This window comes from Orbicella franksi, chromosome 6, assembly GCF_964199315.1.
Source record: "Orbicella franksi chromosome 6, jaOrbFran1.1, whole genome shotgun sequence".
Classification (NCBI taxonomy): domain Eukaryota; kingdom Metazoa; phylum Cnidaria; class Anthozoa; order Scleractinia; family Merulinidae; genus Orbicella; species Orbicella franksi.
The window spans coordinates 21,433,665-21,504,793 of NC_138150.1; the positions used below are offsets into that span (position 1 = coordinate 21,433,665).

General features: G+C 39.6%; 5 protein-coding genes across 5 annotated transcripts in view; 3 read left to right on the top strand and 2 right to left on the bottom strand.

The window, feature by feature from the left end:
* The first annotated feature begins 6,428 nt into the window (after positions 1–6,428).
* On the top strand, positions 6,429–16,060 carry LOC145489874 (uncharacterized). The gene is made up of 7 exons (XM_081468944.1): positions 6,429–7,110; positions 8,150–8,233; positions 8,617–8,888; positions 10,631–10,768; positions 13,789–13,844; positions 14,399–14,535; positions 14,905–16,060. The coding sequence occupies exons 1-7, from the start codon at positions 6,813–6,815 to the stop codon at positions 15,186–15,188; spliced, it is 1,269 nt and encodes a 422-aa protein (XP_081325070.1). The 5' UTR covers positions 6,429–6,812; the 3' UTR covers positions 15,189–16,060.
* An 8,893-nt stretch (positions 16,061–24,953) lies between these two features.
* On the top strand, positions 24,954–34,064 carry LOC145489877 (uncharacterized). Its single transcript, XM_081468946.1, has 7 exons — positions 24,954–25,129; positions 26,169–26,252; positions 26,636–26,907; positions 28,635–28,772; positions 31,793–31,848; positions 32,403–32,539; positions 32,909–34,064. The coding sequence occupies exons 1-7, from the start codon at positions 24,955–24,957 to the stop codon at positions 33,190–33,192; spliced, it is 1,146 nt and encodes a 381-aa protein (XP_081325072.1). The 5' UTR covers position 24,954; the 3' UTR covers positions 33,193–34,064.
* An 8,386-nt stretch (positions 34,065–42,450) lies between these two features.
* LOC145489873 (uncharacterized) lies at positions 42,451–53,024 on the top strand. The gene is made up of 7 exons (XM_081468943.1): positions 42,451–43,132; positions 44,172–44,255; positions 44,639–44,910; positions 46,659–46,796; positions 49,817–49,872; positions 50,427–50,563; positions 50,933–53,024. The coding sequence occupies exons 1-7, from the start codon at positions 42,835–42,837 to the stop codon at positions 51,214–51,216; spliced, it is 1,269 nt and encodes a 422-aa protein (XP_081325069.1). The 5' UTR covers positions 42,451–42,834; the 3' UTR covers positions 51,217–53,024.
* A 3,722-nt stretch (positions 53,025–56,746) lies between these two features.
* On the bottom strand, positions 56,747–62,388 carry LOC145489878 (uncharacterized). Its single transcript, XM_081468947.1, has 5 exons — positions 62,062–62,388; positions 61,481–61,636; positions 59,119–59,427; positions 58,037–58,186; positions 56,747–57,467 (listed from the first exon to the last, which is right to left on the bottom strand). The coding sequence occupies exons 1-5, from the start codon at positions 62,338–62,340 to the stop codon at positions 57,237–57,239; spliced, it is 1,125 nt and encodes a 374-aa protein (XP_081325073.1). The 5' UTR covers positions 62,341–62,388; the 3' UTR covers positions 56,747–57,236.
* A 6,395-nt stretch (positions 62,389–68,783) lies between these two features.
* LOC145489923 (small ribosomal subunit protein uS4-like) overlaps positions 68,784–71,129 on the bottom strand; it is a 3,069-nt gene continuing 723 nt past the window's right edge. The window contains exons 2-3 of the mRNA XM_081469010.1: positions 69,454–69,631; positions 68,784–68,855 (exon numbers count right to left, since the gene is read on the bottom strand). Coding sequence (XP_081325136.1) covers positions 69,454–69,631 — 178 coding nt within the window. The 3' untranslated portion in view covers positions 68,784–68,855. The remainder of the gene's footprint in view (positions 68,856–69,453; positions 69,632–71,129) is intronic.

Consider the following 71,129-nt stretch of genomic DNA (forward strand, 5'->3'; position numbering starts at 1 on the left):
GGCTAATGAATTAGTGGAAAATAGGGGTTTTTTAAACCAATCACAATCGAGGAAATTGTAAGTTTTATGATTAGAGAGTTAATGCCCCGTTAGTGCGTTATTCCCAAAGTAATTCCTCAAGTTACACTGCATGAAATGGCATGTATAAGGAGGTATAATGAACCCGTATACATAATGTGTACGGAGAGGTATAATGATGTATACTGAAGCATATGTATAAGGTCTGTATAATGATCAGTATACGTCTGTATCCTTATAAGAATGTATACTGTCTTGTGGAGATTTCCTTATACCTAGTGTAAGGAAACATTATACGAGTTGGCAAAGTAAATTCAACTTGATTGTTCTTTTGCATCATAAATGAAGGAAATGAAGGCTCCGGTTGCTGAAAACAGAGCTGACTTGAAAAATATACCCTGTTGTAATGAGTGCTTCTTACGGAAGAACTTACTTGTAAAGGAAGCCTCAAGTCAGATAAACAGCTATAAAAGCAGGTATTATTAGCGCGTCTTTTCGCTACTTTGCGGATTTCGTACAGGTATCATTAACGCATCTTAAGCATTCTGTGAATATATCAACAACGCAGCTTAACGCTTCTGTATGCATTGCGTAAAGATATCCATAACGTATCTGTACGCTCCTTGACGCATTGCGCAAAGATATCAATAAGCTGCGTGAAATGAGTAATTACGTGGAATTTACGTGGCCCTGAAATTCTTCGACACTTGGCGTGTCCGAGATCAGAACGTGACGTGTCAAGAAACGTGACGTGTCGGAGAGTGCCATGTTCCGATCCTGATATGTCCGTTGCGGCGTGTCAGGAAAAATCATGGCCTGGGTACGTCATGTGCGGCGTATCAAGGGAAGCCAGGACTCTGATACTTAACGGCACGCAGTTTTAGTTTAATCGGCCAAATTAATTCACGGAGCTTATTTCTCTTTACGCGAAAACTAAAATTTTCGGACGTGCGTTTCGTCGTTCGTTTCAGGATGTTCAAGTCAACAAAGCGCGAAGATCTATAGTTAACTTACATCATTCTGTTAATGCCATCGAGTGTATTGTGTTCAGAATCTTGCGTGGAGGCATAAGACTTAAAATTCGTACCAATCTTCAGTATAGCTCTTTTGACTCACGTTATGCATAGTTCTATTTCCTACAGGTGTTTACACTTCCGACTACTATTTTATATTCTAGTATTTACAATCTACCTATAGCAGAGCTCTTTTCGAATACCAGCCCGGCCACTGAATGTGAAACCCTTGTTTAACTAAAGTGCTAAAACAAAAACAAAAAAAACGGCAACGGAATATTCCTTACATCTCACCGAACTACGTGGTGGCGCAACTCACCAATTTCGCAAAGCTTGAGAGCGGAATGCCCTAAGATCAGTTGCATGTGAGGACTTGCACCGGGACGCCAAACCCATTTAACGCTGCCGCTTATTTGATGCAAACCATGGAACCCTCCTAGGAGGCCTCTGGCCGATCTTATGCTTGTGAAAGTTGAATGTCGCAAAATCTATTTATTTAGACCGACTAGTGGTATTCCATCATTGTGGTTACCGCTGTAAGTCCGAAAGCATCAGCGCATGCGTAATCATGAAGAGTGCCTTCAACGAAATTTACCCACCAATATTTCTTCCAGTCGGGTTGTTAGTAAAATTTCTAAACACGAATCATATAAATTCGTTTTATGGAAAATTTCGTATACGTACAAGAGAATTCGTCTCACTTAGTTTTGTCACGATCCGTGATGAAGACCTTGCTCAGAGGCGCTAAGCTCGCTGTCAGAAAATTGCAAGACCATTTGCTTTTCTCGGCTGTTGTTTCTTCAAGCGTTCATCGCAAGCGGCAGAAAAATTAAATTCTCTCCCTCCGCTTTGACGATAATAAGCGTGTTCGAGTCTTAAATACGTTATTGTGGCGCCATAGAATCCTGGAGTATTCACGACGCACACAACACGTCACCACTGCGTGAAAGCCAAAATATTCTAGAGTACTCTAGACTCGAATATGTGATTGTGACGCAATAGAATCCTAGGGTATTCAAGCCGCACACAAAACGTGACGTACACCTGGAATATTCGTGTCGAAAATGGTGGAATACGCTTCGTTCATAATCGATCGTGGGTTTTCGTTATAGTATACCACACACATCTGTCGTACTCCTAGAGTATGATGGCGAACTTAACCCTTTGTAAAAAGAATTTTATAAAAGAAGGTAACAGTGCGGGTGCATAGCATTCTCCTGGAAGCAAAATTTAGACTATGAATTCAAAGTATGTGCGACCTGTGCGTGTATACGTTTATCCTCGAATACGTGATCTTGACGCCAAAGCTATAGAATTCTGGAGTATTCATGGCGTGTACAACCGTGACGTGGACCTGGAAAATTCTTATCGAATATGGGCATACGGCAGGAGCACGACCGTGTATTCGTTCGTTGACCAGAACAATTGTACTTTTTTGGTTCATGTTGTCGGCGCAGCGCAGGTGTTTTGCTTGAGTAAAGAAATTTACACACTTTGTTGTAACTTCGAATTCTCCTCATTCCGTTTTGACCGACGTTTTCGGGATAATCACTAAAAAGCGATTTACCTTTGTATGACCCGTCTCGTCTGAAGTGGTTAAGTACTGCACAGCACGAAACCACAAATTAAATTGGACACTACGGGATACGTAAAGTTCCGCAAAGTTAAACTGACTAGAGACACGTAAAGCTGCGCAAAGTTTGGTTAGTAAGAAGAATCAAGCTCGTTTCGGAGAAGTTTTGGTGTATTCAGCGGAGAAAGTCCTGAGACCTTCAGACGAACATTTTTTCTCTGTGGGATGAGTTTAACTCCAGAGCCCGCAGGGCAAAGACAATCCTAAATAACGGCCCAATAGCTTCCTCAGCCGACTTCCTGCCATCATATCAACATTGCATTACGTTTGAACAAGAAATCACAAAACGTATTACGACGACGAAAGCACTTTAATCAGATTTTTTCCTCGAGGTTACTTTTGAAACGAAATTGACTTTAAATGTGTTTCGAAACGACTTGTAACGAAATGGGAGAAACGACCTACATCATTCTGAGTGTCCGACCTTCAACAAGCACCGATCAGCGGTTTTCCACATTAGACACCAGGTTCTCTCGGTTCTCGCGCCATTTTTTGGCGTCCTTTTTGAAAGGTGTGAAATGTTCCCGGGGGGGGGGGGACTCCCATATGGAGTGGACGGGGATGCTCGTCGGAAATTTTGAATTTAACCCCTAAAAGAGACCAATCTGGGCGTGGCCGAAGCTTATGCAGACCCCTAAAAGAGACCAGTTTATAAAACAGACAAATAAAAAGCGGGGAAACAAATGTAACTAAGTCTCATCAAGAACTTACAGATTGTACACAAGCCTTTAAGGAACAGAGACAAAAACAGTTCATTTACCCCATGTTAGACCCTCTTTCGCTTAGTCCGTCGTGCGTGACGCGAAAGAAAACCGCGAGAAAAAAATGGCCGCGCGGCCATTTTTGTCTCGCGTGTTTTTTTCTCGCGTCGCGCACGACGGTCTAAGCGAAAGAGGGACTCGTAGTCTAACCCCATGTAGTTGTAAGCAATTCATCAGGTTTACAGCTCTAAAGAGAGCTTGCGATAGTAATTATTAATTTTTGATAGTTATTCATTATTTTTTTATTTATTACAAGCCTGATCTGAGACTTAATAAAATGGTGACTTTACAGATCTTATCATATGGCTAGCTCCGTGAGCGCGCAAGATGAATCAAATCCTGCGCTGTGATTGGCTACCTGAGCGAGCAAGATGGCCCTATCTTGCCCTCTCGAGACTAAGAGCCTTTAGGCGAACATGCATATTAAGAAAATATAAGTGACAAGTGTGATATTCCATCATATACCACGAGAGGGCGTTACATAACTATTTTATACTATGTCGCGGAAATACAGTGGGCCAACACAATTAATGCGATAAACGCGTGGCGCATGATGGGATGGTTGAGTGTTCCTTACCGTCGAATATACGACTTTTTTTAATTTTAACTCACACATTTAATATTTCAATTGTTTAAAAAAACTCAATTCAGTTCAATACTTAACGATTGCGTTTTTCGCTGGCATCAGTTATTCCTACCACGATAACAAAATGAAAAAACAAAACAAAACAAAAAACAAAATATATCTAAATCCACCAATCTCAACACACTGACTTTGCCTTTTTGAGCCCCTTGGCGTTTGAGATTCACAAAAGTATTTCACGAGACTCTCGATCACACCGTGTACACCAGCCCCTAGCCTCTTCCAGGTGTTCAGTTAGTTGGGGCGCAGCGTGAAAAACAGCGCGCGAAGAAATGAAAAAAGCGCGGCGAGACGAAGCAAAAGTTCTTTTGCTTCCTCTCGCCGCGCTTTTTTATTTTTTTCGCTCGCCGTTTTTCGCGCTGCGACCCAACTAACTGAACACCTGGAAGAGGCTAACCAGTCCCCAGTTTTATCTGGAATTTATGCGATTCACGTGGCCTGTGTCAGCCTGTGCTGCTGACCGTAGTTTAAGTGGCTTGAAGAGATTGAAAACCCGTCTTTGCAGCACAGAGAAACCAGTCAGGAGATTTTGTCCTCTCTGGCAATTCTTCACATACGTACGCATAAGCATGTGGACATTGACAATGTGGTTTCAGAATTTTCCTTTCTAAAGAAGCGACGTCTCGTCATTTGCTTGTGAATACTTTTTAAACTAGTCTCTCCTATTAAGCCTCCGGCCTACCGTCAATTATCCCAAAGGCTGACATATAAAAAGCATAAGATACTAAAATATGCAACGTTTTTCCATGTTTAGATTTATAAAACTGTCCTCTGAAAAACGTTAGAAGCCATTTCCGAAGTCCTGCATGAGAATAAAATTTTCCGTGAAGTGGAGGGATGCTAAAAGCGAGGCCGGAGTTTGGTAAAATTGGATTCATTTTGAAATGAAAATCACAAGTATTAATCTTTGGTCACGGAAGATAATTAATGTTACTTAAAAAAAGAGTAAAATAATCCACCACCCACACCCATCCCCCCGCCTCTACCCCCAAAAATCACGAAGTACATGTAGTCACTCCTAAATGTATTTCAAAGCTGAGGCACTGAACATTTTATGGCACATACCGCAGATGTAGCGAATGCATATAAAACTGAAAACGAGCGTCACCGCTACGACAAAGCACTGCCACATTGGTGAGGGGAAATTTTGATGAGAGTTTGTTTTCTGAATCAGATAATTAAAATATCAGAATGTAGAGTGTATGGTGGCCACTGCCGTAACAATATCAAGCCTGTCGGTCACTTGTCCCTTTACCACTACAAGCTAAAGGTACCCCTCACCAGTTCTGTGAGCAGTAACTGCATCAGTTAACCATCCTAAATACTTTGTTGCCTATTGTCCACCTTCTCCATATTTTCCACTTCGGCCGTCCATTTACAAACCCTCTTCCTTTTATCCAGTCTTTTAATTGCCAGCTGGTGGACTATTCAAATTATTTTGTTATATCATTTCATTCTTTCACAAGTCTGGTCCACGTTCCTATCTTATTTGTCTTGTTGCAGTTATTTGAATAAGAGATGTTCACATCCTGGAACTTTGTAGTCATTTTCACTATTTTCATTTACACCTAGAGAAACAAGCAAAGTCTCCTCTAACAATATACAGGCATCTGTAAACAACTCCTTCTGATCAGTCCACGAATCCATGTAGAAAGTAAACTGTAATATGTTGAAAATGGCTGAAGAGTTCTCTGGCGTTGATCGGAATGAAATTAGAATTTTGAGGGTTGTTCTTGTAGAGGGAGGATAACTGAGAGAGCTGGGGCGGATCTAGGGGGTCGGGGTTCGGGAGGTTCGGCCGATCCTCTAAATTAAGAAAAAAAAAGAGACATTATAGCACGTTAACTTAGCCTCAGAATGCCGAAACTCCCACTTCCAAGGACTTCAATTTTAAAAATTTCCGGGCAGGGGATGTCCCCGAGCCCTACTACAGGGGACAACCTTCGTTGGTCCGTATCTCGAATCCCCTTCTCTCAGACACTCTATCCGCCCCAGTGGACGGTCTTGAAAACTGATTTTAGACCATTGTATTCTACTGAAAACACGAAGGGTAAAGTCGAATCAAGAAACCAATTCACCTCTTGTGAACAAAATGTTTCTCGGTGATTTGAATTGTGCGCCACTTGCTCCGAGCTGGTTAAAATAGACTCCATGACGTCAGGTCTATTTTGAGTTTATCCCGACTTTCTGACCAGTAAGAAACCTCGTATTAAAATTCTTAAATCTGTTTGGCTGATCAGTAAAGGTTTATTTCCTCTCTTCTAATTTTTTGTTGTTGTTGTTGTTGTTGTTGTTTTTTTGTCATAGCTGTCAACAAAGTAAGGGATATTTACCTCTACAAACTGGTCAGTATTTATGAACTTTTGTTCTCTTTATTCGTGATCGATGATGCGACATCCTCAGGTTGTTTTACTTCTTTGAAAAATTGTGTTATCACGAAAGCTGAATAAGTACCCTGCGAAACAGAGATTCCCTTTTTTTGAGTAGAAAGAGATGAGAATCTCAGTCCTGCAGGGTACAGAAGAAAGGACTCTCCCCTCGGAAATCGAAAGTGCTAGCTTAGTACATATTTCGGGATTTACGCATTTTTCCTAGTATAGTTTATGTTTCGCGCCTTTTTACTATTTTTCCGTTTTTTTGTGTGTGTGCTCTTGGGTCCTGGGAATGAATGTAAAAATGTGTTGCCCCCCAGGGCTTCGCGTTTATTATGTTAACGCCTGGCATTTTTTGCCATTTTGAATACGATGTCACGGAATCCTTCATATTTACTCGCTTCGATAACAAATTTCTTACGAAGCTATCGCTCTGAACTTCTTCAGAGTGGAAAGCTGGAAAAAATTGCAATCACACCAAGGCAATTCAGCAGCATGTCCAGCATGTATACCAGTGGAATAGATCGCGACTTTGATGAAGAGCGATCTGGAATCCGTGTAGTTGACCTGAGAAGCGACACTGTAACCAGACCCAGCAAGGCAATGAGAGAAGCGATGGCTGCTGCAGAAGTGGGTGATGATGTTTATGGAGATGACCCAACAGTGAATGGTTAGAATTTGAACCTATAACACACAATATGCTGTTTTATTTTCTGACGCTGTGTATTTTTGAATGTGTGTTTCTAATTTTGTCTAAGCTGCATGGGCGAAATTGTAGGACAAGATGGAGTGGCGATTCCATTCAAATGTGAAGCGGTGATAATTTAGATTTTAATAGGTGGAGGGGTATATTCCTACACCAAATTAACTGAAGGCAGCAGGCCTTTCAAAGGCATTTGAGTGTAGCAGCCCATTAGGCTAGGAATTAGGAGAGTTGCCATGGGTCTGCAAGAAGTGCTAACCAGCGGGTCATGCCAGGCAATATGCAAGCCATTTTGGTTTGCCTAAATAACAGTCTGGTAAGCCTAAATAGCTCACCCCCCTCCAAAAATAATGTTAACTTACAGTTAGCCTTAGAACCAGGAGGGATTACTTGCTCAGTTGCATAGCTCACATTGGCAGCAAACTGGTTAGCCTATATAACGCTCCTACTGGCCTAACTAATCTAGAACTCCGTTTAGTCCAAATAGCACTTTGGTTAGCCTACATTAGCTCAATTAGGGTTATCCTTTTTATGGTGGGGAGGTAGGGGGGGGGGGGGGTAGGGATCCTAACTCACCTGGCTTGCATGCCTTGCTGGCCGGCTTGCATATTAGCAACAGTCCTTCTTACCCGGTTTCTCTGGGAAATATTAAAGGTTAAAAGGACTGAAAGGAGTAAAGCAACTTCCATATTTTATATTTTTTTAACTTTGTCTCCTCTCCTCGCTCTCTTTAGTTTAGTTGGGATCAAAGCCATACAAGGTATCCCTAATGGTGTATCTTGTGAGATACAATATTTGAAATCAGTGTTTCAGATAAGAAAGGGGTCTGAATCAACATATTGATAACTGAACTTCTGATGATTTGGTGAAGCTCAAATCTATTAACCACTTGGAATTCCTTATCAATTGACTTCTTGCCCTAAAAATATTATCTCCCTAAAGCCTTATCCAGAGAATAATTTTTTGAGGTCCTTGAATTCAAATCCCGTTTTATTTTTCTCACCAGTCTTACAGGAAAAGGCAGCAGAATTAACTGGTAAAGATGCTGCCCTCTTTGTACCAAGTGGAACAATGGGAAATTTAGCATCAGGTATCATGAATGTTCACCCCTAAGTTTTCCCGTGTTCGGGTAATATATCAAACACGAAAGACCATGTTTGACCACATTTCCAAATACCAAGAAGAGAGTTGAAAATACAATGTACAGCGGAGTATTTTTGTTGAGCTTCAAGGTGTTTGAAAATGTGGTCAAACACTGTCTAGAGTGTTTGATATATCTTCTCAATCAAAACCAAAACTAAGAACAAAACAGAGAAATAAAATTGTAAAAATCTATCCAAACAACATCACAGTCATGATTTCCTTTGTTTAAACTTGTTGAATTATTACTCAGTTTGAGAAATTGATTTGAAATAGTTGTTATTGTTTGTTAACAAGCCACTCATATAAGCAAAGTTTTCCTTGATCTTTCAGTAATGGCACACTGTCCTGGTCGAGGTGATGAGATACTTGTTGGTGACTTGGCACATATCATAATGTGGGAGCAGGGTGGAGTTGCACAAGTGGCTGGTGTACACTCACGACAAGTGCACACCAATCTTGATGGGACTCTGGATTTGTTAGACATTGAAAACAAAATCCGTTCAAGTGGTGATGCCCATGTACCCACCAGTCGCTTGATATGTGTTGAACAAACTCATAATGGAACAGGAGGCAGAGTATTACCACTAGAATACTTAAGAAAGGTAATGTTGGTTAAAATTCATTCTGTTTTATTTCATGTCTCTTCTATCCTTCTCCATATATCTACTGTGCATCTGTTTTAGTGTTAGAGGTTTGCATTGGAATTTTGATGTACTGGTAAATTTTTATAATCTAATATAATCTTCCAACCTATTTTGTCTCACATTATTGCTGCAGAAGGGCTTTATATGTTGTGTTCTAAGAAATAATAATAATAATAATAATAATAATAATAATAATAATAATAAAATAAGTAAATAATTAAAATAATAAATAGATAAAAAGTAAAATCAAATTATTAAGTTAAGAAAAAAAAACATACATTTACATGTAAAAAGAAAAGTCTTTAGCTTAGATTTAAATGTCACCAGTGACCTACAATCTCTTACATTATATTATCTGGTAGTGAGTTCCATAAAACTGGAGCAATATATGAAAATGCTCCGTGTCTGTACATCCTAAGATTACATTTAGGAGTAACAAGTGTGGATTTATTGGAGGAGCATAGTGATCTAGCAGGAACATATGATTGTAATAGTTCATTTAAATAAGGAGAGGCAATACCATTTAATAGATTTATAGGTCAAAAGCAAAATTTTGAAATCTAGTCTCTTATGCAGCCACTGTTAGCCAGTGTAACTCTTGAAACACAGGCATGATGTGTTCATGCTTCTGAGTTCCAGTGAGGAGCCACGTGGCTGCGTTCTGGACATACTGCAGTCTCTGAATCTGGTCTTTAAGAAGGCCTGACAAAAGGGAATTACAATAAGTTACAAATGCATGGATAAGGAGAGCAGAGCCATTTGACTGTGGTGTAACTAAAAACGTCACATGTAGGCCTGCATGGTTTCTGCCGTTAAGCTGATACCCTGTAGTTTGCCATACATATATGTTTTTTGCTAGTTTGGTTTGCTTTTGCTCGATACATTTAAAAATTTAATTTTGTCTGGCTCACCAGAGGGTGGTGTCGCTTTCCTTCAAACATCAATAATGAGATTCAAGCCTAATTATCTCAAAAAAATGCATGGCCACCCCCATTTTTCATTGTGGATTCCAATAGTCCTTGCAAAGATCTACTTGTTTCCGCGTAGTCCTAATCTGGTGCAAAAACCTTTGTATTTAGTAGGCACTGTCCGTAAGTTCTGTCACATGCTACTTTCATCAATTGCAGATCATTCATCATTGATCTGATGAGATAATTTATGCCTGACAAAAGTCTGTGGGCAGTTATCTGATTAGCTAAGACTAACAAAAGAATCCTCACATGTCCAGCCATGCCTTCAGGAGAGGAGGGCGGGCTCCTTTCCTACTAATTGAGCCAACCATGTTTGTAACACAAGGCCAATTTAAGATAATAATATGGACATGATTCATCTCTCTCTCATATACACTGTAATCACACAAGCTCAAATTACCGAATGAATTAAGAAATAAATGAATTTTCGGTTTCAAAATGTGCAGTTGGAATTTGGAATTCTTTGAACACCTCTTTTAGTGAAAAAAATCTGTGAAAAAAATTACTGTAAGAAGTTAGGTGTCCCAAATTGATGGGTACATGGTAAAGGTGTCCAATTTTAGTGATCACTTTGAAAAGTTTGAATTGAACAGTTCTATGAAAGTCAATCAATTACATAACAAAATAGCTCTGTAGCTCCAGAACCAATTAGAATTGAGGATTTTGTTGAATGTTTAATATTGTCCGATAGTAGAACAAACCTATTTTATAAAATTAATTTGTTTTAAGGTGAAAGAGCTTGCCACAAAACATGGACTTAAGGTGCACATGGATGGAGCAAGACTTTTCAATGCTGCTACAGCTCTTGGTGTTCCTGTTGCACAGATAACCCAACATGTTGATTCAGTCACTTTCTGTCTTTCCAAGGTAATAATTGGCACTGGAGTAAATATAAGCATCTTGAATGTTTTTACCACACCCAATATTTTTCCCCAGTTACTACAAGGGCTAAGGTATAAGGCTGATTTAGAATAGTACTAATTAATACTTTTTTTACAGTATTTCAGAAGTCTAAGTAATTATTTTGTATTTATACTATACCTGTTTGCATGCAATATATGCCCTTTATCCCAAATAAAGATGGGCTGCAGGTGGCTGGGGGAGGGAGGCAGGAAGTGGTGCCATTGTCTTCATGGTTAGTGTGTTCATCATCATCATCAGTTCTCAAAGCGCCAGTAGGCACATAAGGTCGTGGGTTTCTGTAACATAACGCTTTTTTAAGGGACAGGGTCGTTAGCCCTGTGCCTAACCCCCAACCTGGAGGACCAGGGAATCACTCTTTGTCTGGTCTCTACCATATATGCCCTTTATCCCAAATAAAGATGGGCTGAAGGTGGCTGGGGGAGGGAAGTAGAAAGTGGTGCCATTGTCAGAATCAGATCAGAACACAAGTTGAACATACGATAGTGTGTGTCACAGTGATTTTAAAATGGAGCATAATTGAAGGGGTGAGTGCAAAACCATGCTAAGTGACGATTTGGGTGAAAAAAAAAATTTCGTGAAAGGGCTTGAATTTTTGCATGTGGTCTTCAATGTAATAGAAAAACGCGGCCCTGTATTTTTGTCGCTGGTTTTTGCTTCGTTTTCGAGTTATAACGTATGCAAAAATACTTGGCTTTTCCTAGCCATGTCTTTAGGAGTTTATTTGTTGAACAGCAAACAGGCAGACTGTTTATAGTGTATGAAGTCAAAATCAAATCTCACAGCATATATGGAGCGGAAATCTGGGAACAGATTGTTTACGTCGGTTATTGTGACGTGAGCACAACACGTGAATCGATCGAGAGTCAAACGAAATTCATCGAACAAAAAAGAGATGTGCCGCATTAGAGCTCTGTCAACTAATATCTTAAGCATTGTTTTAAAGTACCTTGTATGCCTGCCTGGTGGTTGAGAGGCATCATAAAGTCTCGATAAACCCGTAAGTCATCAGCACGTTTTAAAGAATCAAAATGTGTTCTGAAACTTCGAAGGCAGCTGATATACCGTAATCGTGTTATCGGCGTTCGAAGTCAGATCGAGCCAGGCAGCAAAGTCCAAGAGCAGTTCTTGCCCAAGAAAAATACCCTCTGGTGAGTCGTGGCCCATTTGCCAAGCGTTGCTAGCGTCAAAGTTTGGAAAGCGAGAACTGGTTTTAGAGTGATAAAATTTGTCTTGTATCGACCGCATGTTTTCCCGCGCACGAGGTGTAAAGACCCTTCCCGGCATGCATTGCGATCACGTTCTGCGGACGTTTCTCGAACTGGTAACTAGCTTGTTTAAACATAAGAATGGCCAACAAGTAGCGATCGATTGTAACATAGATCTGTGATGCAGGTTGCGTTGATTTTATTTCAAATCGGCATGATTTGTAGTGTTTTGAGCTTCTGGGATCAGCGGACAAGCAGATGTATGGAGACCCGTACGTTGCGGAGATGGGTTAATCTGTTAATCTGTCAGCCCTATTTATAGCGCGTTTTCACGTGAAATCAACATCATTGAGCTTATAAGTTGCGTGAAATTACCATTTTGCTATTTCCTAAGTGAAACTAGCATCCTTGCCGTCAAGCGTTAACGTGAAATCAACATTTTAACCTATTTAGACCTGAAATTAACATCATTGAGCTTATGCGCTTCGTGAAATTGACATTTTGCTGGTTTCTAAGTGAAACCAACATGCTTGCCGTCACGCGTTAACGTGAAATCAACTTTTTAACCTATTTAGACCTGAAATCAACATCATTGAGCTTATGCGCTGCGTGAAATTGACATTTTGTTGGTTTGTAAGTGAAATCAACCTCCTTGCCGTCACGCGTTAACGTCAAATCAACATTTTAACCTATTTAGACCTGAAATCAACATCATTGAGCTTCTGCGTTGCGTGAAATTGACATTTTGCTCGTTTCTAAGAGAAATCAACCTCCTTGCTAGCGCTGTCACGCGTTAACGTGAAATCAACATTTAAACCTTTTTTGATCTAAAATCAACATTTTTGAGGTTATACGTTGCGTGAAATTGACATTTTGCTGCTTTCTAAGTGAAATCAAAGTCCTTGCGGACGCGGCGGGCCGATCCTTTGTTATGATAAACCGAGGCGAGACTTCGACTTATAACAAAGGCTTGGCTTGGCTATTATAACAAAGGATCGGCTCTGTTTATCATAACAAAGGCCCGGCTTCGTTTATTTGAAGACCTCGGCGGGAAAAGGGCGGTAGGTATTTTAATCAAAAGTGAACTTTGTCGAAAACGCTCCAAATTTCGCATGCAGTTTTGTTTAGGTATGTTTAACAATGTCCTGTAGTTTTTCCGCTAAGCTTCGCTTCGTTTTTGAGATATTGCGTATGCAGAAAAACCACTCGGTTTTCCTAGCGGCGTCTTTATAAACGAAGCAAAAACCAGCGACAAAAATACAGGACCACGTTTTTCTATTACATTGAAGACCACATGCAAAAATTCAAGCCCTTTCGCGAAATTTTTTTTTTTCACCCAAATCGTCACTTAGCATGGTTTTGCACTCACTCCTTCAATTGTAAACTAACACCTAGAGAACTCCCTCTGAGCAATCACAAATAACACTGAGATTCCAGTGAACCAATGCAAACATGGAGTGAATAAATGAAGCCAGGTGCAAAGTATAGGAAAATGGGAGCAGGCACATAGTGATTGTAGTGGACTTTTTTTGATTAGTTGAGAAAGGGGGGTGAACTTTTTTTTTTAAAAATTATCAATATGCGTATCATTGCAGCACCAATTTAGGCAAATTCAAAATACTGTTGACCTAAATGCAAAATTGGTGTGTAGCCTTTCATTGTGCCAAAACAAATTCATGCACTACAGCTTAGTAGTTCTTTCCTGACTGTCAAAAATTAATTATTAAATATTAACTATTAATTGTCATTTCCTTGTAGGGTCTTGGTGCCCCAGTAGGTTCAATAATTGCTGGACAGAGTGATTTCATATCAAGGTAAATGGTTTCTAGACAGAGAAAATCAAGGATTAAGAAGCTTCAGTGTGAAGAGACTGTTATGAAAACAATTAAAACGTTCTCTGGCTTAAAGATTTGGGTTAAAATAAGCTTTTGACTGCCAACTGACAGCCTTTGGCAAATGATCAAAAAGACCTGAATGAATGAATATGTACAGTAAAAAGTGGGAAAAATACAGAATAAAAATGGTGACAGTAACTGTTAACAGACCGTCCTTGTTAATAGGTTTGTTTGTCAAAAAACGTGATACTGCACATTTTAAAACTAGACCCCTTCCCTTGTTCAGAAATGTAATGTGTAGAGTAGGTGGACAACACAAAGAGGGCTGTTGTGTTAGTTTGTTGTAACAGTAATAGTATAATTGATAATTTGTCATATAATAAATGAAATAATTAACATTTAGTTTGCAATGATCTTTAACTAATCTAGACTGTTGTGAGCAGCTTTTTATTGTTCCAGTTGCGATTCTTGCATACATTTACATGATGATTTTTTCCTTAAAGATTACTGTTATGCTCATCCATTTCAAACAGGTGTTGGCGTCACAGGAAGGTTCTTGGAGGTGGTATGCGACAGGTTGGTGTGTTAGCTGCAGCAGGGATTTATGCATTAGACCATATAGCACCAAAACTTCAAGTGGACCATGCTAATGCACAGAGTTTGGCAAAAGGTCAGCAGTATTTTCGTCAACATTTTATTCAGCTTTACCAATTGTCTGAACCCCTTGTTGTGTTTTTGGGCAAATCAATGGCTTAAATAATCAGTCACTCCATAAGCCATATTGAAAGTGCCCAGAACAAAACGTTTTTCTTTTGACCAATTTATTTAACCATTGTGGGGAGCTTAATAAAGACAAACCGAAGCAAAAGCACAATAACATAGGTCTCCAGAGCGTGCATAGGAATGTAACTACTCTCCGTGCGAATTGCGGACCTGTAATGCTGACCTGAAATGGTCAAACGACTAACATTTCAGGCTGTTGTCGCCTTTGACATTAAAAACGAAAGTCACTATACATGTGGTACTGTCCTTCTAACAGGAATTCACGATATGAAAGATCTTGGCTTGGACGTCGATCTGAAAAGCGTTGAAACCAACATGGTGTACTTCAATGTCAATCATCGTACAGTTTCAGCCAATGAGCTCGTCAAACGAATGCTTGACGTCACAGACAGCGCGCCACTGGAAACACGAGTAGCAGTGAGAATTCTTACAGCTGGAAAAGATCGAATAAGACTGGTCCTTCATCATCAAGTGTGTCAGGACGATGTTCATAAGACGTTGGGAAAGATCAAATACATCTTAACCTCAAGTCAAGTTTAACACAGGTCCCCCAAGCTCCCAAGGAGCCGTGAACATTTTAAATGTTTACTACACTCAGTCGCGAAAAGTAAAGGAAAAGTGAAATTTATGTAAACAGGGTAGCCCATTCAGCTCAAAGGCTGGTATCCATAGGGAAACTGTATAAATAACATCAGGTCAAATCAGCATAAGTATAAGAGTTTGTATGGAAATGTAACGATCTTTTATAACAATTCGAAATATGGAAAAGACATTCGATGATAACGATTTACTTCGGCCTTTAGTGTGCTACTTGTGTTTTCCACGACGTTTTGAGGCTGTTTCAAAGCGATTTCAAGCAGAAGAGCAAGTCTGACAAAAACAACTACAGGCCGATCTCAGCCGTTCCTTCCTGTACTTTCAAAAATATTCGAGAGACATTTGCACAACTCTCTATCTACTTTTCTCAAGGACAATAATCTCCTATATTCATTGCAATCTGCCTTTAGGAAACACCACTCGACTGAGACAGCCTTAATAGACATTGTCGACCGAATGCTGTTAAATCTTGATGACAACCGGATAAATGGCTTAGTTTTCGCCGACTTCCAGCAGGCCTTCGATCTTGTTAACCATGAGATTGATTGAAAAACTGCGCATTTATGGTCTAGAGGACAACAACCTGGTCCTTGTGCGTTCATTCCTTCAAAACCGAACGCAGCGCACGGTTATCCGGAGTGCACAATCCTCGCCCCAGGCTTTGACGCACGGAGTACCACAGGGATCCGTACTCTCTCCTCTTCTTTTCCTAGTGCATATAAACGACCTCCCGGAGGCAGTATCGCAGCCCACTACTGTGGACATCTTCGCAGATGACACGACTCTGAGCTCACACTCACCTTACACAAATACCCCTGGACTTTATTCCAGACTATGTCAAAGTACTGTAGAACTGGAAAAATGGACAGGCAATAACCGGTTTAAGCTGAACATGGCCAAAACAAAATCCATGTTCGTAACCGGTACTAGACTGCGTGCAAAGATGGACCACTGCGACCAGATGGAAATCCGTTCCAGCACGGAAGATGTATTGGAAACTACTACAAGCTATAAACTACTTGGAGTATATATTGACCCGGACCTTTCTTTTAACGAGCATGTTGAACATTTATGTAAGAAACTTACTAAGCGCATCGGTATCTTGAGATCAATTAGGCATTATTTACCTTTAAATGAGCGTATACTCTTCTACAATGCAACCATAAAGCCCCTTTTTCTGTATGGCGGAGCAGTCTGGAGTATAACATCTAAAGCAAATATCAGACGAGTCTTTCGACTGCAAAAGAGAGCGGCCAGGGTAATATTGGATGTTAAAACAGCAAGGGATGAACGAACTGTTGACTTATTTAACAAGTTGGACTGGTTACCCTTCTATGAAGAAATCAATGTTAATAAGCTATGCCTTATCTTTAAATGTCTACATGGTCAATGCCCAGAATACATATCTAGTAAGTTGATACGTGTGAGTGACATATCGGTAAGATCCTCGCGTTATAGTCACATCACGCTACGATGCCCTAAGAGCAACAGAGCGACAGAAGGAGGAAAAACTTTTGCTTCTACATCAACTTCACTATGGAATTCCCTACCTCCTAACATAAGATCCTGTGATAGCATTAATGTTTTTAAAGAGAAATGCGTCAAGCTTATAAAGAAGGGGTATGCAAATATTGAACATTTCACAATTTCTTAGTGTCCTCTAACTCTTTGTATCGCATGCACCAACAGGATTTTAGTCCATTTTATTGATGTTAGTAATTTTACCCGTTTTATACTTATTATTATTCATAGTTAGATATTTTTAAAATCGTTGTGATTTATATTTTAATTGTTTAAGGGAGGGCCACGAGTTTATCAGTCAATGACTGTAAAGTGTTTTTACCCTCATTAAATAAAGTTACTTACTTACTTACTTACTTATTCCAGCGAGTTTTAGTTTCACCGTTTTCCTCACTCTATATATATGTCTGGATTTATGAAAACAGTGTTAAAGAGATGAAGCGGTTTTTATTTTTTATTATTATTATTATTTTTATTTTTATTATTTATTTATTTATTTATTTTTTTGCTTTCCCTATGGCAGCAGCTTGTAAATCTTACCTAGCATAAAACGTAGAGAACTTCATGCGGCATGTTTCATTTATTTATCTTTTTTTTTTTTTTTTTCATTATTTATCGCTTCCCCCTTCTCCCCCTCCGTCTTTTTCATTTTCATTAGTTGTGAAGTTAAAGGGAATCGGGACGGCAACCACGGTGAGAACATCGCAAAGAAAAACTTTTACAGTGGATAATTCCAAAGGGGGAGACTCGCTGGGAAGTGTCTCTAGCTGTCCTCTTTGAGAGGTCTCTGCCTTAAAGAGAGTTAGTTATAGCAAGAGAGGATGGAAGGTAAGTAATGGTAATAGGACTGAGTGGAGTTCAATTCGATCTGTTATCATAAGAGTGATAACAAAATCGGACGACCGCGCAGCGGGAGTCCGATTTGTTTATCACGAGTATGATTACAGACCGAATTGGACGACACGAAGTTTTATTACCAATTAATCATAAAAATTACAATTTCCGTGAAAAGACGAATAGCTAAGTTATGAAAGAAAAGGAAAATTTGCATTAAAATACCTACAAAGGAGATGTAAACATTCTAAGGCCACCGCGCCTCCTACCGGCAATTAGGCGCCAAAAACACAAAAGCAAGCGCACGCACTCACGCACGTAACTACAACTTTGAATGTGATTGGTCGATTTAAACTACAACTTTGAATGTGGTTGGCGTATTAAACTGTAAGATAAAAAACTGTCCTATTACAACTTGGCTAATGAATTAGTGGAAAATAGGGGTTTTTTAAACCAATCACAATCGAGGAAATTGTAAGTTTTATGATTAGAGAGTTAATGCCCCGTTAGTGCGTTATTCCCAAAGTAATTCCTCAAGTTACACTGCATGAAATGGCATGTATAAGGAGGTATAATGAACCCGTATACATAATGTGTACGGAGAGGTATAATGATGTATACTGAAGCATATGTATAAGGTCTGTATAATGATCAGTATACGTCTGTATCCTTATAAGAATGTATACTGTCTTGTGGAGATTTCCTTATACCTAGTGTAAGGAAACATTATACGAGTTGGCAAAGTAAATTCAACTTGATTGTTCTTTTGCATCATAAATGAAGGAAATGAAGGCTCCGGTTGCTGAAAACAGAGCTGACTTGAAAAATATACCCTGTTGTAATGAGTGCTTCTTACGGAAGAACTTACTTGTAAAGGAAGCCTCAAGTCAGATAAACAGCTATAAAAGCAGGTATTATTAGCGCGTCTTTTCGCTACTTTGCGGATTTCGTACAGGTATCATTAACGCATCTTAAGCATTCTGTGAATATATCAACAACGCAGCTTAACGCTTCTGTATGCATTGCGTAAAGATATCCATAACGTATCTGTACGCTCCTTGACGCATTGCGCAAAGATATCAATAAGCTGCGTGAAATGAGTAATTACGTGGAATTTACGTGGCCCTGAAATTCTTCGACACTTGGCGTGTCCGAGATCAGAACGTGACGTGTCAAGAAACGTGACGTGTCGGAGAGTGCCATGTTCCGATCCTGATATGTCCGTTGCGGCGTGTCAGGAAAAATCATGGCCTGGGTACGTCATGTGCGGCGTATCAAGGGAAGCCAGGACTCTGATACTTAACGGCACGCAGTTTTAGTTTAATCGGCCAAATTAATTCACGGAGCTTATTTCTCTTTACGCGAAAACTAAAATTTTCGGACGTGCGTTTCGTCGTTCGTTTCAGGATGTTCAAGTCAACAAAGCGCGAAGATCTATAGTTAACTTACATCATTCTGTTAATGCCATCGAGTGTATTGTGTTCAGAATCTTGCGTGGAGGCATAAGACTTAAAATTCGTACCAATCTTCAGTATAGCTCTTTTGACTCACGTTATGCATAGTTCTATTTCCTACAGGTGTTTACACTTCCGACTACTATTTTATATTCTAGTATTTACAATCTACCTATAGCAGAGCTCTTTTCGAATACCAGCCCGGCCACTGAATGTGAAACCCTTGTTTAACTAAAGTGCTAAAACAAAAACAAAAAAAACGGCAACGGAATATTCCTTACATCTCACCGAACTACGTGGTGGCGCAACTCACCAATTTCGCAAAGCTTGAGAGCGGAATGCCCTAAGATCAGTTGCATGGGAGGACTTGCACCGGGACGCCAAACCCATTTAACGCTGCCGCTTATTTGATGCAAACCATGGAACCCTCCTAGGAGGCCTCTGGCCGATCTTATGCTTGTGAAAGTTGAATGTCGCAAAATCTATTTATTTAGACCGACTAGTGGTATTCCATCATTGTGGTTACCGCTGTAAGTCCGAAAGCATCAGCGCATGCGTAATCATGAAGAGTGCCTTCAACGAAATTTACCCACCAATATTTCTTCCAGTCGGGTTGTTAGTAAAATTTCTAAACACGAATCATATAAATTCGTTTTATGGAAAATTTCGTATACGTACAAGAGAATTCGTCTCACTTAGTTTTGTCACGATCCGTGATGAAGACCTTGCTCAGAGGCGCTAAGCTCGCTGTCAGAAAATTGCAAGACCATTTGCTTTTCTCGGCTGTTGTTTCTTCAAGCGTTCATCGCAAGCGGCAGAAAAATTAAATTCTCTCCCTCCGCTTTGACGATAATAAGCGTGTTCGAGTCTTAAATACGTTATTGTGGCGCCATAGAATCCTGGAGTATTCACGACGCACACAACACGTCACCACTGCGTGAAAGCCAAAATATTATAGAGTACTCTAGACTCGAATATGTGATTGTGACGCAATAGAATCCTAGGGTATTCAAGCCGCACACAAAACGTGACGTACACCTGGAATATTCGTGTCGAAAATGGTGGAATACGCTTCGTTCATAATCGATCGTGGGTTTTCGTTATAGTATACCACACACATCTGTCGTACTCCTAGAGTATGATGGCGAACTTAACCCTTTGTAAAAAGAATTTTATAAAAGAAGGTAACAGTGCGGGTGCATAGCATTCTCCTGGAAGCAAAATTTAGACTATGAATTCAAAGTATGTGCGACCTGTGCGTGTATACGTTTATCCTCGAATACGTGATCTTGACGCCAAAGCTATAGAATTCTGGAGTATTCATGGCGTGTACAACCGTGACGTGGACCTGGAAAATTCTTATCGAATATGGGCATACGGCAGGAGCACGACCGTGTATTCGTTCGTTGACCAGAACAATTGTACTTTTTTGGTTCATGTTGTCGGCGCAGCGCAGGTGTTTTGCTTGAGTAAAGAAATTTACACACTTTGTTGTAACTTCGAATTCTCCTCATTCCGTTTTGACCGACGTTTTCGGGATAATCACTAAAAAGCGATTTACCTTTGTATGACCCGTCTCGTCTGAAGTGGTTAAGTACTGCACAGCACGAAACCACAAATTAAATTGGACACTACGGGATACGTAAAGTTCCGCAAAGTTAAACTGACTAGAGACACGTAAAGCTGCGCAAAGTTTGGTTAGTAAGAAGAATCAAGCTCGTTTCGGAGAAGTTTTGGTGTATTCAGCGGAGAAAGTCCTGAGACCTTCAGACGAACATTTTTTCTCTGTGGGATGAGTTTAACTCCAGAGCCCGCAGGGCAAAGAAAATCCTAAATAACGGCCCAATAGCTTCCTCAGCCGACTTCCTGCCATCATATCAACATTGCATTACGTTTGAACAAGAAATCACAAAACGTATTACGACGACGAAAGCACTTTAATCAGATTTTTTCCTCGAGGTTACTTTTGAAACGAAATTGACTTTAAATGTGTTTCGAAACGACTTGTAACGAAATGGGAGAAACGACCTACATCATTCTGAGTGTCCGACCTTCAACAAGCACCGATCAGCGGTTTTCCACATTAGACACCAGGTTCTCTCGGTTCTCGCGCCATTTTTTGGCGTCCTTTTTGAAAGGTGTGAAATGTTCCCGGGGGGGGGGGGGGACTCCCATATGGAGTGGACGGGGATGCTCGTCGGAAATTTTGAATTTAACCCCTAAAAGAGACCAATCTGGGCGTGGCCGAAGCTTATGCAGACCCCTAAAAGAGACCAGTTTATAAAACAGACAAATAAAAAGCGGGGAAACAAATGTAACTAAGTCTCATCAAGAACTTACAGATTGTACACAAGCCTTTAAGGAACAGAGACAAAAACAGTTCATTTACCCCATGTTAGACCCTCTTTCGCTTAGTCCGTCGTGCGTGACGCGAAAGAAAACCGCGAGAAAAAAATGGCCGCGCGGCCATTTTTGTCTCGCGTGTTTTTTTCTCGCGTCGCGCACGACGGTCTAAGCGAAAGAGGGACTCGTAGTCTAACCCCATGTAGTTGTAAGCAATTCATCAGGTTTACAGCTCTAAAGAGAGCTTGCGATAGTAATTATTAATTTTTGATAGTTATTCATTATTTTTTTATTTATTACAAGCCTGATCTGAGACTTAATAAAATGGTGACTTTACAGATCTTATCATATGGCTAGCTCCGTGAGCGCGCAAGATGAATCAAATCCTGCGCTGTGATTGGCTACCTGAGCGAGCAAGATGGCCCTATCTTGCCCTCTCGAGACTAAGAGCCTTTAGGCGAACATGCATATTAAGAAAATATAAGTGACAAGTGTGATATTCCATCATATACCACGAGAGGGCGTTACATAACTATTTTATACTATGTCGCGGAAATACAGTGGGCCAACACAATTAATGCGATAAACGCGTGGCGCATGATGGGATGGTTGAGTGTTCCTTACCGTCGAATATACGACTTTTTTTAATTTTAACTCACACATTTAATATTTCAATTGTTTAAAAAAACTCAATTCAGTTCAATACTTAACGATTGCGTTTTTCGCTGGCATCAGTTATTCCTACCACGATAACAAAATGAAAAAACAAAACAAAACAAAAAACAAAATATATCTAAATCCACCAATCTCAACACACTGACTTTGCCTTTTTGAGCCCCTTGGCGTTTGAGATTCACAAAAGTATTTCACGAGACTCTCGATTACACCGTGTACACCAGCCCCTAGCCTCTTCCAGGTGTTCAGTTAGTTGGGGCGCAGCGTGAAAAACAGCGCGCGAAGAAATGAAAAAAGCGCGGCGAGACGAAGCAAAAGTTCTTTTGCTTCCTCTCGCCGCGCTTTTTTATTTTTTTCGCTCGCCGTTTTTCGCGCTGCGACCCAACTAACTGAACACCTGGAAGAGGCTAACCAGTCCCCAGTTTTATCTGGAATTTATGCGATTCACGTGGCCTGTGTCAGCCTGTGCTGCTGACCGTAGTTTAAGTGGCTTGAAGAGATTGAAAACCCGTCTTTGCAGCACAGAGAAACCAGTCAGGAGATTTTGTCCTCTCTGGCAATTCTTCACATACGTACGCATAAGCATGTGGACATTGACAATGTGGTTTCAGAATTTTCCTTTCTAAAGAAGCGACGTCTCGTCATTTGCTTGTGAATACTTTTTAAACTAGTCTCTCCTATTAAGCCTCCGGCCTACCGTCAATTATCCCAAAGGCTGACATATAAAAAGCATAAGATACTAAAATATGCAACGTTTTTCCATGTTTAGATTTATAAAACTGTCCTCTGAAAAACGTTAGAAGCCATTTCCGAAGTCCTGCATGAGAATAAAATTTTCCGTGAAGTGGAGGGATGCTAAAAGCGAGGCCGGAGTTTGGTAAAATTGGATTCATTTTGAAATGAAAATCACAAGTATTAATCTTTGGTCACGGAAGATAATTAATGTTACTTAAAAAAAGAGTAAAATAATCCACCACCCACACCCATCCCCCCGCCTCTACCCCCAAAAATCACGAAGTACATGTAGTCACTCCTAAATGTATTTCAAAGCTGAGGCACTGAACATTTTATGGCACATACCGCAGATGTAGCGAATGCATATAAAACTGAAAACGAGCGTCACCGCTACGACAAAGCACTGCCACATTGGTGAGGGGAAATTTTGATGAGAGTTTGTTTTCTGAATCAGATAATTAAAATATCAGAATGTAGAGTGTATGGTGGCCACTGCCGTAACAATATCAAGCCTGTCGGTCACTTGTCCCTTTACCACTACAAGCTAAAGGTACCCCTCACCAGTTCTGTGAGCAGTAACTGCATCAGTTAACCATCCTAAATACTTTGTTGCCTATTGTCCACCTTCTCCATATTTTCCACTTCGGCCGTCCATTTACAAACCCTCTTCCTTTTATCCAGTCTTTTAATTGCCAGCTGGTGGACTATTCAAATTATTTTGTTATATCATTTCATTCTTTCACAAGTCTGGTCCACGTTCCTATCTTATTTGTCTTGTTGCAGTTATTTGAATAAGAGATGTTCACATCCTGGAACTTTGTAGTCATTTTCACTATTTTCATTTACACCTAGAGAAACAAGCAAAGTCTCCTCTAACAATATACAGGCATCTGTAAACAACTCCTTCTGATCAGTTCACGAATCCATGTAGAAAGTAAACTGTAATATGTTGAAAATGGCTGAAGAGTTCTCTGGCGTTGATCGGAATGAAATTAGAATTTTGAGGGTTGTTCTTGTAGAGGGAGGATAACTGAGAGAGCTGGGGCGGATCTAGGGGGTCGGGGTTCGGGAGGTTCGGCCGATCCTCTAAATTAAGAAAAAAAAAGAGACATTATAGCACGTTAACTTAGCCTCAGAATGCCGAAACTCCCACTTCCAAGGACTTCAATTTTAAAAATTTCCGGGCAGGGGATGTCCCCGAGCCCTACTACAGGGGACAACCTTCGTTGGTCCGTATCTCGAATCCCCTTCTCTCAGACACTCTATCCGCCCCAGTGGACGGTCTTGAAAACTGATTTTAGACCATTGTATTCTACTGAAAACACGAAGGGTAAAGTCGAATCAAGAAACCAATTCACCTCTTGTGAACAAAATGTTTCTCGGTGATTTGAATTGTGCGCCACTTGCTCCGAGCTGGTTAAAATAGAATCCATGACGTCAGGTCTATTTTGAGTTTATCCCGACTTTCTGACCAGTAAGAAACCTCGTATTAAAATTCTTAAATCTGTTTGGCTGATCAGTAAAGGTTTATTTCCTCTCTTCTAATTTTTTGTTGTTGTTGTTGTTGTTGTTGTTTTTTTGTCATAGCTGTCAACAAAGTAAGGGATATTTACCTCTACAAACTGGTCAGTATTTATGAACTTTTGTTCTCTTTATTCGTGATCGATGATGCGACATCCTCAGGTTGTTTTACTTCTTTGAAAAATTGTGTTATCACGAAAGCTGAATAAGTACCCTGCGAAACAGAGATTCCCTTTTTTTGAGTAGAAAGAGATGAGAATCTCAGTCCTGCAGGGTACAGAAGAAAGGACTCTCCCCTCGGAAATCGAAAGTGCTAGCTTAGTACATATTTCGGGATTTACGCATTTTTCCTAGTATAGTTTATGTTTCGCGCCTTTTTACTATTTTTCCGTTTTTTTGTGTGTGTGCTCTTGGGTCCTGGGAATGAATGTAAAAATGTGTTGCCCCCCAGGGCTTCGCGTTTATTATGTTAACGCCTGGCATTTTTTGCCATTTTGAATACGATGTCACGGAATCCTTCATATTTACTCGCTTCGATAACAAATTTCTTACGAAGCTATCGCTCTGAACTTCTTCAGAGTGGAAAGCTGGAAAAAATTGCAATCACACCAAGGTAATTCAGCAGCATGTCCAGCATGTATACCAGTGGAATAGATCGCGACTTTGATGAAGAGCGATCTGGAATCCGTGTAGTTGACCTGAGAAGCGACACTGTAACCAGACCCAGCAAGGCAATGAGAGAAGCGATGGCTGCTGCAGAAGTGGGTGATGATGTTTATGGAGATGACCCAACAGTGAATGGTTAGAATTTGAACCTATAACACACAATATGCTGTTTTATTTTCTGACGCTGTGTATTTTTGAATGTGTGTTTCTAATTTTGTCTAAGCTGCATGGGCGAAATTGTAGGACAAGATGGAGTGGCGATTCCATTCAAATGTGAAGCGGTGATAATTTAGATTTTAATAGGTGGAGGGGTATATTCCTACACCAAATTAACTGAAGGCAGCAGGCCCTTCAAAGGCATTTGAGTGTAGCAGCCCATTAGGCTAGGAATTAGGAGAGTTGCCATGGGTCTGCAAGAAGTGCTAACCAGCGGGTCATGCCAGGCAATATGCAAGCCATTTTGGTTTGCCTAAATAACAGTCTGGTAAGCCTAAATAGCTCACCCCCCTCCAAAAATAATGTTAACTTACAGTTAGCCTTAGAACCAGGAGGGATTACTTGCTCAGTTGCATAGCTCACATTGGCAGCAAACTGGTTAGCCTATATAACGCTCCTACTGGCCTAACTAATCTAGAACTCCGTTTAGTCCAAATAGCACTTTGGTTAGCCTACATTAGCTCAATTAGGGTTATCCTTTTTATGGTGGGGAGGTAGGGGGGGGGGGGGGTAGGGATCCTAACTCACCTGGCTTGCATGCCTTGCTGGCCGGCTTGCATATTAGCAACAGTCCTTCTTACCCGGTTTCTCTGGGAAATATTAAAGGTTAAAAGGACTGAAAGGAGTAAAGCAACTTCCATATTTTATATTTTTTTAACTTTGTCTCCTCTCCTCGCTCTCTTTAGTTTAGTTGGGATCAAAGCCATACAAGGTATCCCTAATGGTGTATCTTGTGAGATACAATATTTGAAATCAGTGTTTCAGATAAGAAAGGGGTCTGAATCAACATATTGATAACTGAACTTCTGATGATTTGGTGAAGCTCAAATCTATTAACCACTTGGAATTCCTTATCAATTGACTTCTTGCCCTAAAAATATTATCTCCCTAAAGCCTTATCCAGAGAATAATTTTTTGAGGTCCTTGAATTCAAATCCTGTTTTATTTTTCTCACCAGTCTTACAGGAAAAGGCAGCAGAATTAACTGGTAAAGATGCTGCCCTCTTTGTACCAAGTGGAACAATAGGAAATTTAGCATCAGGTATCATGAATGTTCACCCCTAAGTTTTCCCGTGTTCGGGTAATATATCAAACACGAAAGACCATGTTTGACCACATTTCCAAATACCAAGAAGAGAGTTGAAAATACAATGTACAGCGGAGTATTTTTGTTGAGCTTCAAGGTGTTTGAAAATGTGGTCAAACACTGTCTAGAGCGTTTGATATATCTTCTCAATCAAAACCAAAACTAAGAACAAAACAGAGAAATAAAATTGTAAAAATCTATCCAAACAACATCACAGTCATGATTTCCTTTGTTTAAACTTGTTGAATTATTACTCAGTTTGAGAAATTGATTTGAAATAGTTGCTATTGTTTGTTAACAAGCCACTCATATAAGCAAAGTTTTCCTTGATCTTTCAGTAATGGCACACTGTCCTGGTCGAGGTGATGAGATACTTGTTGGTGACTTGGCACATATCATAATGTGGGAGCAGGGTGGAGTTGCACAAGTGGCTGGTGTACACTCACGACAAGTGCACACCAATCTTGATGGGACTCTGGATTTGTTAGACATTGAAAACAAAATCCGTTCAAGTGGTGATGCCCATGTACCCACCAGTCGCTTGATATGTGTTGAACAAACTCATAATGGAACAGGAGGCAGAGTATTACCACTAGAATACTTAAGAAAGGTAATGTTGGTTAAAATTCATTCTGTTTTATTTCATGTCTCTTCTATCCTTCTCCATATATCTACTGTGCATCTGTTTTAGTGTTAGAGGTTTGCATTGGAATTTTGATGTACTGGTAAATTTTTATAATCTAATATAATCTTCCAACCTATTTTGTCTCACATTATTGCTGCAGAAGGGCTTTATATGTTGTGTTCTAAGAAATAATAATAATAATAATAATAATAATAAAATAAGTAAATAATTAAAATAATAAATAGATAAAAAGTAAAATCAAATTATTAAGTTAAGAAAAAAAAACATACATTTACATGTAAAAAGAAAAGTCTTTAGCTTAGATTTAAATGTCACCAGTGACCTACAATCTCTTACATTATATTATCTGGTAGTGAGTTCCATAAAACTGGAGCAATATATGAAAATGCTCCGTGTCTGTACATCCTAAGATTACATTTAGGAGTAACAAGTGTGGATTTATTGGAGGAGCATAGTGATCTAGCAGGAACATATGATTGTAATAGTTCATTTAAATAAGAAGAGGCAATACCATTTAATAGATTTATAGGTCAAAAGCAAAATTTTGAAATCTAGTCTCTTATGCAGCCACTGTTAGCCAGTGTAACTCTTGAAACACAGGCATGATGTGTTCATGCTTCTGAGTTCCAGTGAGGAGCCACGTGGCTGCGTTCTGGACATACTGCAGTCTCTGAATCTGGTCTTTAAGAAGGCCTGACAAAAGGGAATTACAATAAGTTACAAATGCATGGATAAGGAGAGCAGAGCCATTTGACTGTGGTGTAACTAAAAAGGTCACATGTAGGCCTGCATGGTTTCTGCCGTTAAGCTGATACCCTGTAGTTTGCCATACATATATGTTTTTTGCTAGTTTGGTTTGCTTTTGCTCGATACATTTAAAAATTTAATTTTGTCTGGCTCACCAGAGGGTGGTGTCGCTTTCCTTCAAACATCAATAATGAGATTCAAGCCTAATTATCTCAAAAAAATGCATGGCCACCCCCATTTTTCATTGTGGATTCCAATAGTCCTTGCAAAGATCTACTTGTTTCCACGTAGTCCTAATCTGGTGCAAAAACCTTTGTATTTAGTAGGCACTGTCCGTAAGTTCTGTCACATGCTACTTTCATCAATTGCAGATCATTCATCATTGATCTGATGAGATAATTTATGCCTGACAAAAGTCTGTGGGCAGTTATCTGATTAGCTAAGACTAACAAAAGAATCCTCACATGTCCAGCCATGCCTTCAGGAGAGGAGGGCGGGCTCCTTTCCTACTAATTGAGCCAACCATGTTTGTAACACAAGGCCAATTTAAGATAATAATATGGACATGATTCATCTCTCTCTCATATACACTGTAATCACACAAGCTCAAATTACCGAATGAATTAAGAAATAAATGAATTTTCGGTTTCAAAATGTGCAGTTGGAATTTGGAATTCTTTGAACACCTCTTTTAGTGAAAAAAATCTGTGAAAAAAATTACTGTAAGAAGTTAGGTGTCCCAAATTGATGGGTACATGGTAAAGGTGTCCAATTTTAGTGATCACTTTGAAAAGTTTGAATTGAACAGTTCTATGAAAGTCAATCAATTACATAACAAAATAGCTCTGTAGCTCCAGAACCAATTAGAATTGAGGATTTTGTTGAATGTTTAATATTGTCCGATAGTAGAACAAACCTATTTTATAAAATTAATTTGTTTTAAGGTGAAAGAGCTTGCCACAAAACATGGACTTAAGGTGCACATGGATGGAGCTAGACTTTTCAATGCTGCTACAGCTCTTGGTGTTCCTGTTGCACAGATAACCCAACATGTTGATTCAGTCACTTTCTGTCTTTCCAAGGTAATAATTGGCACTGGAGTAAATATAAGCATCTTGAATGTTTTTACCACACCCAATATTTTTCCCCAGTTACTACAAGGGCTAAGGTATAAGGCTGATTTAGAATAGTACTAATTAATACTTTTTTTACAGTATTTCAGAAGTCTAAGTAATTATTTTGTATTTATACTATACCTGTTTGCATGCAATATATGCCCTTTATCCCAAATAAAGATGGGCTGCAGGTGGCTGGGGGAGGGAGGCAGGAAGTGGTGCCATTGTCTTCATGGTTAGTGTGTTCATCATCATCATCAGTTCTCAAAGCGCCAGTAGGCACATAAGGTCGTGGGTTTCTGTAACATAACGCTTTTTTAAGGGACAGGGTCGTTAGCCCTGTGCCTAACCCCCAACCTGGAGGACCAGGGAATCACTCTTTGTCTGGTCTCTACCATATATGCCCTTTATCCCAAATAAAGATGGGCTGAAGGTGGCTGGGGGAGGGAAGTAGAAAGTGGTGCCATTGTCAGAATCAGATCAGAACACAAGTTGAACATACGATAGTGTGTGTCACAGTGATTTTAAAATGGAGCATAATTGAAGGGGTGAGTGCAAAACCATGCTAAGTGACGATTTGGGTGAAAAAAAAAATTTCGTGAAAGGGCTTGAATTTTTGCATGTGGTCTTCAATGTAATAGAAAAACGCGGCCCTGTATTTTTGTCGCTGGTTTTTGCTTCGTTTTCGAGTTATAACGTATGCAAAAATACTTGGCTTTTCCTAGCCATGTCTTTAGGAGTTTATTTGTTGAACAGCAAACAGGCAGACTGTTTATAGTGTATGAAGTCAAAATCAAATCTCACAGCATATATGGAGCGGAAATCTGGGAACAGATTGTTTACGTCGGTTATTGTGACGTGAGCACAACACGTGAATCGATCGAGAGTCAAACGAAATTCATCGAACAAAAAAGAGATGTGCCGCATTAGAGCTCTGTCAACTAATATCTTAAGCATTGTTTTAAAGTACCTTGTATGCCTGCCTGGTGGTTGAGAGGCATCATAAAGTCTCGATAAACCCGTAAGTCATCAGCACGTTTTAAAGAATCAAAATGTGTTCTGAAACTTCGAAGGCAGCTGATATACCGTAATCGTGTTATCGGCGTTCGAAGTCAGATCGAGCCAGGCAGCAAAGTCCAAGAGCAGTTCTTGCCCAAGAAAAATACCCTCTGGTGAGTCGTGGCCCATTTGCCAAGCGTTGCTAGCGTCAAAGTTTGGAAAGCGAGAACTGGTTTTAGAGTGATAAAATTTGTCTTGTATCGACCGCATGTTTTCCCGCGCACGAGGTGTAAAGACCCTTCCCGGCATGCATTGCGATCACGTTCTGCGGACGTTTCTCGAACTGGTAACTAGCTTGTTTAAACATAAGAATGGCCAACAAGTAGCGATCGATTGTAACATAGATCTGTGATGCAGGTTGCGTTGATTTTATTTCAAATCGGCATGATTTGTAGTGTTTTGAGCTTCTGGGATCAGCGGACAAGCAGATGTATGGAGACCCGTACGTTGCGGAGATGGGTTAATCTGTTAATCTGTCAGCCCTATTTATAGCGCGTTTTCACGTGAAATCAACATCATTGAGCTTATAAGTTGCGTGAAATTACCATTTTGCTATTTCCTAAGTGAAACTAGCATCCTTGCCGTCAAGCGTTAACGTGAAATCAACATTTTAACCTATTTAGACCTGAAATTAACATCATTGAGCTTATGCGCTTCGTGAAATTGACATTTTGCTGGTTTCTAAGTGAAACCAACATGCTTGCCGTCACGCGTTAACGTGAAATCAACTTTTTAACCTATTTAGACCTGAAATCAACATCATTGAGCTTATGCGCTGCGTGAAATTGACATTTTGTTGGTTTGTAAGTGAAATCAACCTCCTTGCCGTCACGCGTTAACGTCAAATCAACATTTTAACCTATTTAGACCTGAAATCAACATCATTGAGCTTCTGCGTTGCGTGAAATTGACATTTTGCTCGTTTCTAAGAGAAATCAACCTCCTTGCTAGCGCTGTCACGCGTTAACGTGAAATCAACATTTAAACCTTTTTTGATCTAAAATCAACATTTTTGAGGTTATACGTTGCGTGAAATTGACATTTTGCTGCTTTCTAAGTGAAATCAAAGTCCTTGCGGACGCGGCGGGCCGATCCTTTGTTATGATAAACCGAGGCGAGACTTCGACTTATAACAAAGGCTTGGCTTGGCTATTATAACAAAGGATCGGCTCTGTTTATCATAACAAAGGCCCGGCTTCGTTTATTTGAAGACCTCGGCGGGAAAAGGGCGGTAGGTATTTTAATCAAAAGTGAACTTTGTCGAAAACGCTCCAAATTTCGCATGCAGTTTTGTTTAGGTATGTTTAACAATGTCCTGTAGTTTTTCCGCTAAGCTTCGCTTCGTTTTTGAGATATTGCGTATGCAGAAAAACCACTCGGTTTTCCTAGCGGCGTCTTTATAAACGAAGCAAAAACCAGCGACAAAAATACAGGACCACGTTTTTCTATTACATTGAAGACCACATGCAAAAATTCAAGCCCTTTCGCGAAATTTTTTTTTTTCACCCAAATCGTCACTTAGCATGGTTTTGCACTCACTCCTTCAATTGTAAACTAACACCTAGAGAACTCCCTCTGAGCAATCACAAATAACACTGAGATTCCAGTGAACCAATGCAAACATGGAGTGAATAAATGAAGCCAGGTGCAAAGTATAGGAAAATGGGAGCAGGCACATAGTGATTGTAGTGGACTTTTTTTGATTAGTTGAGAAAGGGGGGTGAACTTTTTTTTTAAAAAATTATCAATATGCGTATCATTGCAGCACCAATTTAGGCAAATTCAAAATACTGTTGACCTAAATGCAAAATTGGTGTGTAGCCTTTCATTGTGCCAAAACAAATTCATGCACTACAGCTTAGTAGTTCTTTCCTGACTGTCAAAAATTAATTATTAAATATTAACTATTAATTGTCATTTCCTTGTAGGGTCTTGGTGCCCCAGTAGGTTCAATAATTGCTGGACAGAGTGATTTCATATCAAGGTAAATGGTTTCTAGACAGAGAAAATCAAGGATTAAGAAGCTTCAGTGTGAAGAGACTGTTATGAAAACAATTAAAACGTTCTCTGGCTTAAAGATTTGGGTTAAAATAAGCTTTTGACTGCCAACTGACAGCCTTTGGCAAATGATCAAAAAGACCTGAATGAATGAATATGTACAGTAAAAAGTGGGAAAAATACAGAATAAAAATGGTGACAGTAACTGTTAACAGACCGTCCTTGTTAATAGGTTTGTTTGTCAAAAAACGTGATACTGCACATTTTAAAACTAGACCCCTTCCCTTGTTCAGAAATGTAATGTGTAGAGTAGGTGGACAACACAAAGAGGGCTGTTGTGTTAGTTTGTTGTAACAGTAATAGTATAATTGATAATTTGTCATATAATAAATGAAATAATTAACATTTAGTTTGCAATGATCTTTAACTAATCTAGACTGTTGTGAGCAGCTTTTTATTGTTCCAGTTGCGATTCTTGCATACATTTACATGATGATTTTTTCCTTAAAGATTACTGTTATGCTCATCCATTTCAAACAGGTGTTGGCGTCACAGGAAGGTTCTTGGAGGTGGTATGCGACAGGTTGGTGTGTTAGCTGCAGCAGGGATTTATGCATTAGACCATATAGCACCAAAACTTCAAGTGGACCATGCTAATGCACAGAGTTTGGCAAAAGGTCAGCAGTATTTTCGTCAACATTTTATTCAGCTTTACCAATTGTCTGAACCCCTTGTTGTGTTTTTGGGCAAATCAATGGCTTAAATAATCAGTCACTCCATAAGCCATATTGAAAGTGCCCAGAACAAAACGTTTTTCTTTTGACCAATTTATTTAACCATTGTGGGGAGCTTAATAAAGACAAACCGAAGCAAAAGCACAATAACATAGGTCTCCAGAGCGTGCATAGGAATGTAACTACTCTCCGTGCGAATTGCGGACCTGTAATGCTGACCTGAAATGGTCAAACGACTAACATTTCAGGCTGTTGTCGCCTTTGACATTAAAAACGAAAGTCACTATACATGTGGTACTGTCCTTCTAACAGGAATTCACGATATGAAAGATCTTGGCTTGGACGTCGATCTGAAAAGCGTTGAAACCAACATGGTGTACTTCAATGTCAATCATCGTACAGTTTCAGCCAATGAGCTCGTCAAACGAATGCTTGACGTCACAGACAGCGCGCCACTGGAAACACGAGTAGCAGTGAGAATTCTTACAGCTGGAAAAGATCGAATAAGACTGGTCCTTCATCATCAAGTGTGTCAGGACGATGTTCATAAGACGTTGGGAAAGATCAAATACATCTTAACCTCAAGTCAAGTTTAACACAGGTCCCCCAAGCTCCCAAGGAGCCGTGAACATTTTAAATGTTTACTACACTCAGTCGCGAAAAGTAAAGGAAAAGTGAAATTTATGTAAACAGGGTAGCCCATTCAGCTCAAAGGCTGGTATCCATAGGGAAACTGTATAAATAACATCAGGTCAAATCAGCATAAGTATAAGAGTTTGTATGGAAATGTAACGATCTTTTATAACAATTCGAAATATGGAAAAGACATTCGATGATAACGATTTACTTCGGCCTTTAGTGTGCTACTTGTGTTTTCCACGACGTTTTGAGGCTGTTTCAAAGCGATTTCAAGCAGAAGAGCAAGTCTGACAAAAACAACTACAGGCCGATCTCAGCCGTTCCTTCCTGTACTTTCAAAAATATTCGAGAGACATTTGCACAACTCTCTATCTACTTTTCTCAAGGACAATAATCTCCTATATTCATTGCAATCTGCCTTTAGGAAACACCACTCGACTGAGACAGCCTTAATAGACATTGTCGACCGAATGCTGTTAAATCTTGATGACAACCGGATAAATGGCTTAGTTTTCGCCGACTTCCAGCAGGCCTTCGATCTTGTTAACCATGAGATTGATTGAAAAACTGCGCATTTATGGTCTAGAGGACAACAACCTGGTCCTTGTGCGTTCATTCCTTCAAAACCGAACGCAGCGCACGGTTATCCGGAGTGCACAATCCTCGCCCCAGGCTTTGACGCACGGAGTACCACAGGGATCCGTACTCTCTCCTCTTCTTTTCCTAGTGCATATAAACGACCTCCCGGAGGCAGTATCGCAGCCCACTACTGTGGACATCTTCGCAGATGACACGACTCTGAGCTCACACTCACCTTACACAAATACCCCTGGACTTTATTCCAGACTATGTCAAAGTACTGTAGAACTGGAAAAATGGACAGGCAATAACCGGTTTAAGCTGAACATGGCCAAAACAAAATCCATGTTCGTAACCGGTACTAGACTGCGTGCAAAGATGGACCACTGCGACCAGATGGAAATCCGTTCCAGCACGGAAGATGTATTGGAAACTACTACAAGCTATAAACTACTTGGAGTATATATTGACCCGGACCTTTCTTTTAACGAGCATGTTGAACATTTATGTAAGAAACTTACTAAGCGCATCGGTATCTTGAGATCAATTAGGCATTATTTACCTTTAAATGAGCGTATACTCTTCTACAATGCAACCATAAAGCCCCTTTTTCTGTATGGCGGAGCAGTCTGGAGTATAACATCTAAAGCAAATATCAGACGAGTCTTTCGACTGCAAAAGAGAGCGGCCAGGGTAATATTGGATGTTAAAACAGCAAGGGATGAACGAACTGTTGACTTATTTAACAAGTTGGACTGGTTACCCTTCTATGAAGAAATCAATGTTAATAAGCTATGCCTTATCTTTAAATGTCTACATGGTCAATGCCCAGAATACATATCTAGTAAGTTGATACGTGTGAGTGACATATCGGTAAGATCCTCGCGTTATAGTCACATCACGCTACGATGCCCTAAGAGCAACAGAGCGACAGAAGGAGGAAAAACTTTTGCTTCTACATCAACTTCACTATGGAATTCCCTACCTCCTAACATAAGATCCTGTGATAGCATTAATGTTTTTAAAGAGAAATGCGTCAAGCTTATAAAGAAGGGGTATGCAAATATTGAACATTTCACAATTTCTTAGTGTCCTCTAACTCTTTGTATCGCATGCACCAACAGGATTTTAGTCCATTTTATTGATGTTAGTAATTTTACCCGTTTTATACTTATTATTATTCATAGTTAGATATTTTTAAAATCGTTGTGATTTATATTTTAATTGTTTAAGGGAGGGCCACGAGTTTATCAGTCAATGACTGTAAAGTGTTTTTACCCTCATTAAATAAAGTTACTTACTTACTTACTTACTTATTCCAGCGAGTTTTAGTTTCACCGTTTTCCTCACTCTATATATATGTCTGGATTTATGAAAACAGTGTTAAAGAGATGAAGCGGTTTTTATTTTTTATTATTATTATTATTTTTATTTTTATTTTTTATTTATTTATTTATTTTTTTGCTTTCCCTATGGCAGCAGCTTGTAAATCTTACCTAGCATAAAACGTAGAGAACTTCATGCGGCATGTTTCATTTATTTATCTTTTTTTTTTTTTTTTTCATTATTTATCGCTTCCCCCTTCTCCCCCTCCGTCTTTTTCATTTTCATTAGTTGTGGAGTTAAAGGGAATCGGGACGGCAACCACGGTGAGAACATCGCAAAGAAAAACTTTTACAGTGGATAATTCCAAAGGGGGAGACTCGCTGGGAAGTGTCTCTAGCTGTCCTCTTTGAGAGGTCTCTGCCTTAAAGAGAGTTAGTTATAGCAAGAGAGGATGGAAGGTAAGTAATGGTAATAGGACTGAGTGGAGTTCAATTCGATCTGTTATCATAAGAGTGATAACAAAATCGGACGACCGCGCAGCGGGAGTCCGATTTGTTTATCACGAGTATGATTACAGACCGAATTGGACGACACGAAGTTTTATTACCAATTAATCATAAAAATTACAATTTCCGTGAAAAGACGAATAGCTAAGTTATGAAAGAAAAGGAAAATTTGCATTAAAATACCTACAAAGGAGATGTAAACATTCTAAGGCCACCGCGCCTCCTACCGGCAATTAGGCGCCAAAAACACAAAAGCAAGCGCACGCACTCACGCACGTAACTACAACTTTGAATGTGATTGGTCGATTTAAACTACAACTTTGAATGTGGTTGGCGTATTAAACTGTAAGATAAAAAACTGTCCTATTACAACTTGGCTAATGAATTAGTGGAAAATAGGGGTTTTTTAAACCAATCACAATCGAGGAAATTGTAAGTTTTATGATTAGAGAGTTAATGCCCCGTTAGTGCGTTATTCCCAAAGTAATTCCTCAAGTTACACTGCATGAAATGGCATGTATAAGGAGGTATAATGAACCCGTATACATAATGTGTACGGAGAGGTATAATGATGTATACTGAAGCATATGTATAAGGTCTGTATAATGATCAGTATACGTCTGTATCCTTATAAGAATGTATACTGTCTTGTGGAGATTTCCTTATACCTAGTGTAAGGAAACATTATACGAGTTGGCAAAGTAAATTCAACTTGATTGTTCTTTTGCATCATAAATGAAGGAAATGAAGGCTCCGGTTGCTGAAAACAGAGCTGACTTGAAAAATATACCCTGTTGTAATGAGTGCTTCTTACGGAAGAACTTACTTGTAAAGGAAGCCTCAAGTCAGATAAACAGCTATAAAAGCAGGTATTATTAGCGCGTCTTTTCGCTACTTTGCGGATTTCGTACAGGTATCATTAACGCATCTTAAGCATTCTGTGAATATATCAACAACGCAGCTTAACGCTTCTGTATGCATTGCGTAAAGATATCCATAACGTATCTGTACGCTCCTTGACGCATTGCGCGAAGATATCAATAAGCTGCGTGAAATGAGTAATTACGTGGAATTTACGTGGCCCTGAAATTCTTCGACACTTGGCGTGTCCGAGATCAGAACGTGACGTGTCAAGAAACGTGACGTGTCGGAGAGTGCCATGTTCCGATCCTGATATGTCCGTTGCGGCGTGTCAGGAAAAATCATGGCCTGGGTACGTCATGTGCGGCGTATCAAGGGAAGCCAGGACTCTGATACTTAACGGCACGCAGTTTTAGTTTAATCGGCCAAATTAATTCACGGAGCTTATTTCTCTTTACGCGAAAACTAAAATTTTCGGACGTGCGTTTCGTCGTTCGTTTCAGGATGTTCAAGTCAACAAAGCGCGAAGATCTATAGTTAACTTACATCATTCTGTTAATGCCATCGAGTGTATTGTGTTCAGAATCTTGCGTGGAGGCATAAGACTTAAAATTCGTACCAATCTTCAGTATAGCTCTTTTGACTCACGTTATGCATAGTTCTATTTCCTACAGGTGTTTACACTTCCGACTACTATTTTATATTCTAGTATTTACAATCTACCTATAGCAGAGCTCTTTTCGAATACCAGCCCGGCCACTGAATGTGAAACCCTTGTTTAACTAAAGTGCTAAAACAAAAAAAAAAAAACGGCAACGGAATATTCCTTACATCTCACCGACCTACGTGGTGGCGCAACTCACCAATTTCGCAAAGCTTGAGAGCGGAATGCCCTAAGATCAGTTGCATGGGAGGACTTGCACCGGGACGCCAAACCCATTTAACGCTGCCGCTTATTTGATGCAAACCATGGAACCCTCCTAGGAGGCCTCTGGCCGATCTTATGCTTGTGAAAGTTGAATGTCGCAAAATCTATTTATTTAGACCGACTAGTGGTATTCCATCATTGTGGTTACCGCTGTAAGTCCGAAAGCATCAGCGCATGCGTAATCATGAAGAGTGCCTTCAACGAAATTTACCCACCAATATTTCTTCCAGTCGGGTTGTTAGTAAAATTTCTAAACATGAATCATATAAATTCGTTTTATGGAAAATTTCGTATACGTACAAGAGAATTCGTCTCACTTAGTTTTGTCACGATCCGTGATGAAGACCTTGCTCAGAGGCGCTAAGCTCGCTGTCAGAAAATTGCAAGACCATTTGCTTTTCTCGGCTGTTGTTTCTTCAAGCGTTCATCGCAAGCGGCAGAAAAATTAAATTCTCTCCCTCCGCTTTGACGATAATAAGCGTGTTCGAGTCTTAAATACGTTATTGTGGCGCCATAGAATCCTGGAGTATTCACGACGCACACAACACGTCACCACTGCGTGAAAGCCAAAATATTCTAGAGTACTCTAGACTCGAATATGTGATTGTGACGCAATAGAATCCTAGGGTATTCAAGCCGCACACAAAACGTGACGTACACCTGGAATATTCGTGTCGAAAATGGTGGAATACGCTTCGTTCATAATCGATCGTGGGTTTTCGTTATAGTATACCACACACATCTGTCGTACTCCTAGAGTATGATGGCGAACTTAACCCTTTGTAAAAAGAATTTTATAAAAGAAGGTAACAGTGCGGGTGCATAGCATTCTCCTGGAAGCAAAATTTAGACTATGAATTCAAAGTATGTGCGACCTGTGCGTGTATACGTTTATCCTCGAATACGTGATCTTGACGCCAAAGCTATAGAATTCTGGAGTATTCATGGCGTGTACAACCGTGACGTGGACCTGGAAAATTCTTATCGAATATGGGCATACGGCAGGAGCACGACCGTGTATTCGTTCGTTGACCAGAACAATTGTACTTTTTTGGTTCATGTTGTCGGCGCAGCGCAGGTGTTTTGCTTGAGTAAAGAAATTTACACACTTTGTTGTAACTTCGAATTCTCCTCATTCCGTTTTGACCGACGTTTTCGGGATAATCACTAAAAAGCGATTTACCTTTGTATGACCCGTCTCGTCTGAAGTGGTTAAGTACTGCACAGCACGAAACCACAAATTAAATTGGACACTACGGGATACGTAAAGTTCCGCAAAGTTAAACTGACTAGAGACACGTAAAGCTGCGCAAAGTTTGGTTAGTAAGAAGAATCAAGCTCGTTTCGGAGAAATTTTGGTGTATTCAGCGGAGAAAGTCCTGAGACCTTCAGACGAACATTTTTTCTCTGTGGGATGAGTTTAACTCCAGAGCCCGCAGGGCAAAGAAAATCCTAAATAACGGCCCAATAGCTTCCTCAGCCGACTTCCTGCCATCATATCAACATTGCATTACGTTTGAACAAGAAATCACAAAACGTATTACGACGACGAAAGCACTTTAATCAGATTTTTTCCTCGAGGTTACTTTTGAAACGAAATTGACTTTAAATGTGTTTCGAAACGACTTGTAACGAAATGGGAGAAACGACCTACATCATTCTGAGTGTCCGACCTTCAACAAGCACCGATCAGCGGTTTTCCACATTAGACACCAGGTTCTCTCGGTTCTCGCGCCATTTTTTGGCGTCCTTTTTGAAAGGTGTGAAATGTTCCCGGGGGGGGGGGGGGACTCCCATATGGAGTGGACGGGGATGCTCGTCGGAAATTTTGAATTTAACCCCTAAAAGAGACCAATCTGGGCGTGGCCGAAGCTTATGCAGACCCCTAAAAGAGACCAGTTTATAAAACAGACAAATAAAAAGCGGGGAAACAAATGTAACTAAGTCTCATCAAGAACTTACAGATTGTACACAAGCCTTTAAGGAACAGAGACAAAAACAGTTCATTTACCCCATGTTAGACCCTCTTTCGCTTAGTCCGTCGTGCGTGACGCGAAAGAAAACCGCGAGAAAAAAATAGCCGCGCGGCCATTTTTGTCTCGCGTGTTTTTTTCTCGCGTCGCGCACGACGGTCTAAGCGAAAGAGGGACTCGTAGTCTAACCCCATGTAGTTGTAAGCAATTCATCAGGTTTACAGCTCTAAAGAGAGCTTGCGATAGTAATTATTAATTTTTGATAGTTATTCATTATTTTTTTATTTATTACAAGCCTGATCTGAGACTTAATAAAATGGTGACTTTACAGATCTTATCATATGGCTAGCTCCGTGAGCGCGCAAGATGAATCAAATCCTGCGCTGTGATTGGCTACCTGAGCGAGCAAGATGGCCCTATCTTGCCCTCTCGAGACTAAGAGCCTTTAGGCGAACATGCATATTAAGAAAATATAAGTGACAAGTGTGATATTCCATCATATACCACGAGAGGGCGTTACATAACTATTTTATACTATGTCGCGGAAATACAGTGGGCCAACACAATTAATGCGATAAACGCGTGGCGCATGATGGGATGGTTGAGTGTTCCTTACCGTCGAATATACGACTTTTTTTAATTTTAACTCACACATTTAATATTTCAATTGTTTAAAAAAACTCAATTCAGTTCAATACTTAACGATTGCGTTTTTCGCTGGCATCAGTTATTCCTACCACGATAACAAAATGAAAAAACAAAACAAAACAAAAAACAAAATATATCTAAATCCACCAATCTCAACACACTGACTTTGCCTTTTTGAGCCCCTTGGCGTTTGAGATTCACAAAAGTATTTCACGAGACTCTCGATCACACCGTGTACACCAGCCCCTAGCCTCTTCCAGGTGTTCAGTTAGTTGGGGCGCAGCGTGAAAAACAGCGCGCGAAGAAATGAAAAAAGCGCGGCGAGACGAAGCAAAAGTTCTTTTGCTTCCTCTCGCCGCGCTTTTTTATTTTTTTCGCTCGCCGTTTTTCGCGCTGCGACCCAACTAACTGAACACCTGGAAGAGGCTAACCAGTCCCCAGTTTTATCTGGAATTTATGCGATTCACGTGGCCTGTGTCAGCCTGTGCTGCTGACCGTAGTTTAAGTGGCTTGAAGAGATTGAAAACCCGTCTTTGCAGCACAGAGAAACCAGTCAGGAGATTTTGTCCTCTCTGGCAATTCTTCACATACGTACGCATAAGCATGTGGACATTGACAATGTGGTTTCAGAATTTTCCTTTCTAAAGAAGCGACGTCTCGTCATTTGCTTGTGAATACTTTTTAAACTAGTCTCTCCTATTAAGCCTCCGGCCTACCGTCAATTATCCCAAAGGCTGACATATAAAAAGCATAAGATACTAAAATATGCAACGTTTTTCCATGTTTAGATTTATAAAACTGTCCTCTGAAAAACGTTAGAAGCCATTTCCGAAGTCCTGCATGAGAATAAAATTTTCCGTGAAGTGGAGGGATGCTAAAAGCGAGGCCGGAGTTTGGTAAAATTGGATTCATTTTGAAATGAAAATCACAAGTATTAATCTTTGGTCACGGAAGATAATTAATGTTACTTAAAAAAAGAGTAAAATAATCCACCACCCACACCCATCCCCCCGCCTCTACCCCCAAAAATCACGAAGTACATGTAGTCACTCCTAAATGTATTTCAAAGCTGAGGCACTGAACATTTTATGGCACATACCGCAGATGTAGCGAATGCATATAAAACTGAAAACGAGCGTCACCGCTACGACAAAGCACTGCCACATTGGTGAGGGGAAATTTTGATGAGAGTTTGTTTTCTGAATCAGATAATTAAAATATCAGAATGTAGAGTGTATGGTGGCCACTGCCGTAACAATATCAAGCCTGTCGGTCACTTGTCCCTTTACCACTACAAGCTAAAGGTACCCCTCACCAGTTCTGTGAGCAGTAACTGCATCAGTTAACCATCCTAAATACTTTGTTGCCTATTGTCCACCTTCTCCATATTTTCCACTTCGGCCGTCCATTTACAAACCCTCTTCCTTTTATCCAGTCTTTTAATTGCCAGCTGGTGGACTATTCAAATTATTTTGTTATATCATTTCATTCTTTCACAAGTCTGGTCCACGTTCCTATCTTATTTGTCTTGTTGCAGTTATTTGAATAAGAGATGTTCACATCCTGGAACTTTGTAGTCATTTTCACTATTTTCATTTACACCTAGAGAAACAAGCAAAGTCTCCTCTAACAATATACAGGCATCTGTAAACAACTCCTTCTGATCAGTCCACGAATCCATGTAGAAAGTAAACTGTAATATGTTGAAAATGGCTGAAGAGTTCTCTGGCGTTGATCGGAATGAAATTAGAATTTTGAGGGTTGTTCTTGTAGAGGGAGGATAACTGAGAGAGCTGGGGCGGATCTAGGGGGTCGGGGTTCGGGAGGTTCGGCCGATCCTCTAAATTAAGAAAAAAAAAGAGACATTATAGCACGTTAACTTAGCCTCAGAATGCCGAAACTCCCACTTCCAAGGACTTCAATTTTAAAAATTTCCGGGCAGGGGATGTCCCCGAGCCCTACTACAGGGGACAACCTTCGTTGGTCCGTATCTCGAATCCCCTTCTCTCAGACACTCTATCCGCCCCAGTGGACGGTCTTGAAAACTGATTTTAGACCATTGTATTCTACTGAAAACACGAAGGGTAAAGTCGAATCAAGAAACCAATTCACCTCTTGTGAACAAAATGTTTCTCGGTGATTTGAATTGTGCGCCACTTGCTCCGAGCTGGTTAAAATAGACTCCATGACGTCAGGTCTATTTTGAGTTTATCCCGACTTTCTGACCAGTAAGAAACCTCGTATTAAAATTCTTAAATCTGTTTGGCTGATCAGTAAAGGTTTATTTCCTCTCTTCTAATTTTTTGTTGTTGTTGTTGTTGTTGTTGTTTTTTTGTCATAGCTGTCAACAAAGTAAGGGATATTTACCTCTACAAACTGGTCAGTATTTATGAACTTTTGTTCTCTTTATTCGTGATCGATGATGCGACATCCTCAGGTTGTTTTACTTCTTTGAAAAATTGTGTTATCACGAAAGCTGAATAAGTACCCTGCGAAACAGAGATTCCCTTTTTTTGAGTAGAAAGAGATGAGAATCTCAGTCCTGCAGGGTACAGAAGAAAGGACTCTCCCCTCGGAAATCGAAAGTGCTAGCTTAGTACATATTTCGGGATTTACGCATTTTTCCTAGTATAGTTTATGTTTCGCGCCTTTTTACTATTTTTCCGTTTTTTTGTGTGTGTGCTCTTGGGTCCTGGGAATGAATGTAAAAATGTGTTGCCCCCCAGGGCTTCGCGTTTATTATGTTAACGCCTGGCATTTTTTGCCATTTTGAATACGATGTCACGGAATCCTTCATATTTACTCGCTTCGATAACAAATTTCTTACGAAGCTATCGCTCTGAACTTCTTCAGAGTGGAAAGCTGGAAAAAATTGCAATCACACCAAGGCAATTCAGCAGCATGTCCAGCATGTATACCAGTGGAATAGATCGCGACTTTGATGAAGAGCGATCTGGAATCCGTGTAGTTGACCTGAGAAGCGACACTGTAACCAGACCCAGCAAGGCAATGAGAGAAGCGATGGCTGCTGCAGAAGTGGGTGATGATGTTTATGGAGATGACCCAACAGTGAATGGTTAGAATTTGAACCTATAACACACAATATGCTGTTTTATTTTCTGACGCTGTGTATTTTTGAATGTGTGTTTCTAATTTTGTCTAAGCTGCATGGGCGAAATTGTAGGACAAGATGGAGTGGCGATTCCATTCAAATGTGAAGCGGTGATAATTTAGATTTTAATAGGTGGAGGGGTATATTCCTACACCAAATTAACTGAAGGCAGCAGGCCCTTCAAAGGCATTTGAGTGTAGCAGCCCATTAGGCTAGGAATTAGGAGAGTTGCCATGGGTCTGCAAGAAGTGCTAACCAGCGGGTCATGCCAGGCAATATGCAAGCCATTTTGGTTTGCCTAAATAACAGTCTGGTAAGCCTAAATAGCTCACCCCCCTCCAAAAATAATGTTAACTTACAGTTAGCCTTAGAACCAGGAGGGATTACTTGCTCAGTTGCATAGCTCACATTGGCAGCAAACTGGTTAGCCTATATAACGCTCCTACTGGCCTAACTAATCTAGAACTCCGTTTAGTCCAAATAGCACTTTGGTTAGCCTACATTAGCTCAATTAGGGTTATCCTTTTTATGGTGGGGAGGTAGGGGGGGGGGGGGGTAGGGATCCTAACTCACCTGGCTTGCATGCCTTGCTGGCCGGCTTGCATATTAGCAACAGTCCTTCTTACCCGGTTTCTCTGGGAAATATTAAAGGTTAAAAGGACTGAAAGGAGTAAAGCAACTTCCATATTTTATATTTTTTTAACTTTGTCTCCTCTCCTCGCTCTCTTTAGTTTAGTTGGGATCAAAGCCATACAAGGTATCCCTAATGGTGTATCTTGTGAGATACAATATTTGAAATCAGTGTTTCAGATAAGAAAGGGGTCTGAATCAACATATTGATAACTGAACTTCTGATGATTTGGTGAAGCTCAAATCTATTAACCACTTGGAATTCCTTATCAATTGACTTCTTGCCCTAAAAATATTATCTCCCTAAAGCCTTATCCAGAGAATAATTTTTTGAGGTCCTTGAATTCAAATCCCGTTTTATTTTTCTCACCAGTCTTACAGGAAAAGGCAGCAGAATTAACTGGTAAAGATGCTGCCCTCTTTGTACCAAGTGGAACAATGGGAAATTTAGCATCAGGTATCATGAATGTTCACCCCTAAGTTTTCCCGTGTTCGGGTAATATATCAAACACGAAAGACCATGTTTGACCACATTTCCAAATACCAAGAAGAGAGTTGAAAATACAATGTACAGCGGAGTATTTTTGTTGAGCTTCAAGGTGTTTGAAAATGTGGTCAAACACTGTCTAGAGTGTTTGATATATCTTCTCAATCAAAACCAAAACTAAGAACAAAACAGAGAAATAAAATTGTAAAAATCTATCCAAACAACATCACAGTCATGATTTCCTTTGTTTAAACTTGTTGAATTATTACTCAGTTTGAGAAATTGATTTGAAATAGTTGTTATTGTTTGTTAACAAGCCACTCATATAAGCAAAGTTTTCCTTGATCTTTCAGTAATGGCACACTGTCCTGGTCGAGGTGATGAGATACTTGTTGGTGACTTGGCACATATCATAATGTGGGAGCAGGGTGGAGTTGCACAAGTGGCTGGTGTACACTCACGACAAGTGCACACCAATCTTGATGGGACTCTGGATTTGTTAGACATTGAAAACAAAATCCGTTCAAGTGGTGATGCCCATGTACCCACCAGTCGCTTGATATGTGTTGAACAAACTCATAATGGAACAGGAGGCAGAGTATTACCACTAGAATACTTAAGAAAGGTAATGTTGGTTAAAATTCATTCTGTTTTATTTCATGTCTCTTCTATCCTTCTCCATATATCTACTGTGCATCTGTTTTAGTGTTAGAGGTTTGCATTGGAATTTTGATGTACTGGTAAATTTTTATAATCTAATATAATCTTCCAACCTATTTTGTCTCACATTATTGCTGCAGAAGGGCTTTATATGTTGTGTTCTAAGAAATAATAATAATAATAATAATAATAATAATAATAATAATAATAATAATAAAATAAGTAAATAATTAAAATAATAAATAGATAAAAAGTAAAATCAAATTATTAAGTTAAGAAAAAAAAACATACATTTACATGTAAAAAGAAAAGTCTTTAGCTTAGATTTAAATGTCACCAGTGACCTACAATCTCTTACATTATATTATCTGGTAGTGAGTTCCATAAAACTGGAGCAATATATGAAAATGCTCCGTGTCTGTACATCCTAAGATTACATTTAGGAGTAACAAGTGTGGATTTATTGGAGGAGCATAGTGATCTAGCAGGAACATATGATTGTAATAGTTCATTTAAATAAGGAGAGGCAATACCATTTAATAGATTTATAGGTCAAAAGCAAAATTTTGAAATCTAGTCTCTTATGCAGCCACTGTTAGCCAGTGTAACTCTTGAAACACAGGCATGATGTGTTCATGCTTCTGAGTTCCAGTGAGGAGCCACGTGGCTGCGTTCTGGACATACTGCAGTCTCTGAATCTGGTCTTTAAGAAGGCCTGACAAAAGGGAATTACAATAAGTTACAAATGCATGGATAAGGAGAGCAGAGCCATTTGACTGTGGTGTAACTAAAAAGGTCACATGTAGGCCTGCATGGTTTCTGCCGTTAAGCTGATACCCTGTAGTTTGCCATACATATATGTTTTTTGCTAGTTTGGTTTGCTTTTGCTCGATACATTTAAAAATTTAATTTTGTCTGGCTCACCAGAGGGTGGTGTCGCTTTCCTTCAAACATCAATAATGAGATTCAAGCCTAATTATCTCAAAAAAATGCATGGCCACCCCCATTTTTCATTGTGGATTCCAATAGTCCTTGCAAAGATCTACTTGTTTCCGCGTAGTCCTAATCTGGTGCAAAAACCTTTGTATTTAGTAGGCACTGTCCGTAAGTTCTGTCACATGCTACTTTCATCAATTGCAGATCATTCATCATTGATCTGATGAGATAATTTATGCCTGACAAAAGTCTGTGGGCAGTTATCTGATTAGCTAAGACTAACAAAAGAATCCTCACATGTCCAGCCATGCCTTCAGGAGAGGAGGGCGGGCTCCTTTCCTACTAATTGAGCCAACCATGTTTGTAACACAAGGCCAATTTAAGATAATAATATGGACATGATTCATCTCTCTCTCATATACACTGTAATCACACAAGCTCAAATTACCGAATGAATTAAGAAATAAATGAATTTTCGGTTTCAAAATGTGCAGTTGGAATTTGGAATTCTTTGAACACCTCTTTTAGTGAAAAAAATCTGTGAAAAAAATTACTGTAAGAAGTTAGGTGTCCCAAATTGATGGGTACATGGTAAAGGTGTCCAATTTTAGTGATCACTTTGAAAAGTTTGAATTGAACAGTTCTATGAAAGTCAATCAATTACATAACAAAATAGCTCTGTAGCTCCAGAACCAATTAGAATTGAGGATTTTGTTGAATGTTTAATATTGTCCGATAGTAGAACAAACCTATTTTATAAAATTAATTTGTTTTAAGGTGAAAGAGCTTGCCACAAAACATGGACTTAAGGTGCACATGGATGGAGCTAGACTTTTCAATGCTGCTACAGCTCTTGGTGTTCCTGTTGCACAGATAACCCAACATGTTGATTCAGTCACTTTCTGTCTTTCCAAGGTAATAATTGGCACTGGAGTAAATATAAGCATCTTGAATGTTTTTACCACACCCAATATTTTTCCCCAGTTACTACAAGGGCTAAGGTATAAGGCTGATTTAGAATAGTACTAATTAATACTTTTTTTACAGTATTTCAGAAGTCTAAGTAATTATTTTGTATTTATACTATACCTGTTTGCATGCAATATATGCCCTTTATCCCAAATAAAGATGGGCTGCAGGTGGCTGGGGGAGGGAGGCAGGAAGTGGTGCCATTGTCTTCATGGTTAGTGTGTTCATCATCATCATCAGTTCTCAAAGCGCCAGTAGGCACATAAGGTCGTGGGTTTCTGTAACATAACGCTTTTTTAAGGGACAGGGTCGTTAGCCCTGTGCCTAACCCCCAACCTGGAGGACCAGGGAATCACTCTTTGTCTGGTCTCTACCATATATGCCCTTTATCCCAAATAAAGATGGGCTGAAGGTGGCTGGGGGAGGGAAGTAGAAAGTGGTGCCATTGTCAGAATCAGATCAGAACACAAGTTGAACATACGATAGTGTGTGTCACAGTGATTTTAAAATGGAGCATAATTGAAGGGGTGAGTGCAAAACCATGCTAAGTGACGATTTGGGTGAAAAAAAAAATTTCGTGAAAGGGCTTGAATTTTTGCATGTGGTCTTCAATGTAATAGAAAAACGCGGCCCTGTATTTTTGTCGCTGGTTTTTGCTTCGTTTTCGAGTTATAACGTATGCAAAAATACTTGGCTTTTCCTAGCCATGTCTTTAGGAGTTTATTTGTTGAACAGCAAACAGGCAGACTGTTTATAGTGTATGAAGTCAAAATCAAATCTCACAGCATATATGGAGCGGAAATCTGGGAACAGATTGTTTACGTCGGTTATTGTGACGTGAGCACAACACGTGAATCGATCGAGAGTCAAACGAAATTCATCGAACAAAAAAGAGATGTGCCGCATTAGAGCTCTGTCAACTAATATCTTAAGCATTGTTTTAAAGTACCTTGTATGCCTGCCTGGTGGTTGAGAGGCATCATAAAGTCTCGATAAACCCGTAAGTCATCAGCACGTTTTAAAGAATCAAAATGTGTTCTGAAACTTCGAAGGCAGCTGATATACCGTAATCGTGTTATCGGCGTTCGAAGTCAGATCGAGCCAGGCAGCAAAGTCCAAGAGCAGTTCTTGCCCAAGAAAAATACCCTCTGGTGAGTCGTGGCCCATTTGCCAAGCGTTGCTAGCGTCAAAGTTTGGAAAGCGAGAACTGGTTTTAGAGTGATAAAATTTGTCTTGTATCGACCGCATGTTTTCCCGCGCACGAGGTGTAAAGACCCTTCCCGGCATGCATTGCGATCACGTTCTGCGGACGTTTCTCGAACTGGTAACTAGCTTGTTTAAACATAAGAATGGCCAACAAGTAGCGATCGATTGTAACATAGATCTGTGATGCAGGTTGCGTTGATTTTATTTCAAATCGGCATGATTTGTAGTGTTTTGAGCTTCTGGGATCAGCGGACAAGCAGATGTATGGAGACCCGTACGTTGCGGAGATGGGTTAATCTGTTAATCTGTCAGCCCTATTTATAGCGCGTTTTCACGTGAAATCAACATCATTGAGCTTATAAGTTGCGTGAAATTACCATTTTGCTATTTCCTAAGTGAAACTAGCATCCTTGCCGTCAAGCGTTAACGTGAAATCAACATTTTAACCTATTTAGACCTGAAATTAACATCATTGAGCTTATGCGCTTCGTGAAATTGACATTTTGCTGGTTTCTAAGTGAAACCAACATGCTTGCCGTCACGCGTTAACGTGAAATCAACTTTTTAACCTATTTAGACCTGAAATCAACATCATTGAGCTTATGCGCTGCGTGAAATTGACATTTTGTTGGTTTGTAAGTGAAATCAACCTCCTTGCCGTCACGCGTTAACGTCAAATCAACATTTTAACCTATTTAGACCTGAAATCAACATCATTGAGCTTCTGCGTTGCGTGAAATTGACATTTTGCTCGTTTCTAAGAGAAATCAACCTCCTTGCTAGCGCTGTCACGCGTTAACGTGAAATCAACATTTAAACCTTTTTTGATCTAAAATCAACATTTTTGAGGTTATACGTTGCGTGAAATTGACATTTTGCTGCTTTCTAAGTGAAATCAAAGTCCTTGCGGACGCGGCGGGCCGATCCTTTGTTATGATAAACCGAGGCGAGACTTCGACTTATAACAAAGGCTTGGCTTGGCTATTATAACAAAGGATCGGCTCTGTTTATCATAACAAAGGCCCGGCTTCGTTTATTTGAAGACCTCGGCGGGAAAAGGGCGGTAGGTATTTTAATCAAAAGTGAACTTTGTCGAAAACGCTCCAAATTTCGCATGCAGTTTTGTTTAGGTATGTTTAACAATGTCCTGTAGTTTTTCCGCTAAGCTTCGCTTCGTTTTTGAGATATTGCGTATGCAGAAAAACCACTCGGTTTTCCTAGCGGCGTCTTTATAAACGAAGCAAAAACCAGCGACAAAAATACAGGACCACGTTTTTCTATTACATTGAAGACCACATGCAAAAATTCAAGCCCTTTCGCGAAATTTTTTTTTTTCACCCAAATCGTCACTTAGCATGGTTTTGCACTCACTCCTTCAATTGTAAACTAACACCTAGAGAACTCCCTCTGAGCAATCACAAATAACACTGAGATTCCAGTGAACCAATGCAAACACGGAGTGAATAAATGAAGCCAGGTGCAAAGTATAGGAAAATGGGAGCAGGCACATAGTGATTGTAGTGGACTTTTTTTGATTAGTTGAGAAAGGGGGGTGAACTTTTTTTTTAAAAAATTATCAATATGCGTATCATTGCAGCACCAATTTAGGCAAATTCAAAATACTGTTGACCTAAATGCAAAATTGGTGTGTAGCCTTTCATTGTGCCAAAACAAATTCATGCACTACAGCTTAGTAGTTCTTTCCTGACTGTCAAAAATTAATTATTAAATATTAACTATTAATTGTCATTTCCTTGTAGGGTCTTGGTGCCCCAGTAGGTTCAATAATTGCTGGACAGAGTGATTTCATATCAAGGTAAATGGTTTCTAGACAGAGAAAATCAAGGATTAAGAAGCTTTAGTGTGAAGAGACTGTTATGAAAACAATTAAAACGTTCTCTGGCTTAAAGATTTGGGTTAAAATAAGCTTTTGACTGCCAACTGACAGCCTTTGGCAAATGATCAAAAAGACCTGAATGAATGAATATGTACAGTAAAAAGTGGGAAAAATACAGAATAAAAATGGTGACAGTAACTGTTAACAGACTGTCCTTGTTAATAGGTTTGTTTGTCAAAAAACGTGATACTGCACATTTTAAAACTAGACCCCTTCCCTTGTTCAGAAATGTAATGTGTAGAGTAGGTGGACAACACAAAGAGGGCTGTTGTGTTAGTTTGTTGTAACAGTAATAGTATAATTGATAATTTGTCATATAATAAATGAAATAATTAACATTTAGTTTGCAATGATCTTTAACTAATCTAGACTGTTGTGAGCAGCTTTTTATTGTTCCAGTTGCGATTCTTGCATACATTTACATGATGATTTTTTCCTTAAAGATTACTGTTATGCTCATCCATTTCAAACAGGTGTTGGCGTCACAGGAAGGTTCTTGGAGGTGGTATGCGACAGGTTGGTGTGTTAGCTGCAGCAGGGATTTATGCATTAGACCATATAGCACCAAAACTTCAAGTGGACCATGCTAATGCACAGAGTTTGGCAAAAGGTCAGCAGTATTTTCGTCAACATTTTATTCAGCTTTACCAATTGTCTGAACCCCTTGTTGTGTTTTTGGGCAAATCAATGGCTTAAATAATCAGTCACTCCATAAGCCATATTGAAAGTGCCCAGAACAAAACGTTTTTCTTTTGACCAATTTATTTAACCATTGTGGGGAGCTTAATAAAGACAAACCGAAGCAAAAGCACAATAACATAGGTCTCCAGAGCGTGCATAGGAATGTAACTACTCTCCGTGCGAATTGCGGACCTGTAATGCTGACCTGAAATGGTCAAACGACTAACATTTCAGGCTGTTGTCGCCTTTGACATTAAAAACGAAAGTCACTATACATGTGGTACTGTCCTTCTAACAGGAATTCACGATATGAAAGATCTTGGCTTGGACGTCGATCTGAAAAGCGTTGAAACCAACATGGTGTACTTCAATGTCAATCATCGTACAGTTTCAGCCAATGAGCTCGTCAAACGAATGCTTGACGTCACAGACAGCGCGCCACTGGAAACACGAGTAGCAGTGAGAATTCTTACAGCTGGAAAAGATCGAATAAGACTGGTCCTTCATCATCAAGTGTGTCAGGACGATGTTCATAAGACGTTGGGAAAGATCAAATACATCTTAACCTCAAGTCAAGTTTAACACAGGTCCCCCAAGCTCCCAAGGAGCCGTGAACATTTTAAATGTTTACTACACTCAGTCGCGAAAAGTAAAGGAAAAGTGAAGTTTATGTAAACAGGGTAGCCCATTCAGCTCAAAGGCTGGTATCCATAGGGAAACTGTATAAATAACATCAGGTCAAATCAGCATAAGTATAAGAGTTTGTATGGAAATGTAACGATCTTTTATAACAATTCGAAATATGGAAAAGACATTCGATGATAACGATTTACTTCGGCCTTTAGTGTGCTACTTGTGTTTTCCACGACGTTTTGAGGCTGTTTCAAAGCGATTTCAAGCAGAAGAGCAAGTCTGACAAAAACAACTACAGGCCGATCTCAGCCGTTCCTTCCTGTACTTTCAAAAATATTCGAGAGACATTTGCACAACTCTCCATCTACTTTTCTCAAGGACAATAATCTCCTATATTCATTGCAATCTGCCTTTAGGAAACACCACTCGACTGAGACAGCCTTAATAGACATTGTCGACCGAATGCTGTTAAATCTTGATGACAACCGGATAAATGGCTTAGTTTTCGCCGACTTCCAGAAGGCCTTCGATCTTGTTAACCATGAGATTGATTGAAAAACTGCGCATTTATGGTCTAGAGGACAACAACCTGGTCCTTGTGCGTTCATTCCTTCAAAACCGAACGCAGCGCACGGTTATCCGGAGTGCACAATCCTCGCCCCAGGCTTTGACGCACGGAGTACCACAGGGATCCGTACTCTCTCCTCTTCTTTTCCTAGTGCATATAAACGACCTCCCGGAGGCAGTATCGCAGCCCACTACTGTGGACATCTTCGCAGATGACACGACTCTGAGCTCACACTCACCTTACACAAATACCCCTGGACTTTGTTCCAGACTATGTCAAAGTACTGTAGAACTGGAAAAATGGACAGGCAATAACCGGTTTAAGCTGAACATGGCCAAAACAAAATCCATGTTCGTAACCGGTACTAGACTGCGTGCAAAGATGGACCACTGCGACCAGATGGAAATCCGTTCCAGCACGGAAGATGTATTGGAAACTACTACAAGCTATAAACTACTTGGAGTATATATTGACCCGGACCTTTCTTTTAACGAGCATGTTGAACATTTATGTAAGAAACTTACTAAGCGCATCGGTATCTTGAGATCAATTAGGCATTATTTACCTTTAAATGAGCGTATACTCTTCTACAATGCAACCATAAAGCCCCTTTTTCTGTATGGCGGAGCAGTCTGGAGTATAACATCTAAAGCAAATATCAGACGAGTCTTTCGACTGTAAAAGAGAGCGGCCAGGGTAATATTGGATGTTAAAACAGCAAGGGATGAACGAACTGTTGACTTATTTAACAAGTTGGACTGGTTACCCTTCTATGAAGAAATCAATGTTAATAAGCTATGCCTTATCTTTAAATGTCTACATGGTCAATGCCCAGAATACATATCTAGTAAGTTGATACGTGTGAGTGACATATCGGTAAGATCCTCGCGTTATAGTCACATCACGCTACGATGCCCTAAGAGCAACAGAGCGACAGAAGGAGGAAAAACTTTTGCTTCTACATCAACTTCACTATGGAATTCCCTACCTCCTAACATAAGATCCTGTGATAGCATTAATGTTTTTAAAGAGAAATGCGTCAAGCTTATAAAGAAGGGGTATGCAAATAGTGAACATTTCACAATTTCTTAGTGTCCTCTAACTCTTTGTATCGCATGCACCAACAGGATTTTAGTCCATTTTATTGATGTTAGTAATTTTACCCGTTTTATACTTATTATTATTCATAGTTAGATATTTTTAAAATAATTGTGATTTATATTTTAATTGTTTAAGGGAGGGCCACGAGTTTATCAGTCAATGACTGTAAAGTGTTTTTACCCTCATTAAATAAAGTTACTTACTTACTTACTTACTTATTCCAGCGAGTTTTAGTTTCACCGTTTTCCCCACACTCTATATATATGTCTGGATTTATGAAAACAGTGTTAAAGAGATGAAGCGGTTTTTATTTTTTTTATTATTATTTTTATTTTTATTTTTTATTTTTTATTTTTCTTTTGCTTTCCCTATGGCAGCAGCTTGTAAATCTTACCTAGCATAAAACGTAGAGAACTTCATGCGGCATGTTTCATTTATTTATCTTTTTTTTTTTTTTTTTCATTATTTATCGCTTCCCCCTTCTCCCCCTCCGTCTTTTTCATTTTCATTAGTTGTGGAGTTAAAGGGAATCGGGACGGCAACCACGGTGAGAACATCGCAAAGAAAAACTTTTACAGTGGATAATTCCAAAGGGGGAGACTCGCTGGGAAGTGTCTCTAGCTGTCCTCTTTGAGAGGTCTCTGCCTTAAAGAGAGTTAGTTATAGCTAGAGAGGGTGGAAGATAAGTAATGGTAATAGGACTGAGTGGAGTTCAATTCCATCTGTTATCATAAGAGTGATAACAAAATCGGACGACCGCACAGCGGGAGTCCGATTTGTTTATCGCGAGTATGATTACAGACCGAATTGGACGACACAAAGTTTTATTACCAATTAATCATAAAAATTACAATTTCCGTGAAAAGACGAATAGCTAAGTTATGAAAGAAAAGGAAAATTTGCATTAAAATACCTACAAAGGAGATGTAAACATTCTAAGGCCACCGCGCCTCCTACCGGCAATTAGGCGCCAAAAACACAAAAGCAAGCGCACGCACTCACGCACGTAACTACAACTTTGAATGTGATTGGTTGATTTAAACTACAACTTTGAATGTGGTTGGCGTATTAAACTGTCCGATAAATAATTGTCCTATTACAACTTGGCTAATGAATTAGTGGAAAATAGGGGTTTTTTAAACCACTCACAATCGAGGAAATTGTAAGTTTTATGATTAGAGAGTTAATGCCCCGTTAGTGCGTTATTCCCAAAGTAATTCCTCAAGTTATCTTTAAACATGTTACCCAGTTCTCCCGCGGATAAAGCTACCACGTGCGTTGCGTGGATGTTTTCGTGGAGGATGAACACGCGTGTTAAGTCGCTTGGGCTGTCCACGTGAGCAACATTCGTGCCATAGGATTGGCTATTTCCAGACCATCCTGGAATTTTAAAATAGCCTTTGAGGGGTTACCTTGGAAATGTGGCCAATATGGGGGATTAAGAAGGAATCCATCAGAAGTACGAGTAACAAGTGGACAAAAATTTTTGTACCGAGATTATTTGTATCACAGTGCAAACTTGTGCGACTGTTTTAAATATCTTCTCAAAAGAAATCATCTCTAACAGCACCAAATGTCGAAAACAAATGTTGAAGTTCATATGAAACACTTGAAAGTACTGGTGAAATGAAACTGATGATGGAATTTTACATGTGTTTGCACACAATTTCTCTGAACTTTGAAATTGTTTTTCTCGAGTTCCTATGGGAAATTGCTTTTGGTGTTATTCAGGTGATTATATAAACATCTTTGGCTTTTAGAAAATGCAAAAAGGATTTTAATACACTTAACATTATTCTGGCACAAGATATTTTTGTCCCGGCACTAAAAAGTGAAATTGCCCGATTTCCTACCGGATTTCGTCTTAATTCTTTTAACCATCATCCTCTGTGAGACCGGTGAGAAAGCCATATCTTTCTAAGGGAGGGGTCCATTTGGTAGTGGTGTCCGCTTTGAGGGAGTTGACTGTAAAGAGCAGTATAATGGCTCTGCGCGTGCATAATAAATCGCGATCAGGAACGTGGTACGTTTCGTAGCCATCCTCTGTGAAACAGACTGAAAGGTGAGGGCTATCTATTTTTATCAGTAAAGAATGTGAAGCACGTATGGTAAATTTAGACGAACATTCTATTTAAACAAGTCTATGTTGAATTTGTTCTAACTGATTTTAAAATTTGAAATTTATTAGATTATACCAAGTGGTTTGAAGCTTTGTTGATAAATCTAATGTAGCTGTTGTGTGAACATGAATCTTTTTGCAGTCCTTTCATTCCACAGGACGCTTTTCTTCTGGATGCCATTAAAGGCCCCGTCCACACGGTAAAAGATGATTTCCAGTCCGCACTGCGCACTCCCCTGGAAGTCCTGGGAAGAAGCGAGAGCTCTGGCTAAGGACAGGAGCAAGTGGAAGAAGAATAGTGCGGCATTATGCGCAACAGAGCGCGAAGAAGATAGGTGAGGTGAGGTGACTGTGCACTCTCAGGCCTGGCCTGGGGCACTCTCGAGAGTTTGTTTGCGTTTTTTGTTTTGTTTCATGTAAGACATCAGAAGATGTAAACATTTCGCAACAACTTACATGAAGTAAATTCAAAGTTTCAAAACAACCGCCATTATGTATGCACCGGAAGCGGTCGAAGCTTTATGCTTCGTGCTTTCTCGTATAACTTGATGAGAAAACTTCGCAGCTGTAAAAATCAATGAAGCTGTCGGAAAAAGAATTTGAAAGGCCTCAAAGATAAGGTATGTGGTTCGTAACGAACAACATCGATTTGTATTCCATCTAGTGAGATTTATAATGTTTATAAACATTACGGTGCTGAGACTGCGCAATACGGACAGGAAATCATCTTCAAGGCTACCGTCCGCACCAATTCGTAATGAAAACGGAGCTCTTCAAACCGGAGGAATTTGAGCTTTACGTTTTCGTGTAGACGGAAAACATTTTGAAAACGGAGCTTTTCAAGAAAGATGCCGTCACGATAATCATGAGATTTCCCAGTTCGAGTTTTCCTCAAGCACAAATCCAAAATGTGTCAAAAGTGCTCAATGTCTAATTCTTCTTACGAATCATTACCAAGCAGACAGGTGCTAAGAATGCATAAACTCATCAACCAGGGCATATTGTCGTGATGTAAGACTAAATTCTCCAAAGTAACCCTTCATCAATGCACGCTGGTCGCTTTGAAGAATTGTAAATATACTACAAGACTGGGACTGAGTCATCTGGGTATTAGCTAGTATTAGCACGACCTGAACTCAGAGTGAATAACTAGTTATCTAGGGCCATCCCCATAGAATGCTTTGTTTTCCATCCCCCTGGTCGCTCGGTCAGTTATTAAAAAACAAAAATAGAACAAAAGCGGACAGTTGACAAGTAACAAAGAACGTTGCATTACAGCTTCAATCTCGTACCTTGAATCTTTCTTCCTCGCTGCGCATGCTGACTTGACGAAACGAGCGCTAATTGCGATCGCTGGTCAAGGGGAACGAAGACGCTGGGCACGAGGTAGCCTCCATCAGATATCGTTATGCACATGCGTGGATCAATACCGGTTTCCAGCGACGTTTCCAGCGTTGTACGGAAATCGGTCAGATTTTTCAGAATGACTCGGAATCCCAGGAAAGGGGTCTTTAAGGGGTTAAAATCCAAAGCATAGAACATAATTGTTTCAGCTTTCTATTTCTCTGAGACGTGTTATTCGCCCAGAGGTATACGAAACACATAAGACGAATTTTAAAAGCAGCCGTAACAGATTGATCTGTCTGGACTAACGCAGTTTAGAAACGTATTCAGTACATAAATGCGAAACACCCAAAGCACACGAAATTATGGGCCAAAAGAAACAACTTTACTAAAACAATTTTCTTTAGCAATAAGGAGTAGAAAATGGTTGCGAAATAGATCTTTGACGCACTTCAAATTTAGACGTTTTAAACATCTGAGCTGTGTCAATGCTGGGTACAAAACAACGATTTAAAGCCAAATTGTTTGGAGTGACACTAGAAGCTCCATTCCGTCAGGAATACGTGAATTGAAGACTCCGAGGTCAGTAAATAAAAGCAATGAAAAAATTACCTTTATTTTCCATTTTCAATAGCTTACCTTACGCGTGCGACAATTCAGTAAAATTAGCTGCTCTTTAACGACCATACTTAGATACTACAAGACTTGTTTTCTACCAAAAAAAAGAAAATTGCGAAACGAGTCGTCAGTTTAAAGAAGCACACATTTCAAGCGTTTTCATTCAATCACCAGCTCGGTAAACGCGACTCTGTCAGCGATGTACATTTCTGATGCAGTTTACGCGCCTATCACACGTTGGAACAAGAACAAAGCTATGATGCCAAGGATGGATGGGGTGTACACAGACGAGGATCCATTCCCTTCATTCCCTCCATCTCCTCCTCCATTTGTGTCCTGTATAAAGGTGTACTCCATTCCACCTCTTGCTTGTGGGCTGTGTTGAACAAAGTCGCCGTTGGCAGGCACATCAGCAGTTCCGTAAGCCCAAACAATGTTCATCTTTCCCGGCTACACAAAGGAATAAAACTTTTATTAGTTACCCAGTTCCTCGAGTTTCTTTCTGCTTTCTGCTACTGATGCATGCGGAAAAGCGTCATTGAAAATGAAAAATACAAAAAGAGAGAACCTCTAGAATCAGTGTATACATGTTAGTTGCAATTGTGAGTTAATTTGTCGACCCCTGCAAGGCCTCCCAAGCTCGGTCTGTTCCAGGCTCCCGGTTAGTTGGGACGAGAGAGCGAGGGATAAAACGAGAGGAGAATAAGGAGAGCTGCTGTTCGAAGCTTCATTTGTAAATTGAACTAAAATGATTGGTTGAAAAATGCTGAAAATCCTCACATCTTTTCTCTCACTGCTAATACTGGCTCTAAGACGCACCTGAAGGGAATCATGGTAGTTGTATTGATCATCTTGGACTGGAAATACAACTACCGTGCTTCCCTGCAGGAGCGTCTCAGACAGGAAATTTGCCATTGACATACAGTGTAGTTCTGTTGTTAATTTTCTGCTGCTAAATCAAAAGCCACTCATAAGGTAGCTCTTCTTTTAAAATAAAAAAAATAAAACCACCACTTCACCGTTATTTCGACGTCTTCGCTTTCATCTCCGGTGTTTCTCTTACGGTGGAATGTCAACAATGTGTAACCGTCACGTTGTTCGTACTTCGTTAAATTGACGTTCTGAATTGTATCCTTTGGTGGTCTCGTTGTTCCTCGAGTCAAATAATCCTGAAGAAGATGGGAATGAAAATAATAGGAATAAGAATTATGGTAGTTCAACTTTCTCTTGTATCTTGCTAAGGTCGTGGTTCACACAACCTCTCAATTTACCCTAATTTCTCCTTGATCCCTTTAAGTTTTGATTGCTTCACTGCATTTTCTGTGTTCCTCGTAATTGCCCATAGCGATGTTTTGGCTTTGGATTTAGTGACTCTCAATTGAAAACTGCTCTAGCCTGAGAGAGCGTCAGAGTCAGAGTCAAGACAATCGCTATGAAGATAATGTCTTCCTTTTTCTCGGGACGTTAGTCAGGGCTAACAAACCGGACGATTATGCTTGGCGGCAAGCCAACATGGTTCATACTGATGTCAACTGAAACCTTTTCTTCTTGACTTACAGTTTGTGTATGCACGCCAATATTCCAGTTTCATTCTGTAGTCTCAAGTATTCAAGAACTTGAGACAACAAAACTCAAGTACTGTTAGTAAAGTCACTTCAAGGGCCGTGGGGGGGGGGGGGGGTACTCCCTTATATGGGCTATCAGGTATGAGCGGCCCCAAAGGGTAGGGTTTTTAAGCCATTTTGGTCATAAATAGGGTATCAAGTTTGGTCATTTTGGTCTTAAATAGGGTATGGTTTTAGCACTCTAGTCTTAAATCGGGTATGTTTCTTAGAAGAAGCTACTTTTTCATCATTATCAATAAGACCGTCAACAAAAGTCCTTCATAATTTATGTTTAGGGCAACTGTACCAGCCACAAGGGTCATAAACAGGGTATCGAATTTTTGGCCAGGTCATAAATAGGGTAGTAAAAATCGCAGATTTTGGTCATAAATAGGGTAAGGGTTTTGGAAAGTGGGCCGCACACCCCTACCCAACTTTTCTGGGAGTACCCTTCCCCCCCGGGTTCAAGGGCTTCTTACTTAAATCAATTTTCTCACCGAAAACTCTCCTGTGCTGTCTCCAACAATCACATCATAGCCATTCATGCCGCCCCTCTGAGTGGACACACCAAATGCGACCCAACCAGTGGTTTGCACCACCACCGTAAAATAAAACATTTCTGTTGAGTTGTCATAAGCCCAATACAGCCTGTATTTGTCATTTATCTCCACAATGGTGTATTTTTCATCAATGAACATGTACTCCATTCCTCCCCTCGTTGTGGTGCTGTGTCGCATGAAGACCCCAGTAGTCGTATTGATATCCTTAGTATAATGGTAAGCCCACACTAGGTACATCTTACCTGGCTTTGAATTTAAAAAAAAAAAAAGAAAAAACATCAGTACTGGTCAGAACGAAAGGAGTTCTCAAAACTTTGAACAATTCTTGCCCTGCGTCTATAAAAGTATCTATTATCACACTTTACATTAGGGAAGAAGATATCCCAAAGACACCATCAGCTCCTGAATTTCTTACTTAGGAGATTTGAGATTAACTGCCACATCGAGAGAAACCCTCCGCAATTTCTTGGCGTTTTTGGTCTTTAATTCTCTATTTCCAATTCCCTATAATTCACTCCACTTGCCCCCCAAATTTTCCATAAGCTATTGTTATAAATGCCCTTGAAAGGTCTGCATATTCCCAAGAGCATTTTACGACAATAGTTTGAGCATAATTTGGGGGCAAACAGAGTGAATCATGGGGAATCGGAAAATAGACAATAGGCCCTTCGCACGACCCGGTCACATGGGACAAAACCAGAACCCTTCCCCTCCACAGAACTTATAGACCCTTTTCATAAACGACAACCAAGTTAAAATTAATGGTGTTTCCAACAGGTTGTATTGTTGCTATGGTAACCTGATATATAAAAAGACCCCAACAATGATTGCTTTTAGTGTGATATCAGTATTACAGGATCATTTTACAAAGAGTGCTAGCATTGATCCATCAAAGTGATAGAAGGAGCTGGAAACAATTGTCAGCCACCTTAATTTGTTTCTTTAACGGTTCGGTTCACTTCTATCGCAAGATGTGTCTCAGCGTTTCTAGCATGCCTGCGAAAATTGGATCTCACACATTTTTCGTGAAGAAGCTTGATTTCCTGCGAATTTTACGGAATGTTTTTTTCCGCTACCATGCGTGCGTTATGAAATTTGTGGTGAAAAATAGTAATTCGTTGTGCGGTAAATATGCTGCGTCACATAGCCAATATGGCAGATGGATGCCGCGTGCAATATTCATTCATTACAAGCGATATTGATGTTAACGTCTAAATGTTCATGCGATATTAGTGATATTACGATGTATCCGGTGCATTGTTAGTAACAACCAAGATTTGCTTCCAAATTTTAACATGCTCTAACATGCCACATAGAATAATCAGAATAATCTAAACTTAATTTTTCGTATTGACGTCAAGTGAGGCTCAAGTGCGCTGCTAAATCGGTTTTTATTCGCACTTCAAAGGGCACGATAAACACACGTACCACGCTAATAACACTCGAGATAGTTCCATGCCAGGCATCCAATATAATGCGGTTGCTACGTACTCACGTAATGATTTACTGCAAGTCATTTGCGGTCTGTTAGTCGTTTTTCAGACGGTTATTTTAGAGTCGCTGTCAATCATCTTTGACCGTTTAAGGGAGTCACATACACGCAGGAACAACAAATGCTGCCGGTGCTTGCACGAAAAACCGAACCACGGCTGGGAGTGCCCAATTAAAGTGAAAATATAATTAATTAATTACAAGAATAAATTTCTCGGTAGCTTGCATTTGAATGGCCACATTCGAAGGTTTAAGGTTCGAACGCACGTAGTTTTAAACACTCCTTAAAACTGAAATATTGTTTGTATTGAAGTGTATATTTGAAGATCTCGGTCACGCTTGTAAAAGAGAATCAACCTGAAATCGGGCGTTTGTTATTTTCTCTTTTTTCCTCGTTTGACCAAGAAAGGAAAGCGCCTTATCGCAGGTTATGGAAAATTTGCGCAAGCCACCTTGCGCGACAAACATTCGCGGGGAAACGAAACGATCTGAGAGCGCGAAATTACAAGCTACGCCAGAATTCTTTTCTTAGAGTCATAGCACTAAAAGATTATAACGGACATCCTTCACACTTTTAAAGGCCATCGATGATTTAGAGACAAATTTTAATGAGGTGGGAATGAGTAACCTCGTAGATAATTAATGATAGCAGCAGCCGGCCGGTCGCCCATTCCCCCTTGAACACAAGGCCTTCTTTGAGTCGAGATCACCGCAACAGTTCAGTGTAATTTGTGTATCGCTACTTATGGAAAAAAAGCCCCTTTTCAGTGTAAACTATATGATGTATTAGTTTAGTGACATTTAATACCATAATTTCCACATCTGTGACGGTGTCACCAGTTTTTCTCTGCCTGTGAAACACCAGGTTTGTGTATCCGTCCATTTCCGAAGCTGAAGTCAGCATGATATTTTGCATATTCTCTGCATCTGGCATCGGCATGGCTCGCATTCTCGTGAAATAATCCTGTACGAATAGAAGACAGCAAAAAGCTAAGAAAGTTATTTATTTTTTAAACTGATTGCCATAAACATTAAAGTTTGTGCATAGTGTAAAGTTTAAAAACCGCAAACGAAAACAACCAATATATACGAACTAAAAGGTATGCTCTTTTTCCCTCTTAGTTGTTAGCTATATATTATGACTCCAATTCGATCGATTCTCCTTCTTTTCCGTTCACAAATGACTACTAAGACGAAGGGTAAATGTGTTCTTTGCAGCTTTTTACTTCGTTCTCCAGACTCAAAAGTCCTCATGGTCCGTGCGTAAGTTGAGCAAACTAGCTTGCCAGCTAGCGACTTCCGTGTCCGCGCGCTTTTCCCATCCAGTTTCTCTCGCTAAACAGTGCGTTCCTTAACCAGTACAGTCCCGAAAAAGTTAAGTTAACCTACCTTAGAGTATGACTCGTTCATGTGCATGCCTCCAACGCTCCCAATGATCACGTCATAGCCATTCATCTGTCCGAAGGATTTTGACACGCCAAATGCAACCCAGCCGGTCGCGTTCACAGTGACGTTGAACATAAAGGTGTCCTTTAACATGTCGTATTTCCACAGCACGTTGTAAGCCCCGTTGTTTAGCGACACCATTTGATACTCATTCATTTCAGCCGCTTTGGACTCCGACAGAAACACCGCCACAACCAACAACGTTAGACCGAGGACCTTCATGCTGACTCACCACTGGATCGCCGAGAACATGAATGGCGTAAGGATGTTGTGTTAGAGCTTTTCAGTCTTGTTTTCCTCCTTCAAAGGAGGGCCATTAAACCCGCTCAACCAATCAGATGGATTTCAGGCCTGTCAGTTATTAATCACACAGGTGAACCTTGTAATTATGTTTTAAAAAACGTTCACCGCATATCATGCATGATGTATAAATATCTACCCGGTCGGTAATATCTGTATCAGCCCGCCTTATAGTAACTCTAAGTTAGGACAGTTCCTCGAGACGCCTCACTTATCTATTGATAAAAGATAGTGTTGGCAACTCGTTCATGTTCTGACAAGTAAGTGATGTTGGTAGTTTAACTTGTTGGGATAGCGTGCACGTTTCTGTTACTTCATTTTCACAAGCAATATAATTTGATTGTTCATGGCTAATGTGCCGTTCAACTCATCAACATAACAGTTAGTCGAGTCACAAAATAAAATTTACGATCAGTCACAAAAGAAACTTTTTCGATCACTGAAATAGGTCGCTAACAGAATGCGTTTCGCGCATAATGTCTCAGTCTTCAGTTCAACTCCTGGAGTTTCGATGCCAATTTCAGTTTTAAAGGGAATGGCTTCAGTCCTTACTCTATATTCAGCTATACCAACAAACAAATAAAGTATTGGACCGTAGTATGACATTGCATTTCTAACTGCGCTTTTTTAAAAACACGCGAACTCTAAATAGCGATTGCGTTGCTTATCTTCCGTCAATCATAATTACGACGCAAAACTCGAACCCTGATTGTGTAAAAAAGACGAAAAATGGGTCAAGACTTTTCCTGATCGGCAGCGAAACACGAAATCATTGGTTGAGCAGAAATCGCGCGTCATTCACTGCTTTTGAAATAAGCCGACCGACAAATTTATCAATTTCGGGGCTTAACCAATACGATGATTGTTGATCAGTAAGTGTTTTTGAGTGATAAATTTCTGTTGTGAATGGGGTGTTCGCATGCCTCTGCATGACTCTGAAAGTTGATAGTCAGGTGTCACTACTCGGGGACTGGGGTGGGCGCGAGTGCCAAAAAACAAACGTAAAAGATTTCTCCACAATGAGGCAATATCCAAAAAAACCTAGCAGAGTGGACTTACAGAGTGGTAAGGAAAACGAGATCGGCTTCTTCACCGGTTCCTTGACGATGTCCTTCGTTATCTTTAGCGCATACTTAAATTATTTTGATCTAAATAACAATGTGGCCGAAGTATTCATTGAAATGCTTGTTATTCCGAAACAATATACTGGTTTCGATATATTAAAATTCAGCTTGGCAGTGAGGCCTAGAGGACACAAACAAAGGCACTTGAATGGCCATGTTTATTCATTTCTTTTGTTTGTGTCATTTAGTCCTCACTATTAAGTTGAATTTTAATATATCAGAAGGGGCCTATTTATATTACCATTCTTAAGAATGTCGTGGAAAATCTGAATGCTTCATTTACGAAGTGCTTTTTATCCAAGTAAAGAAACCTAAACTGAACACTCAGTCTGACTCAATCAAAGCAAAACTATTTGGTACTTAATTAACACTCTCTACATTCCACATTGTAGAGTTTTTAATCACATGCAACGAGACTTTCACACGCATTCTTAATATAGAAAAAAACTCGCAAGAATCTGACTTTTAGTCTTATAAAACAAAATGATGAACTAAGTCAACGAAACGTGTTATCGCTAATTTTTGTTCTTTACTGTTTTTTCCAAAGCCTCCGTTATTGGAATTTTCTTAGTGGGCGCCTTAATTGTTCTAGTTGGGTCACATGACTTATAACGTAATCATGTTGGTATGAAGGTTACGTAATTATGCCATGTCAGTTAGGTGTTGTCATTCGAAGGCATCTCCGTTTTTCATCACTGAACACTTCAGATCACTTCAATCTTGACAATACCGCGAGTTTTTATTGTTTGCTTTATGTAATAAGCGGGTGTGATGAAAAACATTTTGACCTACTTCGTATTTTCGTCTGAGGGATTTTTTTTTTTAGAAATCGTACTTCCGAGAATCCGATATGTTTTGTTGTTGTGATCTGTTATAGCACGTCCTTAGATATTCGACATCCTACATCTGAGATGCAATATTCGACATCCGGATCTTGTCTCAGGTCAGCGACAAAATAGTTTTTCATTCCTAAATTTATTTCATTGACAGAGAACGCCGGAAAGTTCTCTTCTGTGTCCTCTCGTTGTAAACAATATTCTATACCGATCGTAGCATTTTCATTCGTAAATAAATACTGATTTGTCCAGTGCAACACAGAACGCCAATGCTAAAAATAAGATAGTCGCCTACCGCTTTCCCCCAACAGAAAGCTTGCCAGGGGTTAGGGGTTCTCAAGGAAACAAGGGATATGTCATAAGGAAAAGAAAACAAACAATATTTACTTGACGTTCCATAGACCAAGCGTTGTCTAGTTGTAATGCTTGTAACTGCTGTTTGTTATCTTTTCCTTCTAAAATTGAAATGGCCGCAGAACAAGAATATTTACAAGGGATATTGTTTGCATCAATTTTAGGGAACATCTCTACAATTAACGGGAACTTTAGGGTAAGGGTTCCCCCAATTTCAAGCCCGCTCGTTCCCCATCCCCCGGGGCATTTGACTTTTTGGGGGGGAAGGGGGGGGAACGCCACACTGGGGCTGGCTTATTACTGTACAAGCGCCACAGTAGAACCTCGACGGAAGAGACCCATTGGACAAGGTCAAAATTTATTTCATAATTAATAATGGAAGCAAGAATTGTCAACATTAAAATCATCGTAATTAATGACTGTAACCATGTCATGGTTTTTGGAAGCGAAGCACCTCCGAAAAGGAACAAACTCAGCAAGTAATGCAACACTGAACTGGGTGATCCTCACAATTTGTACTTTTTTTACATCCCATCGTAATCACCCACATTTTCTTTTCTTTAAAACATAAATTTACGTTATTTTCTGACTTCCTGAGAAAATATTGCTGAAGAAAGACGTAGTGGTACGGCAGAAATCAGGGTTTTGCCCTGCAACAGTGGAATCTTTGTTTACAATAATATATTAGATTTGTAATGCGACGCGGGCTTACTGAAAATTATTATGAATATTTTACAAAGAACGTTCCAAGCTCATTAGCGCTTTTACCACTCAGAAATTTTGCAGTTTAGGAAAGGCAATTTCTCCTCAAATTCTAGACCCGAAGAGCCAAAAAAGTTCGCCAATAACTAAGTTTCAAAAGCTCTAAAAATGTTTGGAGTCAATTCGTATCAAGCACCATACCTATTCAGCGCAAAGTTGTGTTACAGTTAGCCTGGGAGCAGGCTCACCTTCAAGTCACACGCGCGAGCGGCGAAGAGCAAAGCGATCCGCTCGCGGCTATGCCGCGCGCGCTTGTGCTCCAACGTGAGGCTGCTGGCAGGCTATGTGGCAGAAAAAACCGCATGTAAGAAACTAGTTGTTTAAGAACCTGCTGGCAGAAATTTGCTATTTTAATACCCGAAAATAACCTGTTTAGCCAAGCAAGATCAAGCAGTTCTTGTATGTGGGTTACCGTTAACTTAAGATAAACATTTTAACCAGAGAGTGTCAATTTGAGATTGCATATTTATATTTCAAGAAAGTACATTACACAGTTGTGAATAAATACTACATGTTCAAGGACCAAACCCAAGTTTATTTATTTTTTCTGGTAATCAACAATTATGTCTCCTTCAAAGAAATTAAGAACCTAATTAAGAACCTACTGAACCTAAATTGCCCATAACTACCCCAAAATACAAGAACTTATTTTGCCAGACTTCAAAAAATGTAGGTTCTTCGTACACGCTCTTTCTTGTACTGTGAAACAATGACGTCAGTGACGATCGTTCTTATAATACTCACCGGGAAATGATTAGTGGTATGAAGGATCTACACAGCGGTGGATGGAGGATTTTTCAGGATCGAGGGGGCACGTTCCCAATATGTTGCAATTTGACACTTGGAGCGTAATTGAAAACCGCTTCACTAGAAGTACTATCAATACACCTTATTCCACAATGGCCGCCATTTAAGTATTCTTTTGTTTACTTGCAAATTAGCCCTTGTGGCCTCATTCTTAAACTCGAAATTCAAAAGAATATTTTCCCTTGAACGAGGCAACAAGGGCTCATTTTCAAGTAAACAAAAGAATACTAAAATGACGGCCATTTTGGAATAAGGTGTATGCCACAAAGTAGAAATTACAATGAGGTAGCTGTCCAGAGAGTTTGCCTTTATTTCTGCCGTAATATACTGAACCTTTTTAATTCTCTTTTTGTTTCTCCAAAAGGGTTGTGGCTAGCCACCTATTGCAACCACCCCCCTCCCTCCCTCTCCAAAATCCGCCCCGGCTAAATGTAAATTTTTTAATTAACACCAAACCGACAATGTACATGGAAATACAAAGCATAGCTTGCTTTACAGCAGCTGACTGTAACTATGACAGAATTTCTGCAAAATAACGAATCTAGGAGAGGTACTTGAGTGAAATGAAGCCGATTGTGGTTCGCTCTAAGGTAAGGGTAGCCTGCGAACAAGCTGCCGGCGAGAGCCGAAAAACAAAGAACTTGGCGTGTGAGGCAAGTGGGGTGGGGCCATGCCCCGATCGCTTTACTCGCCAAATTCGGTTTTTCGCGCTCGTTGGCTCGCTTTCCTCGCTGGATTATTTTTTCGCCCTCGCCGGGAGCCTGTTCGTAGGCTAAGGTAAGGGTGTCAGATTCCCAGGGGCTCACACCCCAACCAAAACATCACAGGGTTCCCAAACCTGCCTCAAGTCAACTTTTCATAAAAGACTTATTTGCATTCTGATTGAGCTTGTTCTCAAATTGGCCAAAATTGTATGGTTGGTGGATTAACCATTAAAGAATTAAACACAAAACAGGGGAAAAACAGAGGCTTCCTTTGGTCTTGAATTAAAATAAACTAAAATTAACCCTTTAATACCCAATGTCAAAATATAAATTGTCCTTTTGAGTACATAGATGGTTCTCATGGCAGCAGTGGAAAGAAGTTGTTAAGATGTCAAGCAACTTATTCTGGGTGATCATATCCTGAATTCTCATAACCTCTCCAATGATGAACTTTTGATAATACAAGGAGAAAATTTATTGTGATTACTACTGGGGCTCAAGGGGTTAAAAGTTGTTTCATTTAGCTGTTTCCATGACAGGGCCCCATTGTTGGATAATCTAACATCAACAGACAGCAGGTTTTATAAACCGGTTTTTACAAGGCCTTATTGCAGCACCTGATGCAGCATAACAACCTCTTTACTATTCAGTGCATAGTTTTCCCAGCATAAATTTGTTCATACTGAATTTAAACACCTGAATAAAAAGAACCCCTAAAGAGAGAAGTGTTCTCATTCAACACCACACAAGGGCAGCCCCGGGCTTAAATATTTCACTGCCAGATCCCACGTCCAGCACGCTTACCAAAACAGGGTGCCAGGAAACCTCTTTGGGAAAATTTAATTCAGAGATGTTAAATCATAGTTACATTGTCATACAAAATACCAAGTCATTTAATCACCATTTCTTACTGGCTAAATTTGCCTCTACATTGTAGGAGATGGAACAGATGGGCCACTTGAGAGGGCAAGCAGTACCTCACTTATAAGTAAAATGTTAATTAACTACTTGAATTGAGGCAGAAATTGTGGCAGTGAGAGGGTAAGGTAAGCTTGATAGGAAGACAAATAGTTGTTTTCTCCAAAGTACGCATATTGACCCACCATGTCTTAATGGATTATGGTTCAGTACAATAATATATTATGATAAAAAGTTTAAAAAAATTATGCACAGAAATGTTTCCTTTTGAATGTTGTGGATGTCTGCATGCAGCAAATTCGTCAATTTACTACAAAGAATTTGCTACTATCTTCATTTTATAATGGAAGACAAAAGTCTTCTTTGTTGAACTACTCGAATGTACTATACAGGAAGTGAATGTTTTTCAGAAAAGTTCCCTTTCCTGATTACAAGGGTATACAGGGTTTGTACCCTTTTTCAGAAACAAATTTCCAGAACTTCTCCAGGACTTTTCCAGGACTCGGATAGATTTTTCCAGGATTCTAAAATTCACATTAACCCTTTCATTCCCATTATCTTAACGTTAATTCTCCTTACTGTCTGCCATACATTTCATGTTTTTTTACTTGAGTTTAACAGATTTCCAGAACTTTCCAGGACCAGTAGCCTTTTTCCAGGACTTTCCAGTCCTGGAAAATGCCACAATAAAATTCCAGGACTTTCCAGGTTTTCTAGGACCCATACGAACCCTGGGTATACATTTCATAACAATCCAAACTGAGTAAAAAGAGCAGAGTGACTTTTGTTTTTCAATTACATTTATCAAATCAGCTTAATTTGCCATTGTGCAGGGAACTGAACACAAAGTTAACACTCTCTTAATCAGAACAAGCTGTTTATTAATTCAGCCATATTACAATTTTGAGAAGAGGTATCTTCTGATCTTCTGTCTAAAGGTCATCATGGGGAGAAAGAAATAAAAAGAAACATGTTCAGGAAGAAGAATTGAGCTCACAAATTAATATCCCTTACATTTTGTATATTCTGTAACTGTTTTTTGATAGAAAAAAGAAGTGTTACAACCACTCAAACACAACTACTTTACTAGTAACTAAATTAAAAGAATATAGCCCTTGAAAGTTCCATTTCAGTTAAAATTATGTGAATGGAAATTCTGTTTTGTCCACCAAGTCGATTATTAACTCATTTTTGAATATCCAGTTTTCTCTGTTTCCATTGGGCATTTTGTTGCACAGCAAAGAAATAATATAATTTCTTGTTTTCTTATCAGTTTTACACACCAGGTTGAGTTTTTTGATGATATTTTATAATATTTTGGCCCTTCATTTATTAACTTTTAGTGACCGATGTCTTGAAACCTAATCTTGTAACTGTAGTTACTGTGCATATGATTTATTTCTGTGCTTGTGCTCGCTCTGAAATATTTCAAAAACTCCAGGGAACTAGAGGTGGGTCACATGCAATTTTATGCAGGCATCAATGGGTTAAACTGAGCCAGTTTTGCAACATTTATACCTATGTACTCACCTAATCTTCATCCTCTTCTTCACCATCAGAGCCACCACCCTGCCCCTTCCTCATGTTCTTTCTCTTGACACGGCCTGGACGCCCTCCACCATAAGGTGAGTTCAGAGAGAAGTCAATGTGCTTCTGAGAGTCGAGACGGACAATGTATGATGGGACATTGACAAGCTGTTTACGCACACTGGTGAAGAAAAGTTACATGCAAGACTTACAACAAGTTCAAGTCACTATTGTGTAACATTCAATCAGGTCACGAGAACAGTGGAAGAGAAGTTGTCAACGCAGGGATGTGGTTGTCAATTTCAACCAAAATTTAAAGTTCAAGATAAAGGACATATTTACAGGACTGAGATGCAGCACGAAAAATCATCAGTTTTTTCACAATTGTGATAAGAATTCTTCAGCTGCTTACACGTTACCAGTAAGAAGGTTTGGAGACATTTGGACAAGGACCTTGTACTGTTGTAGCCACTTATGTTAAACTAAAAGTAATATGAAACAATTTTTTAAAAAATACTACGTAGATTTTAAACACAGTTATTTTAAATTTCCCACTGAGAAGTCCATTGCACATTTGACCCAGCTGTATTTAAGTACTAAATAAATGTGATATTGGCAAGAACTCGCACTTTCCAAAATTGTTGTCCCAAACTTTCTTCATTGGCTGCAATTCTTATGAAGTCTACATTGCAATACTTTCATCCCAATACTTTCATCCCCTACAAAATCCGTTCAAAAGTTAAAACCTTCAGAATTTGAAAGTTGATAAATTTCCCAGAATTCTGTTTCCGTATAGACCAAATTCAATTCCATTTCACCGCGAGTCTGTTTAGAATAAAATAGATGGGAACACAGACAAGGTCGGGACATTGAGTATTAGTGAACCAATAAACTTCACCACCTTTGTTTTTACGAAATCATCTGTGTACCAATACTGAAACATCATTTTTAGAACTGCTGCCATTCTTGTGCACTCTGTGTCTAATTTCCATTGGCAATAAGTGGACAGACACATGAATTTATAATTCATACAATGCATCAATAAGCAAGAGCAAACAATTTGTTATCACAAAAAAACATGTGTCTGTCCTGTTATTGACAAAGAATTTCATCATAACATTGTCAAAGTAGTTCGCAGATCCACTCAGCTATCACCTTGTGGATCCACAGTTACTTTGACAATGTTATGTTGAAATTAATGATCAATAACAGGACAGACGCATGAAAAACTGATGTCAATTTGTTAAATGGACAATAAAGTCTTCTTATCTACTTGATACTCCCTGCTGTAAAACAGCAAAAACGTATTAACGAGTTAATTTATCTTAATGTTCAAGAGTGAATAAAGTTTCTTGTTGTTGTTGTACTACTGCAAATCCTGGGGGACGGCAACTTTTAGCACAGAGGCTGTTAGAATATAAGCTTAAGAAGTAACCTGCAAAAGTTTGTGACCTGACAAGAAGCCTTCATAAGTAATGACAATTTGGGTGTCACACACCAGGCAGAAATTTAATGGAACATCCCCATATGAGATTTGAACCAGGATAACATCACGCCAGTTTTAACAGAAATAAAATTTGCACTTGATACTTTTTCAGCTTAAGAACAATTTAGTCCTATAACTTACGCTTAATTTTTAACTAATCATCAACCTCGAATATTCGTTTCAACTTAAGCTT

Bases quoted from the DNA above. Each gene is read 5' to 3' on its own strand.
- LOC145489878 (XM_081468947.1), bottom strand. From the start codon at position 62,340: ATGAAGGTCCTCGGTCTAACGTTGTTGGTTGTGGCGGTGTTTCTGTCG. The intron at 59,428-61,480 runs GTATTAAATGTC...TTAAATTCAAAG, and splicing joins TCACAGATGTGGAAATTATG to CCAGGTAAGATGTACCTAGT. The intron at 57,468-58,036 runs GTGAAGTGGTGG...TCCTTTGTGTAG, and splicing joins GCGAAGACGTCGAAATAACG to CCGGGAAAGATGAACATTGT.
- LOC145489874 (XM_081468944.1), top strand. From the start codon at position 6,813: ATGTCACGGAATCCTTCATATTTACTCGCTTCGATAACAAATTTCTTA. The intron at 8,234-8,616 runs GTATCATGAATG...TTGATCTTTCAG, and splicing joins AATGGGAAATTTAGCATCAG to TAATGGCACACTGTCCTGGT. The intron at 8,889-10,630 runs GTAATGTTGGTT...ATTTGTTTTAAG, and splicing joins CACTAGAATACTTAAGAAAG to GTGAAAGAGCTTGCCACAAA.
- LOC145489873 (XM_081468943.1), top strand. From the start codon at position 42,835: ATGTCACGGAATCCTTCATATTTACTCGCTTCGATAACAAATTTCTTA. The intron at 46,797-49,816 runs GTAATAATTGGC...ATTTCCTTGTAG, and splicing joins TCACTTTCTGTCTTTCCAAG to GGTCTTGGTGCCCCAGTAGG. The intron at 49,873-50,426 runs GTAAATGGTTTC...CATTTCAAACAG, and splicing joins CAGAGTGATTTCATATCAAG to GTGTTGGCGTCACAGGAAGG.
- LOC145489877 (XM_081468946.1), top strand. From the start codon at position 24,955: ATGTCCAGCATGTATACCAGTGGAATAGATCGCGACTTTGATGAAGAG. The intron at 26,253-26,635 runs GTATCATGAATG...TTGATCTTTCAG, and splicing joins AATAGGAAATTTAGCATCAG to TAATGGCACACTGTCCTGGT. The intron at 26,908-28,634 runs GTAATGTTGGTT...ATTTGTTTTAAG, and splicing joins CACTAGAATACTTAAGAAAG to GTGAAAGAGCTTGCCACAAA.